Source organism: Zingiber officinale, chromosome 1A, assembly GCF_018446385.1.
Source record: "Zingiber officinale cultivar Zhangliang chromosome 1A, Zo_v1.1, whole genome shotgun sequence".
In the NCBI taxonomy this organism is placed as follows: Eukaryota; Viridiplantae; Streptophyta; class Magnoliopsida; order Zingiberales; family Zingiberaceae; genus Zingiber; species Zingiber officinale.
Genome location: NC_055987.1, coordinates 91,706,417 through 91,770,944, shown reverse-complemented (window position 1 = coordinate 91,770,944; position 64,528 = coordinate 91,706,417). Strand labels below are relative to the sequence as shown.

Below are 64,528 nucleotides of genomic sequence, written 5' to 3'. Positions count from 1 at the left end.
TTATATACAAACATGTACAGAACTGAGCATGTGATTTTAGATTCAATTTCATTGCTATATGAGGAATAAGAACAATTTTATTAGATTGTTTTGTTTAGAGCTTTAGTTACTGCCGTGGCACTACAGATAGTTGCAACAAGTTTTGATTTCTGTTGCCTTGTGAGAGTATGAGTTTTCTTTACAACAAGTTTATACAGATTTTAAGCTTCAGTAAGTTTTAGTGATGATAAGCATGTGTACAGATTTAGCGTATTTTTGTGCATGAAGAATTTATATGCATGCTATCTTAAAGTATGTAGCTTGAGATTTATGTGCCATTTAATTTAAGCATGCAAAATTAGACTTTTCCATGCTACTACCATGTTTAGAAAGTCCAAGTTAGCTTTCTTTTGCTCTATTTTATAGCATGTTTAAGAAGTTGAGTAACATTCTATGTCTGTATGTTTTTACAGCATGATTGGAAGCACTAAGTAGCATTCTTTGCCTAGTTTTACAGCATGTTTAGAAGCACTGAAGTAGCATTCTATGCCCTGTTTTTACAGCATGTTTAGAAGTATTAAAGTAGCATTCTTTGCCTATTTTTACAGCATGTTTAGAAGCCCTAAAGTAGCATTCTATGCCATGTTTTTATAGCATGATTAGTGAGATTAGATTAGCTTTCTTTGCTCTTATCGCAACATGTTTTAAAAGTTTAAACTAGCTCTCTCTTTTGCTCTATTCTAGAGCATGATTAGTAAGTTCAGATGTGCTTTCTTTTCCTTTATTTTATAGCATGCTTAGAGAGTTCAGATTTGCTTACCTTTGCTTTATTTTATAACATGCTTAGGGAGTTCAGATTGACTTTCCTTTGCGTTATTTTTATATAGCATGCTTGGTTAGTTGTAATCCTATACTTGTTAGATACATCTAAAGGATTTTAATAAGCTCTAATAAAGGATTCTGAGAAGTATGAGTAAAGGAAAAGACTAAAGTCTAGTTAAAAAGGAAGATAAAAAGTAAGTCAAGCAAGAGGCTAGTACCCGACATCCAAGAGCTTGTCGTTAAACAAATCCAGGTGACCATTTCCGAGGTCTTGGCCCTGGTAGACCGAGGTCTGCTCTTTTAGGATTGGTGGCTCGCAACCCCAACCTATTAGGGAACGCGCATGAGTTGGTACTAGGCCTGGGCCCAAGAAAAGAAAACCTAAGAAAGAAAAGAAAAGTTAAGTAAGAAGGAAGAAAGAAAGAAGAAGAAAGTAAAAGATAGAAATTAAAAGATTAATTTCTAATACAAGGATACAAGAAATGAAACAAGTTACATGCTTAGAATAAATAAGAATGGTTAGTTTCTTTAATTCTAAGTTTACATAGTTAGTTTCTTGTTAGTCTGCTTGATACTGAGTATGATTTGTATCTAGTTCATTTTCCGTATACCATGAGCATATGCAGATAGTTTTAGTATTTCAGTTTCAGTACTTATGCATTTCATTTATGCATTTCGAGTTTTGTGAGATAGATTAGTACTTACTAAGCGTTTTCGCTTATAGATCTTGTTTTCTTTCCTCCTACTGCAGATAAAGGAAAAGCTAAGATATGAAGGGAGGCGATAGGGTGGTGGTGATGATGGATGTGTGTGGTGGCTGAACTATGGAGGGATCCAGAGGGGACTAGCAAGACTTATTCATTTAGAGTTTATGTCTAGTTCATTTTCCTTATTTCCATTATGAAATCATGAGTTTATGCTTGAGTTCGAAGTGCATTGTAGCTTGTTATGCTTTGTTCTGAGAGTTTTGAGTTTAATTCTTATTGCTAGTTTAGTTTTTGATTAGAATATGATTTATTAATGCGTGGTTGTGAAGAATATTGTGATCCAGCCGCATGTGGCTGTGTATATCTTTTATGTATTGTGGATTTGGTCACCGGTACAGGGGAGACTCTGCCGAATTTTTCGGTGGGAACCCCTCTGAACTGTGATAAAATCTACCTGACTCTAATTATAGAGTCAGTGCCACTAGGAGTGAAGTTATAGTTAGGTAACAATCTCCCTTAGAGAGTAGTAGTAAGAAAGGGTGGTCGTTACACATAAAACACGATGTGCAAAAATTTTGTGCACGGTGCATTGTGTGTAGAAAAGCAAAATCTAAGACATTATCTCATGTACTTTACACGCCTTTGCCTATTCCTAATTTTCCTTGGACTGACTTGTCTATGGATTTTGTTTTAGGGCTACCACGTACTCAAAAAGGTAAGGACTCCATTTTTGTGGTAGTTGATAGATTCTCCAAGATGGCACACTTCATACCTTGCCACAAGGTGGATGATGCAACTCATGTGGCAGATTTGTTTTTCAAAGAGGTGGTAAGACTTCATGGCATGCCTAAGAGCATTGTTTCAGATCGTGACACCAAATTTTTAAGCCATTTTTGGAGGACCTTATAAAACAAGCTGGGAACAAAGCTTCTTTTCTCCACCACATGCCACCCACAAACTGACGGCCAGACTGAGGTGGTAAATAGGACACTTTCTACTCTTCTTAGAGCAATTATTAAGAAGAACATTAAGTCTTGGGAAGAATGTTTACCTCATGTTGAATTTGTTTATAATAGGGCGGTCCATTCTACTACTCAATTTTCTCCTTTTGAGATTGTTTATGGGTTCAATCCACTAACACCTCTTGATTTGCTTCCTTTACCTAACACTTCTTCTTTAGTTCACAAGGATGGCAAAACAAATGCAGAATATGTGAAGAAGCTTCATGAGCAAGTTAAAGCTCAAATTGAGAAGAAAATGGAGCAATATGCAAATCGAGCCAATAAAGGGAGAAAAAGAGTGGTCCTTGAACCCGGTGATTGGGTGTGGGTTCATATGAGGAAGGAACGATTTCCTACCCAAAGGAAATCAAAGCTTCAACCAAGAGGAGATGGACCATTCCAAGTGTTGGAAAGAATTAATGACAATGCTTACAAAATTGATTTGCCCGGTGAGTATGGTGTTAATGCAACATTTAATGTGGCTGATTTGAGTCCTTTTGATGTAGGAGATGAAGACCTAAATTCGAGGACGAATTCACCTAAAGAAGGAGGGAATGATGTGAGCCAAGAAGAGGCATTGAAGGGAATTGGGGGACCCATGACAAGGTCCAAGACTAAGAGAATGAAGCAAGCTTTGGAAGGCTTAATAATGAGGCTCAAGGAAAAGGAGGATCAATGCACAATGGAGGCAACAACTAAGTGGATCACATTCCTTCAATTTGAAAGTGAAATTGGACCAACATGAGGACCATTTTCGTGTGCATGCATGGGGGGGGGGGGGGGTTTCTAAAGTGACTTTTGATGTCATTTATGGGTTTTTAATGCATTTTTGAGAGTTCCTAAGCTAGTATAACAAATATCATGCATGCATGGTTGCATTAAGCTAGTATTAGGGATTAGTGGTTGCATTAGTGGATAATAAAACTCATGCATGCAAGCATGATATTTATTGCATAATTAGTGCATAGTGGATCTTAAGGGATGTTAAACAGGAGAACTCTTGTATGACAAATGATGTAAGTTTGAATGAAAATTTGAGTTTCTCTTTTGTGAGAGCTTCCTTCTTGTTCTTAGGTAAAGAACTAATTTCGATCTTATCAAGGCAACTTGTGGCGATCAAAACTCCATGACTTATCACTCACCTTCTCATCTTGCTTGAGTGTGGCGTTAATACCCTTCCCCAAGCTAAATTTCAAGGCGATCCATTTACAAGGTTTCTTTATCACATGTGAAGTCTTTGGGACTTCGAAGAATGTAACTAATTGTAAAGACATTTTGATAAATGAAAAATGTCATGATTTATTTAGTATATATGTCTTTGTTACATTCGAATAAAAGTCTCGATAAGCATGTTGGCAGATTGGGATTGATCCACTCACATGGACAATTATCTCTATTTGTTAAGTACAAATAGAGGTAAGACTGTTGCTTATGGGACAACTTATGTAGCTGTGAATAGAGACATACTCATAAGTTAAGGTCACCTTGATATTTGTATCAAGATGAGATCATTTGTGTAATGATTGGAGTAAATGCACCCACCATTTACTGAATCTGCTTAAGGCTATATTAGAATTCATATGTTGAATTTAGGATTAGACATTGGGAATGTCTAGATCGAAATCTGTACGATGTTAAATTTTGAGAAAAACATGCGCTCTTTTTGGAAAAGAGAATAACATCGTAGCATGTGATTCATATCACATGTTCTATGGCGACAAGAAGGGTAGTAGGAGAATGGATCCCTGCTTCTCTACTATGTGAGACCCTTGAGATTATAAGTTAATCTCGATTTTACCCTAAGTGACTATTTAGCTGTCTACTTGAAATTTTGATCAGTGTTTGCTACTTTAGCATGTTTCCTATTGGCTATGGATGATTCGGTCTATGGAGCATAACTAGGAAAGCGACTGATTAGAATGAATATATTCTAGCTAAAAAAGAAGATTAAGATTAATTTACATCTGTGACATTTATTCACTGGTACCAGTTACATTTTTAGTTCAGTACATAAAATGTAATTGTGAATAATTTGTTTGATTGAAGATGTTGAACATGCTTTTGACATATGGTCAATATGAGGGATTAGATATGTTCATAATGATGTAAATAATTTAATCTGGGGTAAAGGCAAGTCATTTATGTCCCTGATTCGTTCTATGGACATATGTCTCTGATTCGTTCTGTGGAGCAGCTAAGTAAGGTGTGATAATCTTCTTAACAATTGAATGCTCACTGTGCTTGCTGTCACACAAACCATTTTCCCTAATGTATGGAATGGATGTTCTGATCTAGTTTTCGTGACTTGATCTTCATAAAGTCTATGTGACTAATTTGCTCTGGTCTTCGTGATTTGATCCTCATAAAGTCTATGTGACTTATTTGGTCTTTGTGACTAATGTTGTTTTGGTCTTCGTGACATGATCACCTTGTAGTCTATGTGACTAACATGGTCAATGTGATCATATAACCTTATGGATTGACTTGGACGAGTGAGAGATGTTGGGTGTTACAGAAGACGAAAGTGTTCGTCTCTTTCGTTGTTGCAAACGCTCATTTGCTGCAAAACGCCAAGGAGACAAAGGGGTGTCCTTTCCCCTTCGTCTTCCTCAACCTTCTTATTTAAGGTGCGTCCAAGCCATGAGAAGAGGACGGTGGAGAAGGTTTCGAAGGTGATCAGAGAGCACTGTGAGGTGATGTGTGCGAGCAAAGGGAGAGCATCCAGAGGCTGGGATTTGGTTTGTAAATCTTGAAGCGCTTTCCGGCAGCTCCGTGATCGTGCTTTCGATAGCGACAACCCCTTCGTCGATCGGCGGTTCTTCAGCGACGTCTCCGACGATTCACTGTGAGTGATTATCGTTTTATTTAGGTTTTGTTTCATGCTCTCAAAACTACCCACACTAATAGGTATGAAATCGTAGTTGTTATAATTATAAGTTACAACTGTTGAAATTATAATATATATAAAATCGTAGTTGTTACACTATCACCGCTATAATATGTGTAGCAGCTATAGTTTTGTAGTTGCCACAACACCCCCGGTCAGTTCAGGATTTAGATCGAAGATATAAACGAGATAATAATGGAAATAATAATGGAGGATAATTGTATTATTTTATATGGGGTAGGGATTTGTTTTTGATGAAAAATCAAAATGAGATATGTCTTTTTGAGGATTGGAAAAAAAACTTGACATCTTCTTACTTTTTGCTCTATATTTTACTGATTATATCTAATAAAATATTAAAAATATATTAGAATACATAAATTATTAAATTTTTTATAAATAATGAATTCAAATACTTTAAATCCAATTTGAGAAATATGAACCCATAAACATATGAATGAACGATGTGTATACTTGCATAAGAAAGAGTAATTAAAGAAATTAAAATACATATAAAATATAATCAAAATTTATGATTAATTGAAATACAGATGGCACATCATTAGCAAATGGAGCGGATTAAAAAGTCCTTAGACCCTATAGCACTCAGATTCAACTACATTAAAAAAAAAACATCTCTATCAAAATTTAAAGAAAACAGATCTCGATTTAGATGGAGTAAAAAAATCTTTAAGTCTCGATTCTCGATCAAATGAAGGAGACTTAAATTGTCAAAGAAAACGTATTATATCATCAATTCACCACCTATTAACATCACCACATCTTGATGTGTCTGTGTTGTAAATTTTTTTAAACTTATTTTGTTTTACTACTTGTGAATTAAAGGGAGCTTAAAAAAAAAATGGTCCTCTGTACGTTTGGTTTGGGTCCTTAGACAATTTGATGTTTGCCATCCAAAATGGTTTCATGTTAATCCTTTCAAACTCGTAGTCGCCTTTTATCATATCTTGATCCTTTCAAACTTTTCTTGGGATGTGCCGGCACCATTCTTGAGGATTGTAACACTTGTCATAGTTTTATTCCCATTGCCTTCAAAGCTTCACCTACTTCTATCTTTCTTTCTTTGGCATGAATATTTGTCGATAAGATTGTCTCCAAGTTGCAACAAGGCTTGGAAAGTGTAAGATGGTGACTTTTTATAGCGCTTGTGCTTCTAGTTCAGTGCAGTGTTCATTCTTTTTCTAAGAAACATAATTTCAGTGTGTTATAATCTGATGATGTGATTATTTTTTGGCATAGTATGATTGGAATCTGTATACCTGTAGATTGATAGGAAAGGTTAGTTTATTAACCAATATGGTGTGTATTTTGCAGATCGTTTATGAAGGATTTTATGGTTGTTCTTTCAGTAGGTACATGATGAAGCTGGAACTATGAAAGATGGCCCATCAATTCATGGAAAAGGCCAATACTGACAATTCAGCTAATGCATAAACTTGGTCCTTGGCAAGAAGTAAAATATCATCACACTTGTCCTTGGCAATTGACAGGCACAAGCTGTGTCCTGATATCTTTCCGGAAGCTACAATTATTGTTTGTTGTAATGAGGTCGCTGATCAGTCACTTGATTGAGGTACTCCGTGTCATCATATGGATTTATACGTTAGTATAAGTTCATCAAAATCCATCACTTATTATTATTATTATTATTTTATAATTTAGGTATTCAATTTTTTAACCAATATAATTAATCCTAGGTAATCGATCTGGTCTATAGAAGTTTTCTACTTACCACCAAGTAAATCGAGAAGCGTTCACATAGACTCATCCAAGTGATAAATCGGGAAGTGCTTAGGAAATTTTTCATCGATCATCAGGATAAATCAGAAAGTGTTTCTAGCCAGTTGTCCATCAACCTAATATTCTTAAGTCAAGTGTTTATTAAGAAAAACTTGTCAATTAATTTGTTAAAGTTGAAACTCAATATTTAATATTTAGATATCTAAAAAATTTAAAAGGTATCCTGTTGTTCCACCATTGCTTAGGGCAAAATCTACCTCTTTATTGAACATTGATCTATCTGTTTTAGATAATGTAGATGGATTTATGTGGATCAACATGTATCAGGAAATATCGGAGGAGTTGTTTGGCAGAGCTATGCTTAAGTCAGTTTTTTATCCGTGGAGGCTTGAGATAAAATAAAAAAAATGATAGAAGAAAATTAGAGTGAGAATCCCTTATCATTGACGATTTTATCTTTTGTAGATGATTAGTCCTCTTAACCTATGAAATGTCTACCCCATTATGTTTTTTTTTTATTTATTTTGGTTATACCTACTGCAGCTAGGGATGTCTATTAGTCGGATTTGGTTTGGATTTCATATCTTTCAATTTCATCCTCATTTATTATATTTATTTTTATTCTCATCTCCATCCCATCGAATTTTTAATTTTCATCTTCATCTATATATCCATCAAGAATTGAATATACATCCTCACAATCATACCCATCATAAGATCATATATCTTTTATATTAATATTTTTCTTCATCCAATCAGACTACCATAAAGCTTATTAAAATTAATATTATATCAAAAAAAAATATAATTAAATAAAAAACATTTATAATCTTACTCTTAATTTAATCATATGCAATACAAATAGATTAAACATCAAAAAGAATTTTAGAAAACAAATTATATATATATATATATAAAATTCTATTAGATCCGCTTCATACCTAATTATTTAATTATGTAATAAAGTTTAGAAAAATTCGTCCATGCTCTCTTTCATTTGGACAGATATCAAATTCTTCATCAAATTAAGAGCAAATTGTCATTTATTGCTGCACCCTACAAGGATGCCTGACTAGAGATAGTCGAGGGCTCAAGCCAACGAAACTAGGCCGAGGGGCTACAGAAAACCTAAGATGCTCAGAGGGACTAGTCGGGTACAAAGCTCGAGCATGACCTTGAGTGGGGTTGACTCGAGGTGTCAAACCAAGGGTGTTCAGGCAATCAAGCACTAGGAATGCTGCGTCAAGGTGCTCTTATCATTGAGCACTCTAATGCCTATTTGGGGTGTTTGGGCTACTGAACACTTGATATCAAGTTGAGAATCTCGGGCTATCAAGCACTTGATGTTGAGTTGGGGTGCTTGGGCCACCGAACACTTGAGATGCCTAAGCGCTCGGGTTGTTGAGTCCTTGAGCGTCAAGCTATAGTGCTAGTTCTACTGAGAGCTTGAGTCACACTAGCGATTCGAGAGTTCGGGTCAAACCGAAAGTTCGACTGATGTCATGTATATTGATAATGCTAACGTGAGTGACATGGAGTTGGGGGCTGACCTAGAAGGGATCAGATCACTTTCTCAAGGGCAGGGATCCTCTGATCCCAGATCCCTGGACCAGTCTTAATCCCTTGTTCATTCATTGATTGGATGGACTGGATCCCACTTGTTTAACAAGTGGGATCTAGTTCACCCATCCAATGAATGAATAAGAATTCTTCTGATCTAAAATAATTCTGGATCAGAAGATCTGACCTTCTTTCTCAAGGGTATCTATAACTACACTCCACGATTAGGTTGTATTTGACCTTTTTGCATAACATTGCTCTTGAGGAGCCTATGCTGTTGCTGTGTTTTTGAGAGGGGTGCTATTATTCATATACATCGTCAAATAATATAGTGTGGTTACATCAATGTAATTGTGAGTGAACAAGCAACAGAAAGAAGGTTAATTCGAGCGACTGACTTCTCTTAGTTTTGGAGATTCGAGCACCAAAATTATGGGAGAAACTCTAGATTATGAGCCCCTCAAACTGTAAGTTGGGTGTTACAATAGTTAGGGCTGTAACTGAGCATGTTGTAATAAATATGCAGAGAATTATGGATGTTACAACTGCCATTGCTCAGTAGCTCTCTATCAATAGAGACAGCAGAACGAAGCAAGGTTTGGAGGTTCCTCCATCTCTCTTCCTTTGCCCTCCCGATCATGGCTGCCTTCTTACTTCTCCTCCTCATACTCCTCATACCTCTCTCCTCTCTTAGCCCTTCAGGTAGTTAACCTCTACATCAGCATTCCCTATTTCTTCCTTCTTCAAATCGTGTTTCCTTTCTTCTTCTTCTTCTTCTTCTTCTTCTTCTTTTCCTTTGTTTTTTCAGATGCTGCTTGGTGCGTCTGTAGATCTGACATGAGCACCACTGCCCTGCAAAAGACACTGGACTTCGCTTGTGGAGCTGGAGCTGACTGCACTCCCATTCTCCAAAATGGAGCTTGTTACAATCCCAACACAGTGCTCGCTCACTGCTCCTACGCTGCCAACAGCTACTACCAAAGGAAAGGGCAGGCACAGGACGCCTGTGATTTCAGTGGCACGGCTGTGCTTTCCTCGACTGACCCTGGTGAGTCACTCAATCCCAATGCATCTCCTTCATTACTTTCTTCTTCTTCTTCTTATGATCCATATGCATCTTCTTCAGGGGTTGCAGGAGGAAATGGCTGCAGCTACACTGCCACTCCCAGGTATTTACTTCTTTTTGTTTTTTCCTACCCTTATTTTGGTCAGAAATTGCATAGTCTGAGAACTTTTGTTCCTTTGAAGCAAAAGGCTTCAAATCTGAGAAAATTCAAAGTTTTTTTTTATCTCATTCATCTAGATTTAACATAAATTAATTATACAATAATAATCATAAAACTATATCCCATAAATAAATTTTATTTCATTTGATCATTGTTAATTAATTTTTTTTTTATTTTGAATCATCTAAGTATATGTTTATTGTATGCCTGTATATTTATTTTTAATATTGTCATAAATCTCATCTTGTATTCAGATCTAATATTCATTTTCATATAGCATAACAGGTCTAATCATCCTCCTTTTAGATTTTAAAAATATTTAATTTTATGATAACAAAAAAAATAGTTTTCATTTCAATCATTTTATTTATATTTGACATAAGACATCATTCATTTATCATAAACTAAATATGAAAAAAAATATTTGTGAAATCTTGGAAACCTTGAAAGTTACGTTCTTGAGCATGTTCTTTAGATGTGTACCAAAACAGCTCTAACTCTATCGTGTCCCGCATGGCATCAGTGCTTTAGGCTCCTCAACGACTCCAACCACTCCAGAAGGCACTAGTAGCATGCCAACAAACTCTAGCTCATTCACTCCCAGCACCACCACAGGGACTGGGGGGGTGTTCGGAGTTGTCCCCACTGGTACTGGGAACTTTGATGCCAGTGATGCAGCCCTGCTTCCAAACAAAGTGCTGATTATGCCTTCTCTCCTCTTCATGTTCACTGCCCTCTTTGCCTCTCTTGAGAATTTCATCTGAACTGAGAAGGTGGGTGGGTGGTTCATGACTTCACGGTTGGTGTGTGGATCCATGGGATTTTGTTGTTTTGTGGCAAAGAAAAGACTTTGATTCCTTTTGGGTGGTTGGTGGGTGTTGTGGATGGGGAAGAGTGGCAATGTAATTGTATTGTTCTTCACATATGGTCCCTTGTATTGATTGTCAGCTAGGGACGCTGTTATAGATTAGTGTTCATATGGGGGATGCTTGCATTGATCAGCCCCCTTTATCGGTCAATGTAAACTTTGGTTAGCCGACATTCCTCTCCAATTTGGGTTTTATTGGCCATATATATATATGTGGTCGTTGAGTACTCTAAATTCGATCACGGTTTAGAACCCACGATTTAACAATTCGGAACTGTCAGTTTGACGATTCTTGAAACATCAATTCTTAATTTTAATCATTTAAGACGGTTATACGATTATAGTTTATGATCAGAACTAACAATTCATAGTTGATGATGATGATAATACTTTATTATTATTATTATTATTTTAAAAATATATTTAAAAATTTTAAATTTATAAAAAAAATCAACGATTAAAACCGCGTTCAACTATCAGAACTGGCTCATTGATCTAGTTACGGGTGTCAGAACTGGCTCAATGATCCAATTATGGGTGTCAGAACTGGCTCATTGATCCAATTATAGGGTCCAATTTAGACCAAGCTAGGGGCTGAGGCTATACATATATAATTGTACTATTAAACAAATTATATTTTTGATAAATTTATTATTGGATACAAATATTTTTTATAAATTCAATATTAAATGAATAAAATTAGACTATTAATATTAATTAAAAGAGTTAAATAAGATTAAATAAAATAATTCAAAACAAATAGATTGTATTTTTTTAGAATAGTCCTATATAAAAAAAATTTAAAAATTAATTTTAATAAAAAAGTTTAATAGTCACACATCAATCATTATAAATTAATTGAAATTTTAATTTTAATTTTAATAAAAAAGCAAAATATATTAATTAATATTAAATATTACAATATTCAACAGTTAATTGAATCGCCGATTCAACAGATAATTTTAAAATTATTTTTTTTTAAAAAAAACTGACAATTGATCGTCCATTGAATCATCGATTCAACAGTTAACAAGCCCCTTGAATCATACCTGACCCGACTCCTATGTAATCGGGTAACTGACATGTTAATTCAATTACGGGTCCAGATCAAGTCTGATTCAGATTTAGCCTAGGTTCGAGTCTAGTTGAATCTTTAAAAGAATCTATTAAAATATTATTATTTAATGAGTCGAATATGATTTGTTGTGCAAAGATAAATTAGATTTGGAGGTTCAAATGAGCTCTAGGCGATGCCAGTCCATTCAAGGTATAGGCCTATGCCTGCAGCCCTACTACATAGGCCCCCAATTATAGTGCGACCTTGATTTTTAATATTTAAAATTTTATTCATATTCATTTGTTTTTAAAGGTCTATTTTTAATTTTAGATAGTTTTAATTTTATTTGTTATAGATTTTTAAAAATAAATTTTAATTATATATTTTATTTTTAAACCTAATCAACTTGTTTCCGTATTGTTCTCCCAAAAAAAAATATGTTCTCATAGTCGTTTATCTCTAGTCCTACCCCTTTTTTATCGATGTCCCACGCACCCCTTTTCTCTTACTTGTAATATGTGTCTTTCCTTTTTTTTTTTTTTTTAGGTTTCACGGACCTTTTTCCTCTTTGTGCTATTCTCTCACATGATGACCTTCAAATTCTATTCGTATTTTTTAATGGAAAAAATTTAGATTTTGTATTTGACATGTTAGTTTTGGTAGATTAATTTTATGAATCATAGTATTTAATTTGACATGATTATTAACAAAATTTGATATTTAGTAGTAAAGAAAGAGAATTGTCTTATATTTTATTTCTACCAATCATCCCTATTTATAAAATAAGTGAAATGATATAAAAATAAAAAATATAATGATTTATCAATAACAATAAAACCAAATCAATCCGCTATTAAAACGCTTACATAGTTTTTTTTTTAAAAATTAGACTGATTATTCATCTAGATTTTCATTCTAATTAATTAAATAAAAATTAATATTTATTTGTTCTTTTATTATATTTGTGCAGACAAAGGTGCCAAACTTTAAAATATCATCACGAAAGTAAATGACATAAATTAAGTTTTATTTTATTTTTTAATTTTAAACATTTTTATATTGATAAAATATTAGAGACCATATTGCTTCCTATTATTTGAATATTGATATATTTGTTAGAAAATATAATTTAAATATACAAAAATATAAAAAATAGAAGAATTTGTTCCATTAAAGAAGTTATACTTGATTTGTTACTAATATTGATGAACCATTTTAAAATTTATCTCCAAGAATGGATTATTTTATAATAATTAAACGGAAAAAATTATCTTAGATTGATAATTTGTATGTACTCGGCAATTTTAAATATGCCTTTTTAATAATACCTAATATTTAATAAAACACAGTATACTATCACGAATAAGGAATTAAATTTAAATTATTTATAGAAAGATTAATGGGAAGAACCTGCCAAATGAAAGACAAATATTATATATAAATCATTTACATATGTTTATGAATTATAAGCAATAGAGACATGCAAGAAGAATTAATTTTTGTTAAGAATATTTCAAATAATGAAATTTTGATACTTACTATGATTGGACTATTATATATGTTAAAAAATATTTAGGTTTATTTCTGTTTTTTCAAAATCAAACAACTTTAAATTTAATTGATTCTTATAGACGAAGAAAAGTGATTTCGCTCCTGTCCGAGCGTCTCATCGCCGGGCCCCACTGATTGTCATTGCACCATCCACCCATGCGATCACCGCCTGCAGCCCCAGCCGTACGGTCGCGGAGAGAAATAGCGACAAACTCTCTCTTACGGTACCCATCTCCCGATTACCCACTGTTAAGTCGATAGTTCGGTGACGACGTGGCATACCGTGCCTCCCGCTGACTGAGGTATCATTGTGGGCAATGCATGTTGAGTCTCCCCAATGAGCTTTTAAATTGAAGGAAGCTTTTTCATGCTATTGCAGGGAGGCGGAGTTGTCTCTGTTGGTTACAAGGAGAAAGAGAGGAGAAAGAGCCAAGAGTCGCGTCTCGCGTCTCTCGGTGCATTAGCCGTCGCCGCCGAGTCCTTCTCAGGCGACAATGAGGAAGGTGAGGCCTTCTTTTCATCGTTTTTGTTCGTTTCTTGTTCCGAACGTATATTTCTTTGAGTTTACGAAATCGCCGAAAGCGAGTAGAGTGCATAAGCACGGAACGAGCCATGAGCGAATGGGCAGACTATTCAAGCAAACCTTTGAATCAACCGACGAGAGTACGAAACGGAAATAGAGGTACGGAAAGCCCACGGAGCGGTAAGACTACAGTCACTAGACCAGATGGAAATTTTCTCTTTCCCTTGAGTCTGCTTTCTTGAAGAAGTTGAGCCTGATCTTGATCTATGAGTTGAAGCTGCATATCAAGGAAAGGGCTTTGGTCCGTCTGAAGCCAAGTCTGTCTTATAATAGTAGTAGTTGCCCCTGATCCTCGAGTGATTCTCGTCGGGATTTGTTTTTTCAAAAACTACAACTGCCCTTGCCGAAAGAAAGTCAGAAAGAGAAGAGGTTTTACTGACTTCGATTAGAGAGGTGGGGGGCCCGGCCTTAGTCAGAAGGAGATAGAAAGGTCTCGTCTTGGTTCGAGTATCTAAGGTCTTCCTATCGAAAGTTGTAAGGAAAGCTGCAATTGTTAGACTCTCCAATGGATAACTAAGGGATCTAAGATTCAAATGCGGCGCAGTAAAAAGCGAGCCTAAGAATACTTGGATGGGTCTTCACGAGTGTTTTCTGATTTATCTTAGTGGCCGAGGAAAATTTCCGTGGGACCGGCTAGTCACATGCAGGATTAGTCAGTTCGAAAAGCTGGATACCTGAATTATCAAAAGAAATTGGAACCCTTTATTTTCTTGTTCTGAGTTTATCTGTTTTGAATTTCAACTTTCTCTATTTCTCTGGTTTCTATGTATTATATGTTGACCTAAAGGATGATAACATTCCCTTGCTCTTGCAGACAAAATTGTGTGGTATTTGTGGAGATACGGGCTACTCGGAACAAATTATCACGTGTCATCGTTGCAGAAGGAATTTTGAACACACGTAAGCCTTGCAGATTTAACTAGTTTTAACTTGTTCTCAATACTCTGATTTTACTTTTTACTGAATATTGTTTTAGTAGGTGTTTCGGAGCCAAAGTGCAAGTTAAAATGACTCTTGATCATTGATTCAACTTTGTTTTAACTTATAAGAATTTGGCATGTTTAGGATTGGATAACTTGGATCCTACCTCCTATTTGATATATATATATTTTTGTAATGAACATTGAAGTTCAATCCTTGGTGCTCACTATGTAATTCAAATTAGGACCGTAGAGGACCATAACAGTTCTTGTCAATCAAATGTATTCCAAAGTGTCATAAACACAATTTTATTGTTTATTCAGGACATAGAATATCTTGTCTCATGAACACTTAAATTACTTTTGGTGATAACATGACAAATTACATTCATAATGATCAGTTAACACTTCAAAAATGCACGTGATGAATACTGGTCAGATGCTTGGAGCCCATATTATTCTGTTTCCTTTTTTGTTTTGAATAGTTTTCAATGTATAACGCTCCCTTAAAGATCCTTACGAGGTCTAAAACCTTATCTTAGCATGCAAAAGTTTTTTTTTAATGTTTTAGATCCTTGGTTGGCTCACTTGTCATATGTAGACATATGATATGCAGACATATGATATGCTATCACTTTTTAAGGTCAATGTGAGTATGTGAAGGGCGACTTTAAAAAGTGAGATAGGTGGTTGCCTAGGTGGTTTTAGTAGGCATCTACTTCGCCTACACTATAGTTCTCTTTTAGGCGGGGTGTTTTAAAAATCGAGGTAGGTGCCCACCTAGGCCATCCAAGCAGCTTTCTTAGGCAATCAGTTTAGTTAGATTTCGAGATGGTTTGTTCATGGAAAGAATTTTATATTTTTCTGTAACTTTTTGTTCTATTAATTGCAATGTGAAATTGTATATATTTTCTTGTCATATTTTTGTTGATTTTTATTATGTGTTCTTGAAATGTGATATGTGACCAGGAATATAATTTTAAAATTGACTTGATAACCGTATATTAGTAATATTAATATAACCACCTAGGCCTTTGCTTACTGCCTAGACACTAGGTGGTTGGCTGACCACCTACCACCTAGATAATTCCTTGATGAAGGGTTGCAAGTGTAAAGACAAGAAAAATGAGTTTTCCATAAGATCTATTCTAGTTGCTTAGGTTTGTTCATTTTAATTCTAATTATTGTTATAATCTTCCTCGTATGACTAATCATGATATATATCTAAATTTGACAATCTAGTTAAAAAAATGCAATGAGATCTAAAACAGGCAATGGATTATCTGGCTAGGTAAGTTTATTGGGTGAAATTCAGGCCATTGTCATGTTAATGCCTGAATCATGTCTTTATTTAATGTGCGAAGTCTTTGTGAATCAGAGCTATATTTTGTGAAGTCTGTGGATCAAAGCTATGTTTTTTTTCAGTGCATTGATTACAATGATGCTAACCTTGTCAACCCCCTTTTATACTTTTTAATTTTGCAGTTACTGCATGAAAGTGGTTCGTTTTGGGGTTCGAGATAATTGGTATTGTGATGAGTGTTCAAATCTGTCAGTCGATGTAGCTCAAGAGTCAAAGATGCCTCATACAGTTATGGAAAGTAATTCAAAAGCTTTCCATCCTCTCTTGAACAGGGTGCCTCCAACTAAAGGAAGTTCCAATTTGAATGACCAAAGAATTCCTAAAGAAATTGATGATTCTAGGAAGTGGCGGAACAGGAAGCATGTCAAACACTCGTCAATACCAATGGGTTTCTACAAGGCCATTCAAAATGCAAAAGTAAAATTCATTTCAACTGAAGAAGTTTGCTTTACTAAGCATCCAAAGATATCCTTTAAAGCATCAAATTCAGGTCCTTCAAGTTGCCGAAGGAGTTATGCTGCGACGTTGCATCCTAGCTCAAGAAAAGAAGTAAAAGACCCATACACATCCTCTAGTTTAACAAAACCTGGGGTTTTCAAACAGCCAAATGCGGCTACGGTTTATTCTGGCCTTCTTGCCGGAAATGTCAGCACAACCAGGGATGCTGTTATTGTTGATAAGGAAGCAAATATGAGAAAGAAAGTTCCAGGTGCTCTTTTGATATACCTCTGAACAATTTATATCTTTGTAGGTCACCAGCTATTCTTAAATGTGCTGTTATATTTCCAAATTACTACTTCATAGACAACACTTTTAAGAGCTGTTGCTGCTATGGGCTTATGTTTTTCTTGAAAGTTTACAGTGTCTGCAGCTTTAGGTGTTGCTTCTGATGATTCAGCTTCATACACTGCAAATAGAATGGGAAATAAAATAAAACTCAAGGCCCTAGGTATGCATATCTACTTTCAACATATGTGTGGTTAGTGTTGTACCTTGTTACGGTTCTCCTTTAGTTACTACATCGCACTACACCTCATGCATAACAGGAGGAACAAATGTTATACATTCTGAGGAAAAACACAAAATATCTATTGTTGCTGATAGTTACCCCCAACTAATAGAATCAATTAAAGTGTCGAGCCATGTCAGTATGCATGGGTAGCCTGCTAACCACATGCGAGACAACTTTGATATCGACACTAGAGCAGCTTCAACTAGATCTTAGATCTAAGTTTACAACTCTATCTTGAATGGAAATGCATGCACAGCGGAAACAAAGAGGAGGGGAGACCACAAGAGAGACTAAGGGAGAGGTAAGAGCTCTAGAGAGAGGAGAATGAGATTGGAACTCATTGGGGAATGAGATTGGGCAACTGGTGGGAGGTGAGGTAAAGGAAGAGAAGGTAGGATCAGGAAAGAAAGTGGAAGAGAAGGAGAGTATGTCAAGAGGGAAGAATATAAATGATTCTTAATTTTCTAAAATTTCACTAACCTAAATAAGCAGAACTAGACTATCCTATTTCATAACTTGGTTTGTTCCTAATTTAACCAATGGATCCAAATCAAGCTTGGTTTAAACCTACCTGACTTTGATTACCATGCCTAATCGGTAGGCTTCATTCAACCCTAAATCTATTTTTATTTGATCACTAAACCTAAAATATTAGCTTGATTAAGCTTAACTAATTGCCTAAAATTTTAAAAAATTAATTTAAGATGCAAAATTTTTAAAAAGGATAAAATTCTATTTTTTTTGTTTGTGTTTTAACTCGTTCTATCGGGAGAGATCATATGAGCATGCTATTGAAAAACTAAGGGTTAGTGAGATCGTATAAAGCTTCTTCTGTCCCTCCTTTGTATCTTCTTTGAGTTCTAGTTTCAATGTTGTGGAACAATTCAGGTTTGATACAACACTTTAGTTAAAAGAATACAACAACAACAACAACAACAACCAAGCCTTTTCCCACTAGGTGGGGTCGGCTGTATGAATCCTTTTACGCCATTGAGCTCTATCTCCTATTATATCATCATCTATATTTAAATAAATTTTATCTTGTTTTATTGTTGCTAACCAAGTCTTTTTTGGTCTTCCTTTTCCTCGTTTGATATGTATGTTTATCATAGTTTCACATCGCCTAACTGGAGCATTTATTGGTCGTTACATGTCCGTACCATCTTAAACGTGTCTCTCGGAGTTTTTCCTCAATAGATGCAACTCCGACTTTCTCTCTAATGCTCTCATTTCTTATTTTGTCCATCTTCGTATGCCCACACATCCACCTTAACATCCTCATCTCTGCAACTCTCATCTTCTGCTCGTGTGCTCAAGTCATAGTCCAACATTCAGCTCCATATAACATAGCAGGTCTAACTGCGGTTTTATAGAATTTACCTTTAAGTTTAAGAGGTACTTTACAGTCACATAAAACACTCGACGCTCCCCTCCATTTCACCCATCTTGCTTGTATTCTATGTAAGACATCTCTCTCAATCCCTCCATCATTTTGTAAAAATGATTCTAAATATTTAAATCGCTCGGTTTCAGGCAACTCGTCCTCTCCTATCTTAACAATTGTTTCATTACTTCTAATATTGCTAAACTTAAATTCCATATATTCTGTCTTTAATCTACTAACCTTAAAACCTTTCCCTTCTAGTGTTTTCCTCCAAGATTCTAGCTTAGCATTTACTCCTTCACGTGTCTCATCTACCAAAATAATATCATCTGCAAACAACATACACCTGGTACTCTATCTTGAATGTGTGAGTTCATCCATAATTAGTGTAAAAAGATAGGGACTTAGACTGATCCTTGATGTAACCCTATCTTTATTGGAAATACTTCGTTACTCCATCTCAAGTCTTTACTCCGGTCGTTACATCCTCATACATATCCTTAATTAGTTCAATATATGTTATGCTAACACCTCTCTTTTCTAAAATTCGCCATATAATTTCTCTTGGGACTCTATCATACGCTTTTTCTAAGTCAATGAATACCATGTAGATCTTGTTTTTGTTCCGATATTTTTCAATTAATTGTCTAAGAAGATGTATAGTTTCTATTATCGACCTTCCAGACCCAAATTGATTTTCTGTCATTGTTGTCTCTTTCCTTAATATTTTTTCTATTACTTTTTCCCAAAGTTTCATAGTATGACTCATTAATTTAATACCCCTATAGTTTGCACAATTTTGTACGTCTCCCTTATTCTTATATAAGGGAACTAGAGTACTTATCCTCCATTGATCAGACATTTTTTTCGTTTTCAATATCATGTTAAATAATTTTGTAAGCCATTCAATACCTTGTTTTCCTAAGCACTTCCATACCTCTATTGGAATATCATCTGGTCCAACGGCTTTTCCATTGTGCATCTCATTTAAAGTTTGTTTTACTTCTGAAGTTTGAATTCTACGATAAAAATTAAAATTTCGATGCTCATTTGACCTAATTAAATTACCCAAGTTAAGTTGGTCTCCTAAACCTTCATTAAAAAGTTGATGAAAATACCTCTTCCACCACTTTTTTATTTCTCCATCGCTTACTAATACCCTATTACATTCATCTTTAATACATTTTATTTGGCTAAGATCTCTTGTTTTTCTTTCTCTCACTTTAGCTATTCTATAAATGTCTCTTTCCCCTTCTTTTGTATCCAATTTTTGATATAACCGTTCAAAAGTTTCATTTTTTGCTTCATTCACCACTTTCTTAGCTTCTTTCTTGGCTATTGTATATTTTTTTAAGTTTTCCTCATTCTTACAAATATATAATTCCTTATAAGCTATTCGTTTTTCCTTCACTTTCTCTTGTACTTTCTCATTCCACCACCAAGATTCTTTACTTAGCGGTGCATGCCCCTTTGACTCATCGAGGACACTCTTAGCTACTATTTTCAACTTTGATACCATCTTATCCCATGTTGTATTAGAGTCATCGTATATTTCACCTAATGCTTGTACTTCTACCTTCTCCTTAAATATATGTTGCTTCCATCCTTTAACTTCCACCACTTAATTCTAGGAATTGTATATATTTTCTTTCTATTGATACTATGTTTAAGACGTATATCCAACACTACTACCCTATGTTGGGTAGTTAAGCTTTCTTCAGGGATGACTTTGCAATCTTTACAAATCTTTCTATCCTTCTTCTCCTAACCATAAGAAAGTCAATTTGCGATTTATTATTCCCATTTTTGAATGTGACTAAGTGTTCTTCTCTTTTCTTAAAAAACGTATTAACTAATATAAGGTCATATGCTATCGCAAAATCTAATATAGTTTTCCCTTCCTCATTCCTCATTCCGAACCCATAACTCCCATGTACTCTCTCATATTCCTCATTTTTCACTCCGACATGTCCATTTAGATCACCTCCTATTAAAATCCTTTCATTTGGTGAAATATTTTGTAATATTTCATCTAAGTCCTCCCAAAACCTTGATTTGGTAGCTTCATCTAATTCTACTTGTGGTGCATATACGCTAATTATGTTCATAGTTTCTTTCGCCATTATTATCTTAAGGGCTATAATTCTATCCCCTTTTCTAACTACTCCTACAACTTCATCCTTTAACAAACTATCTACAATAATACCCACTCCATTTCTTGTTTTACTCTTTCCAGTGTACCATAACTTAAAACCCGTGTTCTCTATCATCTTTGCCTTCTCACCTGTCCATTTTGTCTCTTGTACACACAAAATATTAATTTTTCTCCTAATCATCATATCTACTACCTCCATTGATTTACCAGTGAGAGTTCCTATGTTCCAAGTTCCAAATCTTAGATTATTAATTTTCCTATCATATTTGTTCTTATCTAACCTATGGTGTGAGAACTCTTGCCTATTTAACACTACACTCAAGTTGGAGATGTAGCGGTCCTTGTTGAGACGTTACAGTCGGACCCTGTAACGCGAACTCTTGCATATTTATCACTACACTCGAGTTCTGTAGATGTAGCGGTCCTTGCCGAGACGTTACAGTCGGACCCTGCAACGCGTTCCTTCCGGGGAACAACCTAGCATTAGCACAATAGTTTAATGGATTCATTCATGAAATATTTGCCATAATTTGACGCTGGCTGGCAACCTAACGCAACCTTCCTCCTTTATCCGGGCTTGGGACCGGCCATGACCGGTCATCATGGACGGAGTTACTTTAGTTAAAAGAATGATTTAAGAAAATTATTCATTTATTTTATTTTATTTATTTATTTATTTTTTTTATGATTTAAGAAAATTATTCATTTATTTTTTTCACTATTTACAGTTCATTTTATTGGAATGCCATTAAGATGCATAATGATTGCAATAAGTGCTAACTGATTTATCACATTAAAGGGGTTTTTCCTCAAAAAATTCAGTTCGTTTGAATGTAATTTTTTTTTTTCAAATTTGAATTTGATTTTATAAAAAAATCTTAAAAAAAAATAAATTTGATTGAGTTGAGTTGAACTGTGTTTAATATTTTTCATTTTCATTGATTTGTACTCATTAAATTAAATAAATTTAAGTCACAAAACTCATTCTAATTTAAACACAAAATATAATATATCTAAAATTTGAAAAAAAACTATATCTCTATCATTGTTTATTTTAATAAATTGTAGCAAGGTTTAAAATTTTAACTCGTACCGAGGTTTCAGTGCCGTGTCGATATAGTTTCGATATTTTTTAAATATAAAATATATTAATTAAAAAATAAAATATTTAACATAAATATTTTAAAAAATAAACAATATAAAAAATAATCTTTAGAAAAGGAAAAGATATGAAAATAGATAAATAAATAAATAAAATTTTTATTATATTTTTTAAATTGAAATAAATGAAATATAAAATTAATTAGATAATTTTATAAGGGTTTAATAAAATCTCTTTAGATTATCTTCATTATAGCTAGGAGTTAATTAAAATAATTAACCTAAGTTTAATTAAAAAAATTCGAAATCTGACACCACTCGCGAGCTCGCACGACTTCAGTATTGCCGCGGGATTGCGCGACCCCTAAGCCATGGCCGTGGGGATCGCGTGACTCCTCCGGTGCGACTGTGGTGGTCGTGCAACCCCTTTGCAGCAGTCGTAGAGTCGCGCGACGCCTCCGCGGCGGTAGTGGAAAGGTTATGTGACCCTCCGCTGTTGTTGCGCGTTCGAGTGACCCCTTCGCTGCGGCCATGGGATCGCGCAACACGTCACAACAATCGTGGGTTTAGTGCTGGGGTTGTGCTGGTGCTGGTCGCCGATCGGAACGAGATGTTTCGTCCGTTTCGACCGTTTCGGCACGACACTTTAAACCATGAATTGTAGCTATGTGGTTAAAATAAATCAAATTAAAATGAAACAATAGAAGCTTGAATTGTTTCACTACATCCATAAAATAAAATGCAAGATGATATATTTGATGCTCAATGTTTTTATATGTTCATGAACAAATTTTAAATATATACACTAAAAAATAAATTATACATTTATTTTACATTTTATAGTGACCATAGAGCTAATATTTAAAGAAATTATGACTACAAATTTTTGCCAAAATATTAGAATAATACTTGTCCTTGAACAAGTTGAATGCATAATTAAAAACATCCTATGAAATATGGAATTGTTTTAATGGTGCAGAAATTGAAAATAAAGCATGACCCAGTTCGTAGAGGGGCAATAGAAGGTTCCATTTTCTTGTTGCTCATTTTAGCTTCTACTTGAAAAAGTTGAGTAGATTATAAGGATAAATCATTATGGAACATACAAAAGATACTGTGTACAAATGACTAAAAATAAAAATTAATAATTGTTTGTAAGTATTTTTAACTTGAGCAAGACGATTAAATTAATCAACAATTAAATAAAAAACAAACATGTATTAGTAATTTAATTAATTAATTATTTTTTTTAACTTATACATGACTCAAGTTTTCAAACCTTAGCAGAGATTTACCTTTTTGATTTCAGTTGGAATAGACAATTAAATGTAAAGGAATACACAAACAAGTGGGAATTTGAGTGTGGGGTATCTCATCTGATACATCCCTTTTTGAAATTTCTTGAGTAATTCAATAACTTAAATTTTTGTCCATGGTTCAAAACCTTCAGCAGTCTTTTGCTTGTAGTGATGCATCGCCAATTGATTCTCTCATGTCCTTGACCAACATGAATGCTTATCACCAATTGTATCATCAAGAACAGTCTGATTTAGACCTCTTTTACAAATCACGTTGTGAATCAAAATAGATGTTTAACAGATGGAAGGGAAAATTATGCTACCACATCCAAGAGACCAGCACCTGAAGCAACTAACCCACCACAGATATTGCTCATACATCCAGCTGAGAATCTTTTGAATGTCCCTGCTCCAAAAGTTTGTTGGAAGTAAGTGCCAGACATCTCTTGCTAATGGATAAACAGAATAGTTAACTTCTGAAATCTTATTCATAGAATGCTTTTGATATTACTATTTTTTGCTGCTGTGTATGCTGTTGATTGACTTCTGTCTTTCTATTGAATTTTACATGCTTGACATTTCCCCCCTGTTTTTTCCCCTGTTCAGGGAAACTTTAGGATTTGTCTGTTGGGTTCATGAACTTAAAATGCAACTAATTCATTGAAGCTTCCTATCAATGTAGTCCTCTCTTAGGCTTTCCAGCAACCTCTCTGTTATTGAGTTTGTTGAACAAGGAATTTAACATACAATTTCGAGGATAAACTCGTATTGATTTTGATTATAGTGTTCTCGAATTCTAGGTTTCCTAGAAAGTTAGGACTCTATTAGGAAGACATGCTTCATGGTGTGGTTGTGATAATATAAATACTTGTGTAATGTATAGATTGTTCTCTTTTATTTTTGTCTTTCTTACCATATAATGGCTTTAGTAGCTAGATATCTTATTGCAGCTCATCATTTAACAACGTGGAGGCCAATCTCCTAGCATTTCCCATGTTAGTCATATACACATTATGCGTACTAGTAAGAAATGAGATGGAGAATAGAGAAATAGAATCATTGTGATAAGATTGTCAAATTTAGGAGAATTGGATAGAATCATTGTATGGAAGTTGATTTTATAAATAAGACACTGAATGTTAATAAATGCTTATGCTCAATAAAATTGTATGGTTCAATTAAGAGAGTGTTCTAAAAGGATTAGATATATCTAGGATTGAAAATTTGTACTCAAAGGAGAATTAAATGGACATAAGGAGAGTATATGAAAAATACAAAGGTGGACATGAAGGATTTTGGATTAAAAAATGAAAAAAGGATAGTATTTGAAATGTTTGTTTCCTAGTTTTTATATTTGAAACATTTTTTTCGTCTCTATTCCTCGACCACATCAAGTGGGATAATAATTGGTTGTTGTTGTTGTTGTTGTTTTCGTCTCTATTCAATAATAAAACCTTGCTTTGATTGACTTTGAAATTTGTCATTTACCCAGGCACACTTATATCGTTCTCTCCAAAACTATATGCACTATCCACCCCATTTTTCTCTTATGGATAGTGATATATAGGGTCGGTCACCAATCACTATCTCGTAGGACAAAAATGATTTCTAAGCTTTATTGATGATCACACATGGGTTACGTGAGTTTACCTTCTTCGAAACAAATCACACACAACCAAAATCTTTAAAAAATTTCACAAAATGACTCGAACACAATTACTAGCAATGGCAAAGAATACTTCAATACCAAGATTATCCATCAAAGTTCATGTGTCAATACTCTTCAACAAAATGGAGTGTCAAAAAGGAAGAATAGTCATTTATTGGAAGTAGTCCATGTTCTAATGTTCACCATGAATGTCCTTAAATACCTATGGGTTGTCATGTTCTCTGTTGCTTATCTCATCAATCGCATTACCAAATCAAATATTTGATATCAATTTATTTGATAAAACTCCTATAGAATTTAGTCAAATATCTGATAGGTTATTAGGTTACTATTAATTTTTTTGGATTTCGTATTAGTTTTCTATTAACAAGACATTCTAATTTGCTCATATAAAGAGACATTATGTAACCTTTAGGCTTTGTTTACTTGGAAGGAAGGAAATAAAACTACTGAATATTTTCCATCATGTAAAACTTTCCTCGATTTACTTCTAAAAAAAGATGGATTATATTCCTTTCTTTTCTCTTATTTACTTTGGAAAAAAAAGAGTTATTGTATTTTTTTTAACCTAATGGACAGACGGATTTATAATTCCTTAGCGGATTATTTTTTTATCATAATTCTGCCTAAACCAGGCAAAAAGCAATTTCCTCCTTCAACGTTTCAACGTGCACAACTATTTCTTGCAGTCGCGATTGAACTCACGCGATCGCAATCAGTGGCCCCGCTCGATGTCCACTTCCTGCCAGCGGTCCCGCAAGGGCATTGTGTGCGACAAGGAGGCTGCCCAGCGAGCGCGAGCGGCCCTGCAAGAGCAAGAGCAAGCGTAAGTGACCTTGGGGGTCACTCGTGGTTGACCGTGAGCACAAGCGACCTATGAGGTCGACCCCACAATTTCCTTTCTAGTCCCCTAGCTACTCCTTGCTCACTATGAACTCAGTTCCACCCAAATTGTGAAGCAAATGAAAAATCCATTTTCCTGATTTGAGAAGCAAGAACAGGGCACGCAAAAGCTGAGTGATTTCGTTTGTTATTCTCCATCTTTAATTTGGTGGATAATAAACCCAAAAGATGTCTCCAACAATGTGTCAATGTCCCCGCCCTCTTCAGATTCCTTACAAATCTGCTATTCCCAATGATTTTTGGCAGAGTGAAGAGTAAGAACTGTTAGCTAGAGCCCTAGAGCCAATCATTTGATGATTATATATTGGACTTATTGTATCATATTCTATATAAATAAAGGCATTTGGATTTTGGTTATTATACTTATATTAGTGCCAAATAAACTAAGTATAATAATGTCCCTGAGTAGACGGTTCTCACCTATATCAATCGGTTAGTTGAACCGATAGTGAGATGATATAGGGAACACTACTCTTAATCATTCCTAGTTGAGTATTAACATTTAGGGACAATGTTAATGCAATAAGACTAGCATGTAGGTCAACTCGATGACTTGATCTCACAAGTCATGAATATAGAGATATCAAGTTGACCCGCCATGAGAAAGTATCATGGATCGTTATATGAGTGTCATATACTTTCTCATGTGGCTATTAGTATGACTACTAGTCCTTAGACCTGAAGTCACCATAGATCCCTACATAAGGAGTTATGTACTTTGGTTTCGTCAAACGTCACTCGTAACTGGGTGGACTATAAAGGCGATTACTGGGTATATAACAAATTATGCAGAGGGATGTGAGTGATGTAGATGTGATCTATCCCTCCTATATGACGGGAGAGACATCGGTATTCTTGATAGAGTGAGACCACGAAGTGCATGACCATGCCCAAATGAGTCAATATAGGATATTGAGCTCATTTGATTTAGTGAGTCTACTTGGAGTTCAAGATTTAGATTGGTCAGAGGATGACACGGTCTATGCCTCACATTGACCAATCTAGATGTCTAGGATAGAAAGACACTTGTCATATTTTGTGAGGAGTCACAATTAGTAGTCACAAGGTGATGTCGGATCTCGACATTCTTGTAACTTGGGTAGTAATGATGTGTTGCTAGATACCGCTCATTACTTATGCTCCTAAATGGGTTTAGGGCATTGCCAACGTTACAAGAACCTATAGGGTCACACACTTAGGACAATTAGATGGAGATTAGGTTCATATGATGAACCAAGAGGATTAGATTCATTTGATGAATCAAATTGGATTAAGAGTAATCCTAATTGAGCTAACTTGAGTTCGACTCAAGTTGATTCATGTGTTCAATGAGTCTAATTTAGATTTTGACTCATTGAATCAATTTAATTAAATGAATAAGATTCATTATATTAAGTTGGCTTGAATCAAATGGTTGGATTCGATCAACCATGGAAGAGATTTGATCAAGTTTGACTTGACTTGACTTGAGAGGAAGATTAAAAGTCAAGTTTGACTTGACTTTATGCCACCTCATTGGTGAGTTGGCATTGATGTGGACCAATGATGTTACTCCACATCATCATGGGTGCCACCTCATGGAAGTTACAAAGTCATTTTCTTAATAACTTCACATTAATAGCATTTAATGGGGAGTTACACTATGGGAAGTGGCCGGCCACTTTTGGTTTTGAATGGGAATTCATTTTTCATTCAAGTGTGTATCTTCTTCCTTCTTCCTCTCAAGCTCTTCCTCTCCTCCTCAACTTGGCCGAACCATACATAGGTGCTAGCACACCTTTTGTGTGGTTTTCTCCACCTACGTGTTCGTGTGGATACTTCTAGAGGGGTATCTATCTTGATACTCTCGAGATCCGGCGTTTTGGACGAGCGGGATACGCGAAAGGCACGCTTCGAAGGTATAAAAGCTCTCAACACATAGATCTAGGAGTAGATCTAAAGATTTTGAAACTCGTACTTGTATTTCATTCGTTTTTCCTTGCACGGATCTACGGCTTTGGGTGATTCGGGGTTTCCGCGACGCGAAAAGCTGTTTTCGTGGCCCGAAAAACCCAACAAGAACTAGCAAAAGAGTGCATATAGTCGAAAAGTTTCGATTGTGATGTTCCAATTGCTTTATTTCATGGTAAACTTGCAGATTTCATCCAAGTTGACATTTTGATCAACATATGCAAGCTTCTCGGCGCTTGTTTGGCGGCGGCCGTTAGAACTACGATCCTCGACGTCAGGATGGATTGGAGCATGATCATCATCCTCGTGACACTGCTCTGTGTGCTAATAAACACTCTCGGGCTTAACTTTGTGGTGCGGTGCACGGTCCATTGGTGCGGGCGACAGCTGGCGTTCGAGACGTCGGAGGAGTCAGCGATGTGGTTGGCATTGACATCCGGGTTCAAGAAACAATTGCTCCACTGGCTGCTTGTTGTGCTTTACAGGCCGAAAATAGTGTTCGGACGATGGAGTGCTTGATCTTCTTGGGAGAATTTGCCCACGGTGACGAGGTTAAGGTGCTCCCTTGGTGCCACCATGTCTCTTCTCTTCTTTCCCTTCCTTCCGTTCCGTGGAGAGCTTTTTCTTTTATCTCTCTCGTATTCTTTTCCTTTCTTTCTCTCTCTCGTATTCTTTTCTTTTCTTTTCTCTTTCCTTTCTCTTACCCTTTCCTACGGAATTTTTTCTACCATCAATTCTTTTCTTTCTCCTTTCCATCTTTCAAAGTAAACATAGCCTTAGATTCAAGAAAAACAATTATTTTCTCCACTTATAGTTTAATAGAGTGGAAGGATAATTTTTTTTTTTTATATTTATAGAGGAATTAAGTTGGTGACTCTTAGACTTTGGGAAAGGTGTTTAGGGGAAGAAGTAGAACTTATTGAAAACTCAATTGATTTTGTGCCCAAAAGATCAACTACAAATGCTACATTGAAAATGCAGAGGACCTATGATTTATTAAAGACAATTTATGGAGATAAAGGAAAAAAAAAGAAATATTTTTATAAACTTAGGAAATGCATGAGAGCACAAGAATATTTACTATGGTGAGAATTAGACAAGAAAAGAATGTCTAACAAATTATGTTTAATGTGATGAAGGACATTTATTATATTGTTGCTACATGTGTTAACTATTCAGAAATGTAACTAATATTTTTTTTTATTGTTAGGCGTTTTTGTCAAGGGTTGGCTCTAAGTTCCTTTTGTTCAATGGGGAAAATTCATTATGCCCCCTTAGTTACTTTCTTCTTTAGAATGGCCTTTAAAGTTTTAAAATCATTCCAAAAAAAAAATAATAAAACTTATGTCATTTTAATTCTAGCTACGAACACAGTTTTTTGAGTACTGACATGACAGATGTATTGTATCATGTCATTGGAGTTGAAAATCTACCATGTCATTATTCTGCTTAAGTAACAATATTAGTGGTTAAACGTTACAATGACATTACAATGATAAGAGGTTGAGAATGAAGTCAAGTGGTAACTTTTGCTAAAACTGAAATCTAACTTCTGGTGGGATCTCCCCTCCCTTCATCTCTTAGGAAAATGTGTCTCTCTTAATCTAAAAGAGAATTGCATTTAAGCTATGATGACAACTTATACATCATCATTATCAACCTATGTTTGTTTTAATTAATTGGGATCTACTATATGGATCTTATCCCTCTCTATTGAGTTGTATACAACACTAAGTTACTAATCATAGAAATGAATTAAATTACCTTTCTTTATCATACTAACTAAATTACTAATATTTTCTTTGTTCTTCATCTATTCATTATACTTTCTACTCTAATTGATTTAATTTTTCTATCAAAAAAAATTTATTGGAGCTACACCTAATTGATTTCAGATATTGATATTTTTCATTTTATGCTTTCTAATGCTCACATCCATCTTACCATTCTTATTTTTGTATATTTCATATAAAAATTACAAAAATATAAAAAGTGTTTGGGGGTTCCACTAGAGAATTGTACATAAATTTCCAAATATTTACAATTGATAAAGATAATTGCAGTTTATGTTGGTCTGCAAATTTTATTTACAGTAATTTGTTGTTGCATGCTACCAAATTTGCCCAAACACTGAACTTAATGGCTCACAGGATGACCATGTTGTCCGCACATTACTGTTGGCGTCATTGCACTTGGCTGTGTCTGTAATGTTTCCTACGTATACTAGTCCTTTGTTTTTATATACGGGCTTTCAGGTATTTATTACCATTATCCTACCTAGCAATTATGCGATCTTCCTTTCAGGAGCTTTATGCACATATTTGTGAAGAGTTTAGTTGATTTAAATGCTTTGTGTTTACCTCATCGGAATCAGACAGATATTCATGACTTTCAGATGAACCTAGCCCTTAGAGTTTTTCTTGGGTTTATTTGTTGGCTAGCTGAGGATTTAAGTTTTAATGTACTTGGGTTCAAGGCAGTTACAATACTTAAATTGTGATATAGTATATAAATATTTTTGAAATGTTTTGATGCTTGATGTATGATCTATATACCAATTTACTTGCCAACTTTTGTGACATGGGCAGATAAGTATAACTCAGTTGTAATGTAGAACAGCAAGGTGTTTAGATGCTATCCAAGGGCATGCTAGGTTTGGCATACCACAAGGGAACAGGAACCTTTGGTAGAGTACAGGGTCACAAGTTATACTAAAAAATAGTTGTCAATCCTATCTTGATACAATCCTGGCAGCTAAAATCACAGTGACAACATGGACTTTCTTATTAAAATTTCTGAACTTTTCTTACTGAATGTTACATGTATGGTTTATCAATTCTGTGCATTGGTTTGTCAACATTTGTTATCATTGCTAGTCTCTCTGGGGAATAGGGTGTTGATCATTTGATTCTATCCATTTCTAGTATATCAGTTCAGGTATTTAATTGACATTTAATCATATTATTTGAAACCTTTTATTTCAATTCTCAAGAAAAGTTGTGTTGGTCCTTTAGGCTGCATAATACACTGTGTAATGCATCTTGTTGAGTTTCCAAATGCATATCCACAAGTGAAGCTCTAGCTGAATAAGGTTTACATCATATGTTTATAATGATGTATACATTTTGTTTTGTCAATCTAATCATGGAAACGTGATATCTCCTGTTGTATCACCATACAAAGTTTCTCTCTGTGTTTGCAAGTTTATGTAGGCTTATATCTGCATAAAACAAAAGTAAATGAGAATTTTCTGAGAGGTTCCATTATGATAGCCATTATTTGGGCACTAGAGCACTCACAAGTAAATTAGGACAAAGAAATAATAAATTAATTGTCCCCCTTCTATATATATTTCTTTTTGAGTACTTATTCAGTTATTGCTTGCCATTCAATTTCCTGCAGGGGTGTCTTTGAAGTCTTTGGCATGGCCATCAATGTGTTTGATGAAATTGAAGCACACTTCCCCTGTCAAGTGTCATACAAAGTATATGATATTTCGAAAAAAATGCCATTTAAGTTAAAGCTCAATTTGCTGCCAAGGCGAGATGCTTGGCCTTTTCAATCTGATATTCCCACATGTTATGATATTGGTTTATACTTTTTTGTTGGTCAATTTGATAGGTAAAGTTGCTTGAAATTAAGTTCAATACTTTTTTTCAAGTTTCTTCAGTTTAAGAAACATTTTTTTCTCTGTATTCAGATAATTCTAATCATTTAATCCTTTCCATTTTGTTTACAGGCCAAGCAATAAATATTTTTGGCTGCTGGAGCAAGTTGGTTCAAAAGATTTTGTTATGCAATCTTGCCTAGGAGAAGTGGAATTACTGATATACCCATCCACACAACTGAGATTGGATTCCCAGCGTGAGTATAATAGTTTTTTAATATTAAAAGCCCATCTCCTTAATTACATACACACAAAAAATAGAAATATCAAACTAGAGTTATTGCATAGGCCAAACTAACTATCGCAAACATTCATTTTTGACCTCACGTGGAACTTTAGTTTTATATAATGAGATTAAGTCATTTAAATATAAATTTCTATATACTACTCCTTAGAGGAGAGAGAAGATTCACTTACTAACTATGAATTTGCTATGAATTCATACATGAATTCAAAGTGATTTTGCCCTATTCACTCTGATCCTGTAACTATGAATTTCTATATATAGTTTTGGGATGTGTCTTTTTCAGTCCACTTATCCAGATATGTCTTAGGCCTTTATATCTCTTGAATGATCCAGATTGCACCAGGTCAACATGTTGGTTGATTTAGAGTTATTAGGTTAATGGTTGCATCACTTGAGTTGAAATCACTCTTTGTTGCACATGTCCTATTAGTAGATTGATTGTTTCATGTGGGAAAATGAGATGAAGGATGGTTTCTTATTTGGAAATAAATTAGATACTTGCCTTAATATGACTTGTGACAACACGTATGTGTGAAGTGTAAAAAAGTGCACCATGTAAGCCTCATTGACAAGCTTTCATTCCAATTCACTAACAATCAAATTTATGAAAACTTTTGTACAATGTGATTTCTTGCAACTTGCAAATATCATTGTCTTGAATGATTTTGCTAAATGAGGCAAGCCCAAATGACAATATAATCTTGGTGTTACGTAAAGATGTTGAACATCTCCAAATTATAAATGGCTGGAGCAATTTTGGTGGTAGAGACAATGCCTATTAGTTGGTCGATGGTGTATTCTAATGCAAAGATCAATTATGGGAATCTCATAGAAGATATAGGTTGGTGAGCTACAACACTACCACTAGCTTCTTGCCCATTCCAGGGCAGAGCCATGATATCCATAATGGGGTTAGTTGACGTCATAACGTCGTAGATAAATGCATGTTAGATCAAGAAAATAATGTCCACTTTGATACCATTGATTAAATAACTAACAATACAAGTCTATTGTGTAAATTAATAGTTATGTTAAATTTTTTTTTATTCTCATTGGATATATACTTCATAATTTGTTGATGGGATGTATTGGTATTGAATTATAGGATGACTCAATAATTTAATAATGCATTTGATAATTATTAGCTTTTGCAATTTGTTCATCTGTAAGTTTTTGTCGATTATTTAATTTATTTCCACCTAAAAATGCTTTATAATTAATTCTGTTGTCTTATTATTTTCTCTCCCTGACTCATGCATTGTATAGTATTTTATTTTTATAATAAATTTATTTAAATGATAATATTAAATTTTGAATTCATACTAATTCAATATGAATAGAAATCAATTTAATTGGCAATAAGATCTATTGAATTAGGTTTTTATGCAAGCATTTATGGCTAGTTTACTTGGGAGCATGGATGAAGAAAAGATTGCACGAGATTTGAAATCCTTACTTTTGTTTATATATAACAAAATAATGGACGGACATATCTCCAATCCATCAGTTGATTACTTTTGCCTCTATTTTTCATCCCCTCAAAATCGGGCGTAAGCAAGCGGACGGAAGTGAGCAAGAAGTGTGCAATCTCACAATCTCCCTTGTCTTCTCCTTGGATTCCTCACCGGAGCACTCCGCCTGCAACACCAAACAATCTTCCTCATCCCAGAGTCTACTTGGTCGTCACCACCTCGTCTTCTACTTCCCTCCCGCCCCTCTTCTTCTCCCCTCCTTCGCAGCCAGCAATCATAATAGGAGCGGCGACTTGCGAGCTAAACACCGACAAGAAGGTAGTGAAGTCCTTGAAATTTAACCCATCAATCATCTTAAGGAGCCTTTGCACAAGAAAAATGAAGGAGAAAAAAAGGTAAAATTGCGAGAATAAACGGTGGAGAAATCCAAAGAGTAAGAAAACGATGAAAGTGGTGGACTTGGAAGAGGGGATTGAAGGAGAACTGGGAATGGAGAGGAACTTGTCGGAGGAGATGAAGCCCTTGGCAGTGCGATCGAGCTGGTAGAAGCGATTGTAGAGGGCGACAATCTCCTATTGTGAAACTGAAAGCAAGAACAAATCAAGAAAGAACAACTGTCATTGTTGGGCAAGAACAAAGATCAAAGACAGTACAGAGATAGTTGCAGTGGTTTTGGACTTCCTCGATATCGTATTGGGTGAGCATGGCAGATGTGTTCCCCATAGCGACGTCACGATCAAGGTCCGGCCTCGTGAGGTCGCGAGTGATGTTCGACCTCGCAACCTAGTCGTGAGTTCCGGCCTTGCGACCTTGCTGTGAGGTTGCCTCCGAGGCGCTTGTGAGTTGAGGCCTCACTGCGGTCGGTCGTCGCTGCTTGGCTTTCCTTCTCCTTTTACTTTTTATCCTACTTCTTTCCGTTCCCCTTCCGGATATGTTTCCACAATGAATTCATTTTCCTTCTTCATCCTCTGAGTAAACAAAGCATTAAAGTATTAAATCTGATTAAAAAAGATAAAATTCAATCTTTATGTTTTAATATCAGCAAAGAGTTAAAACAAAATGAAATAATGTAATTTCTATCAATTGATATAAATATTGTGGCTTTTTCATTGATCAATAATTAAAATTGAGGTTTCTTTCTCCATATATTAATTTTTATGTAATAAATGATTTATCATAAAAATAACAATTAAGGCATTTTAAGACCACAGGTGGATAACTACATAAAAATGATCTATATCTTTTAATGACATATACAGATAACAGGTGGATAACTAAAGATTAAAATATATATAACTGTAAGTTGAAAATGACTTGTTAGTGGTTGATTAGAAATGACACTTCATGTTGGCTGTTGATAATGAATGACAAATCAGTTAAATACATTTATGGGTGTAGAGTTGCGAGAGATGTACTGATGGATAAAGCTGAAAAAAATGACAACACTGTTAGTATGCATAAAATCACACTACTGTATAATTGTCTTAAAATTTAAACCTTTTTATATCTATTGAAGGAAGACATGTTAAAAGGAGTAAAGAAGCAAGGAGAGGATGAAGCTCCAACTCTGTCTCACATTGCTAAATGACACTTCTTAGTCTCACATTGATAAATGAAACTTATTAAACATGCTTAAATACCTAGAGTTGTTCCTTGGCAGTTGAGTGGATTAGGCTATCTCTTAAGTTTTAGCATGGTAATAGAGTTAGTTCATCAACTCTTGCACAATGTCCTTGCACAGTGTCATGCTCAGCTTGCATGTCGGCATGACAAGATCTATAATTCATTTATTTTATAGAGTTCAAATAAAAATTTCAAGATCTCATCTACTTTGAAAATTAGTCCGACTACAAAATTAAAATCTGAAATACTTTTTTATTTTTTTTAAAAAATATTCATAAATTTTAAAAAAATAGTTATTTTAAAGTTTTTAACTTTTACATTTTTTTAAAATGAAATTGGCTGGCATGTGTTGTGCACACCATGAGCCAATTGTGTTGATCCCTAACATAGTCAGTTTAAGGCAATGTCATGTCGGGCACAACAGTAACAATAACATGCCATTTCCAGCCCTTGTTGTGCTTGACACATTTACTTCCCTAAAGAATTTTGGGGGTCATCATGAGAATCCGGATTGTTGAAAATTTGTTTTGGGTTTTTGTTTTTGTCCATAACTGTTGGAAGAAAAATAGTATGGAGCTTTCATTATTTCAAGTTTTATTACTAGACTTTGGTCAATCCTAAACCCTAAACCCTCAAACCATCTCCTTTTTAACTTATTGGCAAATAATTTTCTCATACTTTGCACTGGTCTTTAACAGAACATGCAATTTATTCTGCTTTCTTGAACAAAATCAACGTTCCCATATTTTAGACACTGGATTTCTTACTTCTAGTGACTAGTAAATGACTAAGCTTTGCTTATCTTGTTTTTTTTTGTTCTTTTTTTTTTTTTTTGTGATAAGTTTACCTTACTAATGTCATGTATATTAACAACAGGAATTGATGGCCAACCATACTTCTGGGGTGTGTTTCGGAGGAAGAAATTACGGAAACCCGCAGATATTGCCAATGTCTGCCATGAAGCACCTCAAGAACAATCCTCAGCATGCTCCACCTCTTTGGCACCGTTTCTCTAATCTGACTCTGTTTTGGTAAACCTACTGTTACTGTGGCCTTGGGGGAATCGCAACTCACATTTTGTGCAGGTTGGTTTTGATAGTTGGCATTAACTCGTTTGATAGATTACAAAGCACATAATAGTTACAGTTTAATATCAAAGATGAAAGGCCATCGTAGCTTCTGAACACTTCAAATGACAACAGCTGGATGAGGTATAATTCTCCATTTTTGGTGGTAGTCACCTCTCTTTTTTCTGATTACAGCATGAGGTTTACTGAATTAAGAATTTGGTTCAGCTTGTGTTTTTTTTTTGTTTATATTTAATATGTAGTTGGCCATTTTGGATGTTTCTTGTGGTGGACCTGTGGACTTTGGAATAGTCAAATTTGCCATACTAGATCATATAACATGTTTGTCAGGCCTCATGAAGGAAGAATTTTATAATCATAGTTAAGTAACATGTAACTCAACTCTCAACTGTTTGATGCTATGTAGTTTTACCTAATTTGTTAGTAATTTGGCTCTTGAGTTCGTCAGTAGACGTATCTTTTGATTGCTGATGTTGATGCTGTACTTCTTTGCTCATTTAGTTTGTTTTTCAAAAAAAAAAAAAATTTAAGGGGGTGTTTGGTTATTTCCTAGGAATAGGAATCGGAATCGGAATGAGAATCATTGTATTGTGGAATGGAAATGAGTATGAGCATGAATATTACTCTTAAAAATAATGTTTGGTTAGTTGCATATTTTCTATTGGAATAAATCATTTTTTTTTTACCCTTAAAAGAAAATAAGAGAAAAAATTAGATGTGAGAGAAAGATGAATGTGAGAGAAAAATACAATGAAAGAGAATGATGAGAGAGAAAGTCTCATGAGAGAGAGTGTGATGAGAAAGAATGAAGAGAGAGAAAGTGTGCTGAGAGAAAATGAGAAAAGAGAGTGTGACAGGAGAGAACATGATGAGAGAAGATGAGAGGTAAAATATGATGTGAGAGAAAGTATGATGAGAGAGGATGAAGAGAGAGAAAATGTAATGAGAAAAATGAGGAGAGAGTGTGATGAGAGAGATTGAGGAGAGAGAGTATGGTGAGAGAGAGTATGATGAGAGAGGAAGTGTGATGAGAAAAAAAGAGAACAATGAGTGTGATGGTAGAGATTTGAGAGAAAGAAAGTATGATGAGAGTGAAAGTGTGTTGAGGAAAAAAAAGGAGGGAGCGTGACAAGAGAGATTGAGGAGAGAAAAAGTATGATGAGAAAAAAAGAAGCAAGAGAGTGCGATGGAAGAGATTGAGGAGAGAGAAAGTATGATGAGAGAGAAAGTGTGATGAGAAAAAAAAAGAGGAAAGAGAGTGATAGGAGAGATTAAGGAGAGAGAAAGTGTGTGATAAAATGATGAGAGAGAAAATATGATGAGAGAGAACAAGGAGAGAGAAGTGATATGAAAGAAAAAATAAATAAATATATTTTGATATTTGATATTAAGAGAGAAAATTTTAGTTTTAGGTCAAGGGTATTTTTGAAATAAGGGAATACTTTGATTGATGAAAATAGGGTAATGACTCATTGAAGGGGAGATACATGGGAATGAGTTATTACCCAATTTCAATGATTCATTCCCTTATTTGCATTCCTATTCCTATAATCCAAACATTAATAATGACAATCAATGATTCCCATTTCCATTCCCTATTCCTATTTTCCTAAATCAAACACCCTCTAAGATCCATTGTATGATTTATTTTCTATCGATTAATCAAGTTTTTCAGATTAATTAAATTATTTTAAACTATATTGATTATTTTTTGTATAATTGAATTTTTATTTGAAAATTAGTGTTTGCTATTTTATTTGTTAAATAATTTTACATATTCATTTTAGAAATCTCATTCCTACTATTTAACTTCTTCTATTTATAAAATGTTTCTTTTAGCTGTAAAAAGATTTGACGATCACATAATACTTTAAATCATTCTCTTCATTTTAATTATTTATTTAGTCTTTATTCTATTGATATTATCTTCGTTAATGCTCTAAAATGTTTACTTATTTGAGATTTAAAATAATATATTGTAGAACAGCGAGGACGCTGGATTTTTGTAAATAACTATATATAAATATATTACATAACATATATAATAAACCTTACGAATATATAATTTCAATTTATTTAATAGATACTTTAAGATATTTGATATTATTATTCACTCACTTAATAATTATACATGATGTACTATATAACATATATTATTAAATTATAACGTGTTAAATCATTATAATTTAAAATGACTTGTTTCACAAATCATTGTGCACGCAATCATGCGAACAATCTCAGACAACATTCAAAAGGGAGATGCCTATTATTGAGATGATCAAGGACTCAAATTTCTAGTTTTAATTAAGACAGTGATCTTAATTAAGACACTGATCATTCTCAAAAGTCAAATTTTAGGAACAACGTAGAATGAGTTTATGTAACAATGATACGTTAGATATTCGTTATTTATTTGCATGACCCTAAACAGTGGTCGTGCAAAACCATTTCCTGAAGCAATTCATGAAAATAAATTAAACAAGTTAATACTGTGCTGACAAGTGTCATCCATTATTGCTGAATGCTGAATGCTGATTGCAAGGCAAGCTTTATTTTTAACATCTGGGCGGGGTCCTGAACTTGCACGTTAACATTCATCAGGCGCCGGCGTAATCCAAATCAGCGCTGACTAGCGCTGGAAAGAAGAAAATAAAGAGTAATGTCTTGCGGTTGCGGAGAGAAAAAGCTTGCGGGGAGGGCAAAAAACTTACGTAAGTCCTCGATGCTCTCCCTTTTATACTGTCGAATCCGGACATCCGCTGTGATACATGTCAGATGCGTGGGTCCATATAGAAAATTCTATCTATTCATGTCTAGAAAGATATATCTTCGACCGGATGTATTTGATTTAGTGGAACTAATTGAAATTATCTCTTACGAATCCTAACTAGTTAGATCAATGTTTTATACTAAGTTCAGTGGATGAGATTATTTGGAAAACCTCGAAGGCATGATTACTCTAATGATGTCCAAGTGACTCACCATAGTCCAGAAATTTATCCAAAAAATATCTTTTTAATGAATCCAAAGTTAAACATGAATCTAACACAATGTTAAACCACACCCGATATTAAACTTAATTCATTTCACAAAATTATAAGATTCTCCGATTAGAAACATAAATTGGGTAAGATGATTAAACACTTAAAATTAAAATTAAAATTAAAATTAAAATTAAAATTAAAAATTAAATTAAAAATAAAAAATTAAAAATAAAATTTAAACTTAAAATTTAAAATAAAAATTAAACTTAAAATAAAAATAAAAAAAAATAAAAATAAAAAATAAAAAATAAAAATAAAAATTTAAAATTTAAAATTAAACTTAAAATTTAAAATTTAACTTAAAATTTAAATTTAAAGAAAAGTTTCTACCTTTTCGGCATGGAGTACCTTTATCTAAAAAGATGTCGCCTAAAATATTAAAGGAAATAGGGGACATGAAGGCAGTTCCTTATGCTTCGACTGTAGGAAGCCTAATGTATGTGATGATATGTATGAGACCGGATACCTGTTTTATCGTGGACATGGTTAGCAGATATCAAAGTTGTAACGCCCACCCTTCTTACCCAACCAAAGGTGGCGCTACGTTCTTATACTACTTACGTACATGCTTTAGTTATAACAGCGGAAGAATAAAAACTTTAAATAATTTAATTTATTAAGCATAATATCACATATTCTGATTTGTTCAAATGTGCATATGTTGATTCTATAACTAATCATATTAATTTGTCCGGATCATTCTTTGCCGAGCCACCACCACACACATCACTATCTGCTCCTCCTGTTGCTCCTCTAGCTCATCCAGCTTCTTTATCTGCGGTACAAGGAAAGTAAGCTATGAGCACTCATGGCTCAGTAAGTTCCTTTCCTACTCACTAAAACCGAATTCATATCATTGCATATCAATATCATGCGAGGTATCATAAGCATACGACATACAAGGGTATCATATTCATAGTCATATCATAATATCACGTGACATAATATCTAATCATCAGATAATTCAAGCACATATGTAGGCAATGCATCATGAATTTGAAAACTTATACTTATAAGTACTTGAAATTCATATCATCATTAGAGGGATCGGTTTGTACCACATACATAATGCGCGCGCTTTCTTAAGTAGGTCCAAGGTAGCAAGTCTTGAACCCTACCATACATACATACTAGGTCCGAGTCTTACTCCATCGACCTAGGGCATTGAAGCCTATTTCTGACGAGGCCCGAGTCTTATTCCATCGACCCCGGGGCGTTTACGGAGCCCACCCTTGGTACAAACCATACAAAAATAATTTATCATGCATAACTATCATATCATATCCCTAACAATCTTTCATGCATTTCATTTTTCATTTCTTTTCATTATGTATAGCATTTCCTATGCTATCACATATCATGACATTTACATAACATAAATTTCATTCTTTTCTCATTATGTATAGCATTTCCTATGCTAACACATATCATGGCATATACATAACATAAATTTCATTCTTTTCTCATTATGTATAGCATTTCCTATGCTATCACATATCATGACATATACATAACATAAATTTCATTCTTTTCTCATTATGTATAGCATTTCCTATGCTATCACATATCATGGCATATACATAGCATAAATTTTATTCTTTCTCATTATGTATAACACTTCCTAGGTTCCTTTCCCTTTTTTTTTTCTTTTATTTTCAATTATCTTCTAAATAAGAAAACAAATACATGATCCTTAACATTTCATAGGGAGAACCTCGTACTAGTTGGGTAAAATAATAATTTCCCTAGCCTCTTAAAAATATTTTTGGCCGAAATTCTAGGGTTAAGTACTCCTTTGATCAAGCATCATATAGGTATAAAAACATGAAGAAGATCCCTTTTCTATGGCATAGAAAATCTATCATGTAGTGTAGACTTAGTTAAACCTCACTAGATTTCGAAAGCTCTTCTTAACCGAATTTTCTCAAACTTGTTTCTAGGTTTTAAAATCCTCATAAAATCTGAAATATATATAAAAAGCCTTGTACCACAGGTGAGGGGAAGCTTACCTTCTTCGCTTAAGTTTCCTAGAGTTGAGAACTTGCTTGGACCTTCCTTCCTTGCTTGCTTTGCTCGGCACCAATGGAGGAGAGGAGTGGCTAGGTCTTTTGGTGGAGAGGAGGAGGAAGAAGAGGCTTCTCTTTCCTCTTGTGTTGCTCGGCAACAACAAGAGAGAAAGAGGGAGAGAGTGAAGAGGAAGAAGAGGTTCTTCCTCTTGTGTTGCTCGGCAACAAGAAGAAGAAGAGAGGGAGAGGTGAGTCTCGGCACAAAAGGGAGGAGAGGAGGAGAATGAGTGGGGGATGAAGTTGAAGTCACCCCTCCATGCCTATTTATACTAAAATGAGGGGAGGAAACTTGACTTGATCCATCCTCCCTATTCATTTCTCCCCTTAAATGACAAGAATATTCTAGAGAAATGCCTTTTGAGTTCTCTCTTTTCTTTCCCTTAATTTCTCTCTTTTCTCTCCTTTAATTAAAATTCCTATATCTCCTCTTACAATATCCTCTCCTATCCCACTTGGTTAACACATGCATGCATCCACAAGAGAACCAAGGATCAAAACTTGTTTATGTATATTTTTATTTCTTTTTACTTCTTTTTCCTTTTAAGTAGAAAGAATCCTTTCTTATTCTTAACTACTTAATCCTTTCTCTCCTTATCAATAATTCTCCTATCCCCTTTGGTATCCTATACATGTTCCTTACAAGAGATCCAAGGTTCAATCTTTCTTCTAACATTTTATTTTCTTTTGTACATAATAATTCGTATATTACTATATTATGCATTATGCATAAATATTTCATACATATATATATTATCTCATATTTCTTCCTTTTGTCCATATTAATTCCATACATTTTAAATCATGCATAGATGATTTATACTCTCAACTTTATTTTTCTTTCATAAAGTTTTAATCATCTAAATCCATCTTAATATTTAACTTAGAATATTTACACCTTCTTTTCATTCGTACTCTCATTATCCTTACTTTCTTATCTAGGCTTTCTAGGGGTGTTACAATCTCCCCTACTTATTGAAAGTTCGTCCCCGAACTTAGAATGACAATTTCTGCTCAGATTCCCTTAGACGTTGGTGGAGCTTCTAATCTCCCTTGACTCATTGAAGGTCCCTCAATTGAAGTCTGCAGTTGGTGTAACCTTGCGGGACCACCTTGATTCAGAACATACTGTGGTGCTTTAGTTTTGGTAGGGCAGTCTCTAGATAGATGTCCTTCCAGTCCACAGTCGTAGCATTTAATTTTGCCCTTACGACAGTCTTTTGCTTTATGACCCTCTATCCCACAGTTGTAGCACTTATTAGTGCCCGTACGACATGTCCCTGGATGTTTCTTCCCACATGTATTGCACTGAGAAAACTTGAGTTGCTTGTTGGACGGACCAATCTCAGTGTCATTCCGTCGTTTTCCCTTTCCGCCGTGGTTCCCTTTCCAGTTGGCCTTAATATTTTCTAGTTCTTCCATCTGAGCTTGCTTCTTGTCCTTGCCTAGTGCCTTTAGGTAGTGTTCAGTATTTAGGGCACTGCTAATTAACTCTTCTGTGGTCCGCGGTCTGTTAACTCCGCCGGCCACATTAAGTGCTATCTCGGGTCTGAGCATCTTTAGCATAAGCCTGACCCTTTCTCCCTCCGTCCTAACTAATTCCGGGCATAATCGTGCCAGGCGGTTGAATCTTTTCATCGCTTCTTCCACCGTTAGGTCACCTTGCCGAAATTCGGTGAATTCATCATAGTGCCTACTTGTCACCCGAGTGTGGAAGAATTCTTCGAAGAATTCCGTCTCAAAATCTGCCCAACTCATTTGGTTCACTGGTCTTTTCACTTTCACTCTGTCCCACCACATTCGGGCGTCTCCTGTGAGACAGAAGGATACGCATTTGACCTTTTCATGCTCAGGCCAGTCCAATAGTTCTATCATGCTCTCCATTGTCTTAAACCAAGCTTGTGCGTCCCATGCTTCACAATTTCCAGAGAATTTCTCTGGCCTCAGTCTTTGCCACTGGATCAGATACGCTTCTTGACGAACTACCGGTGCCAGATTCATTGATGGTACCGGTGCTGCTACTGGCTCCTGTATTATTCTGATTTGGGGTAGCAGGATTCCCTTGTTGATTCATCATGGCAGCAATCATCTGTTGCTGTTCCGTAAGCTGTCGTTGTAGCTCAGTAACTACTTGTGCCCAATCAGGTGGAGGTACGGTCTCCTCCGTTCTGGCATTTCGTCTTCTAGTCATACTTATTTTCCTAAATGATAACAAGATTAGTCTAAGTTATCATTTATGCATGAATATCCTAACATATCATGTCTAGGTTTCATGCCATGTTTGAGTTTGAGGTATTCTTTCTTAGGTTGTCATATCATCTTTAGGTTACCTTACCATTCATACGCGTCAAGATCTAGCCGATGGTATTATCATTCTTATGCTTAAATTGATACCATTTCTACTCTTTTTATTCATCAAAAACTTTTATTACATAACTTCTTCTCTTAAAAGGCCAGGTAGGTTGCGACTACTCCTGCCATAAAGGACATGAGAGCAGTAGTCATTATCAACCCAACCTGTATCGACTTGCCCAGATCATCCTGGGGTGGATCAGGCATTATCGGAGGTTGAATCTCCGATGCCTCTTCCGGGTCGATTATTGTCTCTTCATCCATTCCCTCGTCTTCTTCAACATGTTCGTCCAGTTCCATCGGGTCTTCATTTAGTTCTCCTTCGAGGTTGTTCAGTCCCCACTCGAAGTCTATTATATCGTTGGGGTTGAAACCCATTTCCATGTATTCAGCAAGGTTAAATTCATCCTCGACCATCTCAGGAAACTCATTCTCTCCTTCATAATATTCCATAATTTCTGCATCTTCATCTTCATTATCGTCCGAATTCCATTCCTCGATTTCCTCGAGATCCTCCTCTCCGAACTCGCCGTGTTCCGGAGATTCCGAGTCGCTCACATAGTTGTTGAAGTATTCCAGCATATCGGGTTCATCCGCGAACTCGAGGTATTCGCCAGAATATTCCACATCCTCGGGATCGTATTCGAACGGGATATAGTTCATTTCTACAAGATTTTAAAGATTCATTATTCCTCTTATGTTATAGCCTAAGGTTCTTGTATCTAGGCTACCATTCATGCATCCTACTTATCATCATGCACCATTCTCTAGGGTATAGCTTAAGGTATCCTTCCTAGGCTACCATTCATGCATCCTAGAGTATCATACTATTTTTGCATACAAATAAATTATGCAACTGTACTTACTTGGAGCGACAGGAAGGAGCTTGATGTGTGTGTAGTGAGCTGGCAAAACTTGGCTCTGATACCACCTGTAACGCCCACCCTTCTTACCCAACCAAAGGTGGCGCTACGTTCTTATACTACTTACGTACATGCTTTAGTTATAACAGCGGAAGAATAAAAACTTTAAAGAATTTAATTTATTAAGCATAATATCACATATTCTGATTTGTTCAAATGTGCATATGTTGATTCTATAACTAATCATATTAATTTGTCCGGATCATTCTTTGCCGAGCCACCACCACACACATCACTATCTGCTCCTCCTGTTGCTCCTCTAGCTCATCCAGCTTCTTTATCTGTGGTACAAGGAAAGTAAGCTATGAGCACTCATGGCTCAGTAAGTTCCTTTCCTACTCACTAAAACCGAATTCATATCATTGCATATCAATATCATGCGAGGTATCATAAGCATACGACATACAAGGGTATCATATTCATAGTCATATCATAATATCACGTGACATAATATCTAATCATCAGATAATTCAAGCACATATGTAGGCAATGCATCATGAATTTGAAAACTTATACTTATAAGTACTTGAAATTCATATCATCATTAGAGGGGATCCCGGTTTGTACCACATACATAATGCGCGCGCTTCTTAAGTAGGTCCAAGGTAGCAAGTCTTGAACCCTACCATACATACATACTAGGTCCGAGTCTTACTCCATCGACCTAGGGCAATCAGAAGCCCATTTCTGACGAGGTCCGAGTCTTATTCCATCGACCCCGGGGCGTTTACGGAGCCCACCCTTGGTACAAACCATACAAAAATAATTTATCATGCATAACTATCATATCATATCCCTAACAATCTTTCATGCATTTCATTTTTCATTTCTTTTCATTATGTATAGCATTTCCTATGTTATCACATATCATGACATTTACATAACATAAATTTCATTCTTTTCTCATTATGTATAGCATTTCCTATGCTAACACATATCATGGCATATACATAACATAAATTTCATTCTTTTCTCATTATGTATAGCATTTCCTATGCTATCACATATCATGACATATACATAACATAAATTTCATTCTTTTCTCATTATGTATAGCATTTCCTATGCTATCACATATCATGGCATATACATAGCATAAATTTCATTCTTTCTCATTATGTATAACACTTCCTAGGTTCCTTTCCCCTTTTTTTTTTTCTTTTATTTTCAATTATCTTCTAAACAAGAAAACAAATACATGATCCTTAACATTTCATAGGGAGAACCTCGTACTAGTTGGGTAAAACAATAATTTCCCTAGCCTCTTAAAAATATTTTTGGCCGAAATTCTAGGGTTAAGTACTCCTTTGATCAAGCATCATATAGGTGTAAAAACATGAAGAAGATCCCTTTTCTATGGCATAGAAAATCTATCATGTAGTGTAGACTTAGTTAAACCTCACTAGATTTCGAAAGCTCTTCTTAACCGAATTTTCTCAAACTTGTTTCTAGGTTTTAAAATCCTCATAAAATCTGAAAAATATATAAAGAGCCTTGTACCACAGGTGAGGGGAAGCTTACCTTCTTCGCTTAAGTTTCCTAGAGTTGAGAACTTGCTTGGACCTTTCTTCCTTGCTTGCTTTGCTCGGCACCAATGGAGGAGAGGAGTGGCTAGGTCTTTTGGTGGAGAGGAGGAGGAAGAAGAGGCTTCTCTTTCCTCTTGTGTTGCTCGGCAACAACAAGAGAGAAAGAGGGAGAGAGTGAAGAGGAAGAAGAGGTTCTTCCTCTTGTGTTGCTCGGCAACAAGAAGAAGAAGAGAGGGAGAGGTGAGTCTCGGCACAAAAGGGAGGAGAGGAGGAGAATGAGTGGGGGATGAAGTTGAAGTCACCCCTCCATGCCTATTTATACTAAAATGAGGGGAGGAAACTTGACTTGATCCATCCTCCCTATTCATTTCTCCCCTTAAATGACAAGAATATTCTAGAGAAATGCCTTTTGAGTTCTCTCTTTTCTTTCCCTTAATTTCTCTCTTTTCTCTCCTTTAATTAAAATTCCTATCTCTCCTCTTACAATATCCTCTCCTATCCCACTTGGTTAACACATGCATGCATCCACAAGAGAACCAAGGATCAAAACTTGTTTATGTATATTTTTATTTCTTTTTATTTCTTTTTCCTTTTAAGTAGAAAGAATCCTTTCTTATTCTTAACTACTTAATCCTTTCTCTCCTTATCAATAATTCTCCTATCCCCTTTGGTATCCTATACATGTTTCTTACAAGAGATCCAAGGTTCAATCTCTCTTCTAACATTTTATTTTCTTTTGTACATAATAATTCGTATATTACTATATTATGCATTATGCATAAATATTTCATACATATATATATTATCTCATATTTCTTCCTTTTGTCCATATTAATTCCATACATTTTAAATCATGCATAGATGATTTATACTCTCAACTTTATTTTTCTTTCATAAAGTTTTAATCATCTAAATCCATCTTAATATTTAACTTAGAATATTTACACCTTCTTTTCATTCGTACTCTCATTATCCTTACTTTCTTATCTAGGCTTTCTAGGGGTGTTACAAAAGTAACCCAAGACAAGGATATTGGACTGTCGTAAAGCATATATTGAAGTACCTGAAAAAGACTAGAGATTATATGTTAGTTTACCAGGTAGATGATTTGCTCTCTGTGGGTTACACGGATTCAGACTTCCAATCAGATAGGGACAATAGTAAGTGGACCTCAGGGTATGTGTTTACTTTGGGAGGTGGAGTCATAGCATGGAGGAGTGTTAAGCTGAAATGCATTTCAGACTCCACCATGGAAGTTGAGTATGTGGCAGCCTTTGAGGCAGCCAAAAAAGTTGTATGACTCATAAACTTCTTGATGGACTTAGATGTGATTCTTGGTCTGCCAAAAATTATCACAATTTATTGTGATAATAGTGGTGCAGTAGCAAACTCGAAGGAACCATGAGCCCATAACGCAAGTAAACACATTGAGCGCAAGTACCACCTGATACGAGACCTGGCAGAAGATAAGTGGGAGAAGATTACCATTGTAAGGCAAGTAAAGCGAGGAAAAGTTGTTGTCGCCAAGATTACATCAGAAGATAAGCTGACAGATCCTTTCACTAAGACCCTTCCGGCGAGAGCTTTTGATAGACATCTTGAGGGGATGAGGATCAGATGTATGACGACAACATATATGGCAGCATAGTCTTTTAGTATAAGTGAGAGATTGTTAGAATGTATACTAAAAGTGTAGCTTTTTGTATAAACATTTATTTTAAAATGAGAATCACATTGGTCAGATATCTATATTTAGTTAAATGCAGTTGTCCATTTAATTTATATTGTAGATAACATGGTGTATTGTATCACACAGAAGATCATGTTATCAGTTCCTTATAGATTATAAATAGAAGATCACAACCAAGATGAATCGGGGCAAACCATTGGAATGGTTGTAGTGTAATTTGGTACTAGTTTATCTTGACTATAAAATTATACTAGTACACTATGTGTGTATAGAGCAGGACCATTTGAGGTTGTTCCTTTTATACTGATTGCATAAAAGAATAGAACCTCTGTTATTATGGATGCGCGTACTCTTAATCCCGATATAATAACAAGCACATGTACTTAGTATTTATTTCTTTAATTTATCAAAGGGTGAGATTTATTCGTTAAATCAATATGCCCGATAGGTTGGGAAATAATATTATTTATATGGTGTTGTTGATTATAGAAGGAAACTGTGTCCTATTTATTAGGATGATGATGCCCCCTTGAGGAGCTCATAAGGATTGTCATGTAAATCCCACAGGTGGACTTAGTTCCGACATGACAATGAAGTTGAGTGGTACTACTCTTGGAGCTAGATGTTAATTAAGTGAGTTGTCAGTAACTTATTTAATTAATAGACATTTGATATCTTAAACATAGGGAGATTAACACACTCATAATAAGAAGGAGTCCATAATGTAATATGAGATTGGTACGGTAGTTCAATAATAACTCTTTAGTTGTATGAGTTATTTGTTAGTTAGAGCCCTAGAGCCAATTATATGATGATTATTGTATGGACTCGATGTACCATATTTTTATATGTTTATAAAGGCATTTTCATTATGATTATTATACTTACTTGTATTGGTGCCAAATAACTAAGTATAATAGCGTCATTGAGTAGAAGGTTCTTATCTATATCAATTGATTGGTTGAATCGATAGTGAGATGATATAGAGAACACTACTCTTAATCATTCCTAGTCAAGTATTAACATTCAGGGACAATGTTAATGCGACGAGACTAGCATGTAGGTCAACTCGATGACTTGATCTCACAAGTCATGGATATAGAAATATCAAGTTGACACATGGGTATGCATTGGAGAATGTATGTTGAATGCCCCGCCATAAGAAATTATCATGGATCGTTATATGAGTATCATATACTTTCTCATGTGACTATTAATATGACTATTACACTACTCTTAATCATTCATAGTCAAGTATTAACATTCAGGGACAATGTTAATGCGATGAGACTAGCATGTAGGTCAACTCGATGACTTGATCTCACAAGTCATGGATATAGAAATATCAAGTTGACACATGGGTATGCATTGGAGAATGTATGTTGAATGCCCCGCCATAAGAAATTATCATGGATCGTTATATGAGTATCATATACTTTCTCATGTGACTATTAATATGACTATTAGTCCTTGGACCTGAAGTCACCATGGTTCCTTACATAAGGAGTTGCATACTTTGGCTTTGTCAAACGTCACCCGTAACTGGGTGGACTATAAAGGCGATTACTGGGTATGTAACAATTTATGCGGAGGGATCTGAGTGATGTAGATGAGATCTATCCCTCCTATATGACGAGAGTGACATCATGATTCTTGATAGAGTGAGACCACCAAGTGCATGACCATGCCCAAATGAGTCAATATGAGATATTGAGCTCATTTGATTAGAGTGAGTCTACTTGGAGTTCAAGATATAGATTGATTAAAAGATGACACGGTCTATGCATCAAATTAATCAATCTAGATGTCAAGGATAAAAAGACATTGTCACATATTATGAGAGTCACAATTAGTAGTCACAAAGGTGATGTTGAATCTCAACATTCTTGTAACTTGGGTAGTAATGATTGTTGATACAGTCTGACCTGACTGTTGTTTTGATGTTGACACTGATTTAAGTTTGTATCAGATATTAATTAAATTCAGACTGATTGATGATCAAGGTTGATCATGAGGAGAGGAAAAGTCCAAGTACGGATACTTGGCATGCAAAGTCGGAGAGGGCTCGGCAGCTCGTTCTCCGGACTAGGTCAGAGAGGGCTCGGTAGCTCGTTCTCTGGACCGGACGAAGTCGGAGAGGGCTCGGCAGCTCGTTCTCCGGACTAGGTCAGAGAGGGCTCAGTAGCTCGTTCTTTGGACCGGACGAAGTCGGAGAGGGCTCGGCAGCTCGTTCTCCGGACTAGGTCAGAGAGGGCTCGGTAGCTCGTTCTTTGGACCGGACGAAGTCGGAGAGGGCTCGGCAGCTCGTTCTCCGGACTAGATCAGAGAGGGCTTGGTAGCTCATTCTCTGGACCAGGAAGACGTTAGGGTTTAGGGCTGGGAGGCTCTAAAACTAACACAAGACATTGGATCGGTCTGTTGACCGATCCAGTGAAACTCTGGTTGTCTGGATCGGTCGGCAGACCGATCCAGTGATACATGAGTCACCTGATCGGTTTCGTGACCGATCAGTGACCACACAGAAAGTCTCTGTGGGTTATCTGATCGGTCTGGGGACCGATCAGTAACCACACAGGTTATCTGATCGGTTTGCAGACCGATCAGAAGCAATGAGATCGGCGGGACTCAGCGATAGAGGGGATCGGTGGACCGATCCACCCATGATCGGTCCACGGACCGATCGGACTCTTCGACCGATCAGGATGAGTCCTGATCGGTCCAGAGAGCTATGGATCGGTCTGTTGACCGATCCACAACTTGTCGTTTGTTTCTGCTGCTTCTCTGATTTTTCTGATTCACTTCTGATTCACCTGATCAAATCATCTGCTGTGAGATTTTTAAGTTACAGGTTGCAGGTATCGTGCCATTGGTTAATTTCAAATGAAGCTCCATCAGAAGAATAAGAACAAGTGCCCTTTATGCTGTATTTCACTGCAAGTGATGCAATTCGGGCTTCAACGTTCACTGCCCGCGATCAGTTGGACTCTTGCTCATTGGTTCGAGCTCAGAGACACCAGTGAAGACCATGGATGGTATTGGTGTGAGTTCAGAGAACCAGAGGAGAACGAAGAGTGATTGGCGACGCCTGAGTTGGTTGCAGCGATTCGACACAGGTGACAGCGATTCGGGACAGTGAGGAAGCAGAATAAGAAGAAGGAAGAAGAGAGGTTCGCTAAAGTTCTGGAAAAACTCTCTGTCGATCAAGAGGCTGTGTGTGTTGTTGAGCTCTTGGCTGATTCCTCCTGTCTTTGCATTTTTGCTTAGTGGCTGTAAGTTCATCTGTTCAATCCTTTAGCCACACTCTGTAAGTAATTGTGCTTCACTTTCAAATCTATTTTGTGATCTTTGTGGAGAGGTTACTCCACCGAGAAGGAGAAACATTTAGCCGGAATTTGTCCGGGGTGTGATCTACCGAACGATCAAGGGATCATCCACCTTACGGACACGCCGAGGAGTAGGGGCAAGTTATCCCCGAACCTCGTACATACTTGTGTAAGCTGTGGGTTGTGCTTCTTTCCTTGCATCAGTTTTATTTTTGTTTATTTCCACTGTGCTAACAAGCTTTTGTGAGGAATTGATTGAGTTTTTAGTGGAGGCTATTCACACCCCCCCTCTCTAGCCATCCCAAGATCCTAACAAGTGGTATCAGAGCAAGGCGCTCTTCATCCGGATTAACACCCTAAAGAGCAAGAAGATGACTATGAAGGAAGGTTTTAGTACCAATCGCCCACCCTACTTCGATGGAGCGGACTTCCAATATTGGAAGAGCCGTATGGAGTATTATCTTAAGACCGACATCTCCATGTGGTTCTCGGTCAAGGAAGGTTTCACACCACCGAAGGATGAAGAAGGTAAGGAACTAGAGTCGTCGAGGTGGTCCGCCGAGCAAACTCGCAAAGGACAAGCCGATGCCAAGGCGGTGGTCACACTACAATGTGGAATAGCCAAAGATCATCTTGTCAAGGTAGGTCCATTCGTGAGTGCAAAGGATTTGTCGAACAAGCTCATCGAGCTCCAAGAAGGAACTCGAGACTCTCGAATCGCCAAGAGAGACTTGTTCCTAAACCAACTACAAAATCTCACCATGAAGGAGAACGAAACGGTAAGTGAACTACACGGAAGGTTCAAGGAGATCATCAATGGTCTTCATTCCGTGGATGAACGCGTAGAAAATCGCGATCTCGTAAGGTACGCTCTCAAAGCTTTTCCAAGGAATGCCTTGTGGTCATCTATAGTAGATGCCTACAAGGTCTCCAAGGACCTCTCAATTGTTAAGTTAGATGAATTCTTTTGTGAAATGGAACTTCATGAGCTTGCTAACAAGGGTCAAAAAGAGAAAGGTATTGCTTTAGTTGCAGGAGAAAAGAGCAAGGATGGAAGGAGGAAGAAAGAAAAGAAGAAGGAGAAAGAAATTCCTACATCCTCATCCTCCTCCGAGTCCGATGATGAAGGAGGATCATCATCAAGCGAGATGGCCAACTTCGTGAGAAGAATCATGAGAAGGAGCCGAAGATACAAAGGGAAAGGTAAGTCTATTGATCAAAATATTGATAAGACTAACGTTACTTGTTATGAGTGTAGCAAGAAAGGACACTATCGGAGCGAGTGTCCGAAACTCAAGAAGAAGGAAGAAAGGGCCAAGAAGAAGAAAGCTCTCAAAGCTTCTTGGGATGAATCCTCCTCAAGCTCATCGGAGGAAGAGAAGGAGAAAAGCACTCGTCAATTAGCACTCATGGCAAGGGAGGAATCGGACTCCGGAAGTGATACATCAACCACGGCTTCATCATCCGAAGATGATGAAGAGGTAACCTCTCCACATTTAGAAAAATGCTATAAGACTATTGCTCATTTATCTACACTGCTTAAGAAATCAAAAACTGAAATCAAATTATTAAAAGAAGAAGTAGAACACTTGAAAACTCTTAGAGAAGATGAGGTTGATGACCTTCATCAAAAGCTTCTTGAGGATGAAAATAATGCCCTAAAGAGTAAAGTTGAGAAACTCAAGAAAATGCTTGAGAAATTCTCAACTAGCTCTAAGACCTTAGATATGATTCTAAATGCCCAAAGGGCGGTCTACAACAAGACTGGATTATGATACCAACCTAAGGAGTCTAGTTTCGTTTCCTTAGTGTCTAGAACCCAATTTCATAGATCACATGCTTCTAGGGTTCATGAGACTAGGAAGGGTGTGACCAAGGCATAGGTTCCTAGGTCTTTCATTGTAGATGCATTAGGTCCCAATATTTGGGTACCTAAAACATCTATCTTTCGTGTCTTGTAGGCATTTGTCAAGGGGGAGCATCTATCAACTTGGTTTGTTGATAGTGGATGCTCCAAGCACATGATCGGGGACAAGTCACTCTTTACCACCCTTCAAAACAAAAATAGAGGTAATGTGTCTTTTGGTAATAATGGTAGCCTTAAGGTTATAGGAGTTGGAGATATTCAAATATCCGAATGTCTCCAAATTAAAAATGTCATTCTAGTTAAGGGGATGACTTTTAATCTCCTAAGTGTCAGCCAATTGTGTGATACGGGTTACACAATTGAGTTTCATTCAAGTCAATGTCTGGTCAAACACATTGACACACTTGACACGGTACTAGTAGGCACAAGGGTAGATAACATTTACCAAGTATCCTTTAAAAGTGCTACTAATTCCTTTGCTAAGTGTTTCATGTCAAAAGAAGAAGAATCATGGTTGTGGCATAGAAGATTGACCCACGTAAACATGAAGAATATTCGAAAGCTGGCCAACAAAGGATTTGTGCGAGACTTACAAAGCATCAAGTATCAAAAGACAAAACTATGTGATGCATGTCAAAAGGGTAAGCAAACAAAAGCGGCTCATAAAGGTAAAAGCGCTGTAAGTACATCTACTGCTTTAGATTTATTGCATATGGATTTGTTTAATTGCAGTAATGTTATTTCATTGAATGGGAGTAAATACTGTTTAGTGATCATTGATGATTTTACTAGATATACATGGACTTTCTTTTTGAAAAATAAGGATCAAACCATAGATATTTTTGTTTCCTTTTGTAGAAGAACTAAAAATGAAAAATCAACAACAATTAAAACAATTAGAAGTGATCATGGTGGAGAATTTCAAAACCATAGATTTTTAGAATTTTGTCAAGAAAAAGGATATAGGCATGAGTTTTATACTCCAAGGACCCCACAACAAAATGGGGTTGTGGAGAGAAAGAACCGAGTTTTGCAAGAGGCTGCACGAAGCATGCTCAATGAGTACTCATTACCGAGCTACTTATGGGCTGAAGCGGTAAATACCGCTTGCTATGTGCAAAACCGAGTCTTGATACATAGGTTTTTAGGAAAGACCCCCCATGAACTTTGGTTTGGGAAACCCCCTACAATTAAACATCTTAGGGTGTTTGGTTGTAAGGTGTATCTTGAACACCAAGGATCATCTTGGAAGGTTCACGGTTAAGGCTGACGAAGGGATACTAGTCGGGTACTCTCTAACCAGCAAAGCCTATCGAGTCTACAACAATAGGACTAAATTGATTGAAGAGTCCTCTGATGTAGCATTTGAAGAAATCCCTAAATCAAATGATCAATCAAGGGATGTAGGAGAAATTCAATTTGAACTTAGAAATCTAAGTTTAAATGATCAAAACATAGAAAGAGTCGAAGTTGACTCCGATGACGATGAGCAAAGGCAAGAGAGGACTCAGGCTGATCCTTTACCTGATACTGAGCCCTTGCCTGTGTCTAGTGAGACCATTCATGAGGCACCGCCAACACCAAGGCAATCTAGGATAGCCTCTAGTCATCCCCAAGACCAGATTGTGGGAGACATTCAACAAGGGGTTAGGACTAGATCATTCTTCAGAAATGAGTCTAATGAGGTCGCTTTGATCTCAGAAATTGAACCAAAATTAGTTGATGAGGCATTGCACGATCATGATTGGATCATAGCTATGCAAAATGAGTTAGGTCAATTTGAAAGGAGCCAAGTGTGGGACTTAGTTCCTAGACCTAAGAAGACCACCATTATTGGAACCAAATGAGTTTTCAAAAATAAGTTAAACCAAAAGGGAGAAGTAGTAAGAAACAAGGCAAGACTTGTAACCAAGGGCTATAGTCAAGTCGAAGGCCTCGATTATGATGAGACTTATACTCCCGTGGCTCGATTAGAATCCATCCGCTTAATGCTAGCTTTTGCTGCACATAGAGGCTTCAAGCTCTATCAAATGGACGTCAAATCAGCCTCCTAAATGGTTTCATTAAAGAAGAGGTCTATGTTGAACAACCACCGGGGTTTGTGAATACCGAAGCTCCAAACCACGTGTACAAGCTCAAGAAAGCTCTTTATGGGCTTAAACAAGCACCTCGAGCTTGGTACGAAAGGTTGTCAACTTACCTATTAGAAAAGGGTTTTGTGAGAGGTCAAATAGACCCAACACTATTTCTGTGTAGAGATGGTGAAAACATATTTGTAGCCCAGGTGTATGTCGATGACATAATTTGTGGCTCAAACAACAAGGGTTATTTGAATGAATTTATCACTCACATGGAAAGTGAGTTTGAGATGAGTCTAGTGGGAGAATTGACATTCTTCCTTGGACTTGAAATCAAACAAACTCGAGATGACATTTATATCCATCAAACAAAATATACTCAAGAGATGCTCAAGAAATTCAAAATGAGTGACTCCAAGGAAGTATCCACTCCAATGGCGACGAACACTCGCCTAGACAATGATGAAAATGGAAAACCAGTTGATCTAACGCAATATAGAAGCATGATTGATAGTCTTCTATATCTCACGGCTAGTCGACCTGACATACTTTTTGCTGTGGGCATGTGCGCTAGATATCAAGTCTGTGCCAAGGAATCTCATTTAATTGCACTTAAGAGAATATTGAGATACCTCAAGGGCACAATTAGAGTAGGTCTATGGTACCCTCGTACGGAGTCTTTTGACTTGATAGGCTATACCGACTCTGATTATGCTGGGTGCAAATTGGATCGGAAAAGCACTAGTGGGGGTTACCAATTTTTAGGTTCATCATTAGTTAGTTGGTCAAGTCGGAAGCAACATTGTGTTGCTCTCTCCACGACCGAGGCTGAATACATTGCCATGGGAGAGAGTGTATCACAATTGTTGTGGATGATCCACACTCTAGAAGATTATGGACTTTCGTATAAGGGAGTGCAAGTGTTGTGTGACAACATCAGCACAATAAACCTAACAAAAAACCCAGTCCATCATTCAAGGACCAAACATATTGAAGCGCGTCACCACTTCATTAGAGATCACGTAGCTAGGGGAGACATTGCACTCACCTATGTTGAGTCAAAGTCAAACCTAGCCGATATTTTCACCAAACCTCTTCCGGAAAATGAATTTAGTCATTTGAGGAGAGAATTGGGAATGTGTTTGGCTCAATAGGCCATTAGGACTTCATCATAATCAATAAGGACAATTAAAACAACAAGAGAAATAGGGAAATTAATTTGGGCAACTTGGGAACATCTCACACAAACTATAAGGTTTAACAAATGATTTTTGTTTGCTAGAAATGGGGTGAGATGCTAGGATCAGTCGAATTATTCAAAATGGATCATGCATCCCTTGAATAATTAGGTTGAAGAGACAAAAATTGAATATGGGGATGACCATTACATAATTCATGTGTATTTAGTTCCTAGATCTTACTCATATATTCCAACCAAGGAAACTTGGTTGGACCTTTACCTAGAAATTATGAAACTTTGGTTGATGGACTATTTGATACATTTGAACGATGCTTTTCATGATTTTGATTGATACTAGGACAAGTCCTTGAAAGAATGATAGCAAGTTGGTTATATTTTGACAAACTTGAAACTGAACATAACAAAGGTCAAAATTTCAGTTTCAGGCCTTAAGTTGTTTGTTGTCTAAATGTCTGCAACTTTAGGGCTATAAACAAGTTTAGACCATAATTTTTAGGTAATCGTTATGCTTGTAGATCCTCCAGGTTCTAGGTTCTGAACTTGGAAGTTTTCCTAGAGAAACTTCCACGATAGTTCGAACATCTCTATGAATTTCAGTTACTGAAATTACTAATTTCAGTTACTGAAATTACTGGAGAGATCTAAGTATCAGACACTGATCGGTCTACGGACCGATCAGGTCAGCTTGGCACGCTACTGATCACTTTCTGATCGGTCTACAGACCGATCAGGGAGTTCTCTGATCGGTCCGGAGCAATCCGGTACGCAAGGCCTCTGATCGGTCTACCGACCGATCAGGAAGTTCTCTGATCTGTCCAGGGACCGATCAGCGAGTACTGATCGTCTCCTGATCGGTCTACAGACCGATCAGGATGTTCCCGGATCGGTCCAGGGACCGATCAGGAGGCTCCTGATACCTCCTGATCGGACAGCCGTCTGATCATTTCATCAACTGTACACCCATCAATAAACCCTTAAATCTTCCCGATCCCTTCTTTTCCTCTTTCACGCGGAACCCTAGCCGACTCTGTTGGGACCGATGTGCCCGCTAGAGGGGGGTGAATAGCGGCTCACCCAAATCGTTCGCTTCCTACGTTGTTAGCTTGCGCAGCGGAATAATACAAAAATAAACAAGCTAAACAAAATACAAGACAAGAAAGAATGCAAACCAAGCTACACGATCATTTACGTGGTTCGGAGATAAAGCTCCTACTCCACGGCGTGCCCGTAAGGTGGACGATCCCTATCCGTTGGTGGATTACTCCCCGGAAGACTTCCGGCTAGCTCAAACTCCTTGTGGGTGGAGAAACCTCACCACAAACTCACCAAGACCTCTTGGACACAAGGAAAACTCTTGAGCACTTGTAGACTACTAATTAGACCTTAACCAAGTCTAATTTCGTCACCTTGGCCGGCCATCCCAAGCTCCTTCTTATAGAGCTTGGAAGAAATCAGTAAGCTGATTTTCCCGTTACCAGTCGACTGGTCCTTGCACCAGTCGACTGGTGCCAGCCCAACGGCTCTCTCAACGGCTCTCTACTAGTCAAGCTACAGTGCACCAGTCGACTGATGAAACCACCAGTCGACTGCTACAGTACTGCTACAGTACGCTACAGTACTGCTACAGTAAACCCTAGTTTTGGATTTTACCCCGAGTACATTCACTCAGCACTCGTTCTCGCCCGACCAACCTAGACCTAACCTTCTAGCCTCCTCCATCAGCCTTGCGTCCCTCGGATGCCTTCCCATCCTTCACGTCTTGCCTTCTGGAGCTTCCATCGGCCTTGTCATTGTTGTCGGGTCTTCCTTTGCCAAGAGGTCGCGCCTCCGGGACTTCATCCATTGCCAAGTTACACTTGGACTTACGTTGCCAAGACTACATGCTTGGACTTACACCGCCAAGACTCATCCTTGGACTTTCCTCCTTTGCCAAGATCACACTTGAACTTACGTTGCCAAGACTACATGCTTGGACTTACACCGCCAAGACTCATCCTTGGACTTTCCTTGTTGTACCTATATCCTGCACACTCACAATGCATATCAAATACAACAATAAACCTAACTTAAACCTTTGTCCAAACATCAAAACCTAGGGCACCTAGATTGCTCCAACAATCTCCCCCTTTTTGATGTTTGGCAACCTGTTTAAGTTAGGGAAACATAAATACAATACATATGTAAATAAATATGCAAATCAACTCATGCATAGATAATGGAACCTAAATCCCTAGGCTCCCCCTTCACCTAAGCTCCTCCTTGAGCTAGGATTTCCCGCAAAGGTAAACTTCTCCCCCTTTGCCTAAACAGTCGCTCCCCCTTCACCTAAGCTCTCCCTCGAGTTAGGATTTCTTGCAAAGGTGTATAGGTTTCTCACTTAAACCTAGACTTCTCCCCCTTTGTCATACATCAAAAAGAGCTCCAACAATATCCCAATTGTTGAAAACATGTCATTCAAATTGACCCTAAACTCATGTATTTATCCCCCATGGATCTCATACATTTAAACGAGTTGACACGGTCAAGAACAACGTTGAAAAACACTTTTAGGCTGGTATCAGTCGACTGAACTAGGTACCAGTCGACTGCCCCCTTCGACAACCTTACAGAAGCATTCTGTGGTCGAAATCTACTGTTACCAGTCGACTGGTATCATCACCAGTCGACTGGTATCGAAAAACTGAGCTTACAGAGACATTCTGTGCTCAAAAATACTGTTACCAGTCGACTGGTATCTGCACCAGTCGACTGACACCCTATTTCTGTAAAAATCAGCCTTTTCAGGCCAACTTCAGAAATGCACCAGAAATTCCCTAGACCTCCAAAAATTTCCAAATTTTGTGGAGAGGTCTATTGTACCCTTGTCTACTTGGGAAAAATATATATAAAAATATATTTATCACAGATCCCAAGATTGACACAAAATTCAAAGCTAACTAAATAGTTCAATTGAACCTTGACCTAAAGTCCTAGTTTCAGCTTCCTCTTGATGTATCTGCCCATACTAAACCACAATACTTTACTAGCATGGGTTTATATGGCATCTATACATCAACAACTAATTTTCATGCAATATAAACCCAATTCATATTTCTATGCACGAAACACATCCCAATTGTGCCAACCAAGTATAATAGAGACTCAAATCCATCTCTAATCCCTTTGGCACATCTTGGTTCACTTAAGATCATTTACCATATGTCCCAAAGACTCTTTGAGCTCTCCCTTGAGCTCTTAATCTTAGCCACCTCCCTAGGTGACTCATTTACTATGACTATGCCACTTCGGTGCACCTCAGGTGACACTTGGCCTACAAAACTCTCCTTCATAACCTTAGACACCTTGTCTTTGGTTAATTTGTCTTTAATCTTGGACACCTCATTCTTGCTATAATTATATGCTACCCTAGCATATTCCTTCTTATTGGCCTTGGATGACTCTCCCTTGTCCTTGGTAACATCTCTCATACCAATGTCATGTGCTACCTTAACACTTGACCTCCTTTTGGTCTTGGAAAAGATTTTTATGTTTTAAAGGAGTAACTCCCCCTAAAAACATGGTTAAACTTTTATCATTGCACCAACAATGACTTGGGGTTCCTAAATAATTAGGAAAACCAAAACTTGAAGTTTTGAGGTTAAAAATTCAATAATGAAACTAACCTCAACCGAAACTTCACTTTGGTTTTTCTTAACCAAACCATACTTGTTTTCATCATGAAAACTCATGTAGACATTATTTAGAGTACTTTATCAAGGAAAAATAGTTTTCTATGAAAATACTTCTTATTTTCAAAGATTGACACAAATTTGAAAATTCTTGAAAATTTCAATGTTTTCTCCTAGTTTGTGTCTAACTTTCCAATGATGATTACTATCAAAAGATAGTCTTCACCAAGATTTTTCAAAAGTATTTTGAAATCATTTTTAAAACCAATATCCAACCACGTTCTTTGGGCTCAATGCACATGACTTGTACATTAGCTTTCCCAATGATTGGAAGACACATAACTATGTGTTTTGATGAACCTAAAACTCAACAAGATGCACTAGATCAACATCTTGAGTTTAGTTCACCATCTTAACATCTCACTTGTATCTAACGTGTATTAAAACACATACAAGTCACCTTATAGTTCTTTGTGAGATGTATATTTGGTCTTGCCCTAAACTAAGGGATCATGCATCTCTATCTAGGCATTGTAAAAATCATGATCATCCATCTAGGATGCCACTTGATATAATCCCTCTTGTTGGGATATTTACCATTTATAATAGATGTCATTTGTCCTTAAATAACAAGGGAATTAAAGTAATGCATGATGTTACATGGCATACATCAAAATAAGCAATTTTCAAAATGAAAAGCAAGCTATAGCTACATGATGTATGTATGACATGACATGGTAATAAAATATGAATGCTAAATATAAATATGATGTCATGACATATGATAGGCAAACAAAACATGGCAAGTTAGCATAAATAAAATTTACCTAGATTACCTATCTAAGTATTCTTAACCCTAGCTAACTCAAAATTTAACCCTAAATTGCCCATGATTTTCCATGAAAATGCAAAACCCAATTTTGATATTTATTTTTCCTTTCTAAATTTGTGTCATTTTAACTTAAACAAATTTCTCAAAGTATGGCACATTTTACTCTTTCCAAGAGTAAATGAAATCAAATTAAAACTTAGATTTGCCTTTTACCTTTTAAGAAAAGATCAAAAAACCCAACTTGGCATTTCTTATCCTTTTCTAAATGTGTCAATTTAAATTAAGTTTAAAACCTCAAAGTTTGACACATTTCACTCTTCCAAAGAGTGAACATCTTACATTATGACCTAGATTTTTCTTTAATTACTCTAAGAAGATACCAAAATCTCAATTTGGTATTTCATATGTTTTTCCACATTGCGCCAATTTAATTCAAACATAATTCCTTAAGATTTGCCACATGTTACTCTTTTCCAAGAGTGACAATTTGGATTAAGGTTTACATTTTCCTTAATTCCATAAGAAAATGTCGAATTCCAAATTTGGCATTACTTTTGCTTCTCTCTAGTGTGTCAATTTAAATTAGATTTAACTCCTCAAATTTTGACACATTTTACTCTTTCAAAGAGTAACACTTATCATCCTTTTCATTTTCAAAGGTTAACAATCACCTTGAAAATGCTCTCAAGTGTCAACTTTCCCAATGTTGGGTTAACTACCTTTCCAATTGGAGTTGACACTCTCTAAACCCATCTAGGGTGTAGAGAATATGTTCCTAGGAACCCAATACCTATTGGTGCTCCTTGGATGCTCTAGGTACTCACTAGGGATGACTTCCTAGATACCTTCCTAAGGACCTTTCTAGGCTTCTTAGAAACCTTGGTCACTTCCACTAGGTCACTTCTAGGGCTAACTCCCCTTGTAACCTTATTTGTGACTTTGTTTGGCCTTTTTGGAGCCTTAGTCACCTTTACTAAGTCAACTTTAGGGATGACCTCCCTTGTGACCTTCTTTGTAACATTATTAGACTTCTTAGAAGTCTTAGTCACATTGGTCTTTGCAAAAGTACTCTTAGGGACAACTTCCCTTGTACTTTTAGCTTGACCACTAAACCTAGGGTTGGTCCCATAATTATATGAAACCCTATGAAAGGAAGTCACATCCTTCTTTGCTTTAGGTTTGTATGCCAAACCTATATAGCCATTGGATGGCTCTTGTCTAGCTTTTCCTAGGTTGTGCTCATTTTGACCCCTAAGAATATTTTCCATTCTTGCTAGGGTTCTTTCTAAATTATCAAGTCTTGACCTCAAGACTTGGTTTTCCGTCATTGAATCCATAGACTTGGATTTTTCTTGACCCCTATGAGCATTTCTATATCTAGGCATATATCTATAATCCTTAGAGTTATTGCCTAAATTGTTATTTACCTTCCTACCCTTAGATGTGATAAATCTAGCATGAGGAGGGATATATTTATCCTTAGATTTATCATGCATTCTATTTTCATGATAAATAGCATTATAATGATTTAAATTTTTACTAGCATTCAAGTTAGGGTTTACCTCCCTTACTCTTGAAGCTCTCTTCTTCTCCCACTTCTTCAAGTGCACCAATTTCTTGAGCTCTCCTCTCCTTGGGCACTTTGTGTGGTAGTGACCCCACTCACCACATGTAAAGCACCTAATGTGCTTCTTCTCCTCCTTCTTCTTCCTACAACTCACATTAGTTTCTAAATTAACTTTAGTGAGTTTAGGGTTTACCTCTTTTACCTTCTTGAGTGAAGGACACCTACTCTTGTAGTGCCCCATCTTATCACACTCAAAGCATTTGATGTGGTCCTTTGTGCTCTTCTTGGTAGTTGAGGTGGAGGGTTGAGCTTCCAAGATCTCCTCTTCCTTGGATTGCTCTTCTTCTTCTTCTTCACTTGAAGATGTCGATGATTCCACTTCTTCCTCCCTTGAAGATGTGGATGATACCTCCTCATCTTCCTTCTCCTCCTCGGATGTTGACCTTATGTCAACATCGGATTGGTCCTTCTCTTCTTGGACCAATGAGCCCTTCTCCTTGGACTCCTCTACTACTTGGAATTGTGACGGGTCTTCATGATAGGCAATGATCTTTTTCCAAAGATCACATGCACTTGTGCATTCACCTACACTCACAATGATATTAGAAGGTAGTAAATTATGCAAAATTCTCATTACCTCCTTGTCCGCCTCCGATTGCTCTCGTTGCTCTTCGGTCCAATGCCGAGGTCGGAGGCGTTTACCCTTCTTGTTCGTAGGAGCTTCAAATGGGTCACTCAAGACAACCCATTGATTCCAATCCATTTGGAACCATGTCTCCAACCGCTTCCTCCAATAATTGAAGTCTTCTTTGTCATACGGAGGTGGAATTCGGATATCCCATCCGAGAGGTCCTTCGGACTCCATCTTCTTCTTCCTCTAGCTTCTTGCTCTCTTGGCGGTTAGTCTGTAGAAGAGCGACCTCGCTCTGATACCAATTGTTGGGACCGATGTGCCCGCTAGAGGGGGGTGAATAGCGGCTCACCCAAATCGTTCGCTTCCTACGTTGTTAGCTTGCGCAGCGGAATAATACAAAAATAAACAAGCTAAACAAAATACAAGACAAGAAAGAATGCAAACCAAGCTACACGATCATTTACGTGGTTCGGAGATAAAGCTCCTACTCCACGGCGTGCCCGTAAGGTGGACGATCCCTATCCGTCGGTGGATTACTCCCCGGAAGACTTCCGGCTAGCTCAAACTCCTTGTGGGTGGAGAAACCTCACCACAAACTCACCAAGACCTCTTGGACACAAGGAAAACTCTTGAGCACTTGTAGACTACTAATTAGACCTTAACCAAGTCTAATTTCGTCACCTTGGCCGGCCATCCCAAGCTCCTTCTTATAGAGCTTGGAAGAAATCAGTAAGCTGATTTTCCCGTTACCAGTCGACTGGTCCTTGCACCAGTCGACTGGTGCCAACCCAACGGCTCTCTCAACGGCTCTTTACTAGTCAAGCTACAGTGCACCAGTCGACTGATGAAACCACCAGTCGACTGCTACAGTACTGCTACAGTACGCTACAGTACTGCTACAGTAAACCCTAATTTTGGATTTTACCCCGAGTACGTTCACTCAGCACTCGTTCTCGCCCGACCAACCTAGACCTAACCTTCTAGCCTCCTCCATCAGCCTTGCGTCCCTCGGATGCCTTCCCATCCTTCACGTCTTGCCTTCTGGAGCTTCCATCGGCCTTGTCATTGTTGTCGGGTCTTCCTTTGCCAAGAGGTCGCGCCTCCGGGACTTCATCCATTGCCAAGTCACACTTGGACTTACGTTGCCAAGACTACATGCTTGGACTTACACCGCCAAGACTCATCCTTGGACTTTCCTCCTTTGCCAAGATCACACTTGAACTTACGTTGCCAAGACTACATGCTTGGACTTACACCGCCAAGACTCATCCTTGGACTTTCCTTGTTGTACCTATATCCTGCACACTCACAATGCATATCAAATACAACAATAAACCTAACTTAAACCTTTGTCCAAACATCAAAACCTAGGGCACCTAGATTGCTCCAACAGACTCTTCCCTACACCTTCTCTTCCCTTCTCTTCTCTTTGCACGCCGGAACCCTAGCCGAAGCTCTAGCCAACAGCTCAATGGCACCAAGGTAACTCCTTACTTCTCTAGAATTTGGCATTTCGATTTTATTTCTCACCATAACTGTGGTTTTTGTTTCGGGTGGCTCCTGTGCTCATTTACTTTCCATTGTATCCCATTGTTAAATCTTAGGAAGAAACAAGTGGGTGAGGGGACCTCTAAGTCACCTGAGAAGTCGAAGTCTAAGGCTCCTTCCCGACCTCAACCATCTATTTCCGGGAGATTCCTGAACCACAATTTTGAGGAAGCCTTTAGACAAAGAACCTTTAAATTACTCCCTTGTAGGTCTGTAGATCGTAAATTCATGGACAAATTCTGTCCAACTGTGTCTGAAATCATTGCCTACTACAAACTTGACTCACTTGTCTACTTAGAACGGGATATCAACTATGACTTGGTCTCTGAGTTTTATAACAACCTTCATCAGACTAATG

General features: G+C 36.6%; 2 protein-coding genes across 5 annotated transcripts; both read left to right on the top strand.

The window, feature by feature from the left end:
- Positions 1-9,134: 9,134 nt before the first annotated feature.
- Positions 9,135-10,995, top strand: LOC122026885 (PLASMODESMATA CALLOSE-BINDING PROTEIN 3-like). Its single transcript, XM_042585614.1, has 5 exons — positions 9,135-9,184; positions 9,244-9,419; positions 9,526-9,765; positions 9,844-9,886; positions 10,467-10,995. Exons 1-5 carry the CDS (start codon positions 9,150-9,152, stop codon positions 10,705-10,707), a joined length of 735 nt encoding a protein of 244 aa, XP_042441548.1. The 5' UTR covers positions 9,135-9,149; the 3' UTR covers positions 10,708-10,995.
- A 2,784-nt stretch (positions 10,996-13,779) lies between these two features.
- Positions 13,780-36,301, top strand: LOC122026864. Of its 4 annotated transcripts, XR_006124187.1 has the most exons (9): positions 13,791-13,922; positions 14,817-14,902; positions 16,408-16,994; positions 17,148-17,234; positions 23,537-23,663; positions 31,160-31,378; positions 31,497-31,621; positions 35,643-35,977; positions 36,097-36,301. XR_006124187.1 is itself a non-coding variant. In XM_042585598.1 (8 exons), the coding sequence occupies exons 1-8, from the start codon at positions 13,914-13,916 to the stop codon at positions 35,780-35,782; spliced, it is 1,371 nt and encodes a 456-aa protein (XP_042441532.1). In that variant the 5' UTR covers positions 13,780-13,913; the 3' UTR covers positions 35,783-36,301. The 4 variants fall into 4 exon arrangements, 3 of the variants coding, with proteins under 3 accessions (XP_042441532.1, XP_042441538.1, XP_042441519.1); XM_042585598.1 differs by having other exon boundaries at positions 13,780-13,922; positions 17,157-17,234; positions 35,643-36,301; XM_042585585.1 differs by having other exon boundaries at positions 35,643-36,301.
- The last annotated feature ends 28,227 nt before the right edge of the window (positions 36,302-64,528 follow it).

Excerpts from the sequence above, each read along its gene's own strand:
- LOC122026864 (XM_042585585.1), top strand. Across the intron at positions 17,235-23,536 it reads AATAAAACTCAAGGCCCTAG|ATGGAAGGGAAAATTATGCT; the intron begins GTATGCATATCT and ends GATGTTTAACAG. Across the intron at positions 31,379-31,496 it reads TTTGTTGGTCAATTTGATAG|GCCAAGCAATAAATATTTTT; the intron begins GTAAAGTTGCTT and ends TTTTGTTTACAG.
- LOC122026885 (XM_042585614.1), top strand. The coding sequence starts at position 9,150 with ATGGGAGAAACTCTAGATTATGAGCCCCTCAAACT. Across the intron at positions 9,420-9,525 it reads CTCCTCTCTTAGCCCTTCAG|ATGCTGCTTGGTGCGTCTGT; the intron begins GTAGTTAACCTC and ends TTGTTTTTTCAG. Across the intron at positions 9,887-10,466 it reads AGCTACACTGCCACTCCCAG|TGCTTTAGGCTCCTCAACGA; the intron begins GTATTTACTTCT and ends GCATGGCATCAG.